This window comes from Oryza sativa, chromosome 11 (assembly GCF_034140825.1).
Source record: "Oryza sativa Japonica Group chromosome 11, ASM3414082v1".
NCBI lineage: Eukaryota > Viridiplantae > Streptophyta > Magnoliopsida > Poales > Poaceae > Oryza > Oryza sativa.
This window is the reverse complement of record NC_089045.1, coordinates 28,501,674-28,571,220: the sequence shown is the minus strand read 5'-3', so window position 1 is coordinate 28,571,220 and position 69,547 is coordinate 28,501,674. Positions and strand designations below refer to the sequence as shown.

Here is a 69,547-nt window from a genome sequence, read left to right as displayed (position 1 = left end):
CGCGCGCGTACGTCCGTACATCCATCGATACATCCATCACACTGAAGTTCTCGAGCCTACAGGCCGGGACCCATGCTTTTTTAGGCTGTGTTTAGTTCCTATCAAAGTTGAAAGTTTGGGTTGAAATTGGTACGACGTGACTGAAAAGTTGTGTGTATGACATGTTGATGTGATGGAAAAAATTGTGAAAGGCCGAAGTCTGGGTTATTGCTCGATTAAACGAATTTATTTTATGTGGTAGTACGGTCACATTTGCGTGCATCGCTTTTCCGTACATTTGCTAGCAGCCTCATGATTCACTAATTTTTGTGTACGTTGATGTAAAGAAGAGCTAACTACTAGTAGCACAGTAGTAGTAGTTATTACAGAACTTAATAATTTGTATCAAATCAAAGCACAATAAAGCTATTTTTAATTTGAACATGCATGTGTATTAGCTCTAAGTTATAGAACGAGATATTCGCCTATACATTTTTGCTTTGGTCGGTCCATTTCCTAGGGGAGGTGTACAGAAGATATCCAGCACACACATGCCAACTTTTTAAAAACCGATCGAGAAGAGATCATTCATATATACTCCCTGCATGCATGACGCAGACACATATCGTATGTAGAGCGACTGATCCCTGCTGCTGCATCTCTGCTGGTGCTGATGGATGGGCACACTACAGTGTTGCCTCCTCCTTGGGAACCCAAAATTTAAACTCAACTTTTGCTTCTCCTCCTCTCCAAATTTCTCCTCCCTTTATTTGTTGCAGGGAAGAGGCAATGCACGGTGCAGCTTAGCAATTCAAGCAATGCAATTAATGGATGGATCGATGGTCATGGACGCCCTCGCTATCATGTGCACGCCATCCTCCGGTGGTTGTCAGAACACTTCACCGGCCGGAGACCCGGAGTACCCGTATCAGTATGACGAGAGCTTCTCCAGTGCTTGGAAGTTATCTAGTCCATTGATCAATTAAAATCTAACGGTCTACAAACAAAGGTACGTTAGGAAAGGTAGTAAAAAAGTGGGCCAGGTACTTAATTTGTAGATTAGGTGGAAGGTTAAATAGGTAATTGTGTGCCTCTTATCAAATTAGATAACTAAGAGATGGCAAATCACGGTGTATGTATTTTTTCTTTTGATAGTATGCTATACGTATGCGCCAGGTTATGGAAATTAACTATGTTGTGCCACTACATTCCCAAATTTCACGTCAGTTGATTGTGGGGGAAAAGTGCACTTAAACGTGTGAATGCTTAAAACTTTGACAAGAAAAAAAAAAGGTGAACACATGTAGATTGTGTAACGGGCGATAAATACCAGTTGATTATCTAGTATAGTCAAACAATACTAAATTGTTGTTTTATAGGAAACACAAGTTGGTTGATGCGTATTTTATTATTGTAAAGAAAAGAACAACGAATTTAATACACTGATCATGCATAATTAATGATAAACTAAGTAATTAATCAATAATTGTGTATTTCCCTTCAATCTATACGATCAGATTCTAGTATTGTTCCCAGATAAAGAAAATATTCTCATATCAATTTGTCATGCCTTATGCTCACACGAAACGGGAACAAATAAACGATCAATTTCATGCATGAGCCGGAGATGCAGGTTAATTTAATTTTGGTGAGCAACGGATGCCTGAAAAGTAGATGGACAGTTATGGCTAAGAGCTATTACTAAACTACCCATGTTTTTATAATTTTATTTACAAAATATTCTCATCGAATCAACGGTGCGTATTTACTGGAAAGGGAGGTACCCATGGTACCTCTCAAGCACACTAAAAGACCTCAAGTATGACAGTATCTCTCTCCCCCAGCTGGTCGATCGATTACAAGTTTGCACAGGCTAGCTGCCTCTGAAGCTAATTCACAAATATCGGTTTCACCAATCCGTTCCAAGTGAGGGATAATAAGATTTAACAGTACTTAACTCCGTCTGGAGATAATTTTCCATGAAATCAAAGTTACTCTTGAAAAAAAAATCTAGTTTGACATGATTGGGATTAGTGTGATATCAGACTATCAGAGACAGTAATGGAGACTGAAATCGATCGTACAAGGATGAAATTAATACAGATATGTATTTAGTTGCCAGTACGTAGTACAATTTATCACTCTAAAGTTTGACAAGTTTAACTAGCTTAATTAGTAGTTGTTGTTTGGTTGGAGGCGCACTTGGAACAAAATTATCTTCAAATCATACAATGTCGACGAACTAAAATAAACTGTGCTAACATTTTCTTAAGGTTACTGAGGTGTAGTTAAGAATTTGATCATCTCGATCAACTAATTAATTAGACAAGTGTGTTCAATAATTTAAAAAGCTTAGATAAGTTATGGTAACTTCATTAATATATAAATGACGAAAAAAGTTAAGCCGGCAAACAACCTCATCAGATGGCTCGATCACTTAATCTTCTTCAACTGCATGTAGAGATGATATTGTTGGAGAGCAAATTTTCTTTGTTTTTGAAAACGATTAAGAAAAAGATGGATATGTTTCGACGCTTGGAGCAGTTCATGGTCGCATTGTCTGATGCAGCACTAATAAAAGGTTCCAGTCAATGAACTCAATAATTGGGATGCGACTACTACTGGATTCATTACTCACTTGGTTACTCAAGGAGATTATTGTACTTGTTATGTTACCAGCTGACTGCAGGTTCATGTGGATACTCATGCTGTTGAACAAGAAAACCGTGCATATACGCCTGATTGTTTTTTAAGAATGGATCATGGCATGATACTGGTTATACTCCCTCCGTATTTTAATGTATGACGCCGTTGACTTTTTGACAGATGTTTGACCTTTCGTTTTATTCAAAAAAAATTATGTAATTATAATTTATTTTATTGTGACTTGATTTATCATCAAATGTTCTTTAAGCATGACATAATTTTTATATTTGCATAAATATTTTGAATAAGACGAGTGGTCAAACGTTGGTTAAAAAGTCAATGGCATCATACATTAAAATACGGAGAGAATACAATAGAAGGAAACATACATGCTTCCAAAATATATATGAATATCGAATTTCCCGCTTCCTCCTAATAGTACTACCAATTGTTACGATTACAAAAATATGATTTACCTTTTTTTTTCTTTCAGAAGTTCACACAAGTTAATCGGTAAGCACTGAATAATCCGTACATGCGATATGCTTCTCTTTGCTTATCCATCTAGGCTAATTATATTCAGTCTGCACAAATTAAAGTGCAGCACAGCACCGATGCTGCAATTGCATTCATTGGCCATATATAACAGGGCCGGCCGGAGACCGAGCTGATCGACAATATCGGCCTGCCTACAGCCAAACATTAGTTGAGAAGAGTTTTCCTTCAGAGTTTCTCCCGTCTTACCAAAGTGCGCCTTCATTTTAGTTCACTGATTTTTATATTTTTTTTAGATCAAGATAGCTTTAGATTAGGTTAGGGATGTGTAGTATAGAATATATGGTACTGATTTTTATAATTTTTAAAGATCAAAACCGCTTTAGAGCGATGAGCATATGCATGCATGGTCAGAGCAATGCATTGTTGCATTGCCTGCAAACGTACTACTCCTGGTACTGCTTGCAAAAGGAGAGGTTTGGAGAGGAGGAGAAGCAAAAGTTTTGGGTAGGTTCCCAAGGAGGAGGCAACTCTGCACCAGTGGCGGGCCCAGGATTTTGAACTTGTGTATTCGAAATGTGGAGAGAAAATTTTTTTTGTTCATACACCTAAAAACCTAATAATTGGTTTGTATAGTATCACACACTAATAATTATATAATATATAGCGTATATAACATAAAATTGAGCATAAGTGCACACATTAATAGAATTGATCATCACGTGAAATTGTTTAACATATAGAAATACTAATTGATAAACATATCAAAGTGCAAACATATGGAATACAAAAATGATAGAAAATGATAAATTGGGAAGAAATCTTATAATTTAGAGATTAACTTTTTGACGCTTGATATTTTGAAAATAATCGATGATGTCCTTGTCCTTAGCTTGTAAAAAGAATTCCGCTTTCTCCAAAAAAGACTTCAAATCAACTGTAGGACCCTTCCTCTTCTTCATGTTTCAATTCTGAAATTGAGCAATAAATTGCAACTAAGCAACCAAGCAAGTATACTAAATCAATCAATTGCAGTTCCCAATCCTAAAATCTTCATTGCAATTATTCAAAATTTGTGCTTCATACACACTGACTCACTGTGGCAGTGTGGTGGCGGCTTAGCCCGTCGGCGTCTTCGCAGCCTCGGTCGTCGGCGGCGCCGCGGCGGAAGGCGGGAAAGGGAACTGGGGAACAGGGGAAGGCGGCTCGGCGGTCGGCGCCCAGCCACGGAGCTACCCACGCCGTCACGCCACGCAACACAGGCCACAGCACGCGGCGCGGGAGCGCGACCCGTCGCTGCCTCGCTGGACTCTGGAGCCGGCGACGCCGACGCGCCTCTCGACCGCAGCTGGCGCTGCGCCGCCGCGGCTGCGCGCCTCCGCCCTCCGCCGGTGCGCCAAGCCTGCGGCCGCCCGCCCCTGCCTGGCTGCCTGGCTTGCTTCCTTGCTGCTGGCGTGCTGCCCGCCTGCCCTGCGGTCTCCGGCTCGCCATAACGCCGCCGCCGCACGCCGCGCCCGTCTCCCGCGCCGCAACGCACGCCGCCGCCCGCGCCACAAGCCCTCAAGGCGCAACCGGCTGTGAGGCTGTCTCAAAATTAGGGTTAGGGTGGAATTGGGGATTTTGGGAATTGGGAGGAGGGGATTTTTGTTTGGAAATGGGCTGGGCCGAGTGTAAAGGGGATGGGAGTGGGAAATTTAGGCCCAATACAGTAGAAATGATAAAACAAGGCCCAAATAAGTAGTTTAACTCTTTTTCTTTATCTTTTTACATACATATATGAACTATAGAGTATATATACCTATTTTTTGTCCAAAAATCTTGGGTATACGTCTGAATACCCTTGAATTATAGCTGGGCCCGCCCCTGCTCTGCACTTTGTCTCTGCATCAGCTCGCAGCAGAGATGTCTGTGCATGCATGATCGGTTTTGTTGGCATTGTGCACTGCATATCTTTTGTCCACCACCACCACCAGACATACCACCTCATGCATACAGAAGTACTAGTAATGATATGGACCAATTAATGATATGCTGACTGCCTCAGCGGAGTATCAACCACAACGGTTTGGGAGAGTACCCTAGTAGGAACTTTTTTTTTTTTAAAACACATCAACTTTATTAAGCAGGAACAGATCTAGGGAATAAACCCCATTACATATCCAAGCAAAAGAGCCATCCTTAAGAAAGGAGGGTTAACTGAACTACGAAAGCAACCTTCCTGAAATAACCTAACATCAGAAAAAGGAGCAAGTCGACAGGGATCTGCTCCTAGTAGGAACTAAACACACCCAATGTCAATGCTCCAATTGTACAGTATGCTCCCGGCCTGTTGCGTGCAGTCTCTGACTCTCTGTGCTAGTACCACCAGAAATTGTGCAAGGTTGAGGTAGTACACAGAAATGAAATTTTTGGGTGTCACATCGAATATTGGACCGGATGTCGGAAGGGGTTTTCGGATACGAATAAAAAAACTAATTTCAGAACTCGCCTGGAAACCGCGAGACGAATCTTTTAAGACTAATTAAGCCGTCATTAGCACATGTGGGTTACTGTAGCATTTATGGCTAATCACGGATTAATTAGGCTTAAAAGATTCGTCTCGCGATTTCCTCCATAACTGTGCAATTACTTTTTCTTTTTATCTATATTTAATGCTTCATGCATATGTCCAAAGATTCGATGTGATGTTTTTGGGGAAAAAAATTTGGGGAAGTAAACGGGCCCAGAGATGAAAAGCTGGCATTAGACTCGGATTGAACGGCACCGTGGACTGCTATTGTCTATACTCACCGCCGTGCACCGTTGTATATATACTCTATGAAAGATGAAGATTCCTGGAAACGTTCTAATTAACCAAGGTAGTAGCTAATCACGGGTTAATTAGAGACATCGTCAGATATAGCTAGGTTACAAACCCACGGATGACGCATATATAGTCGTCTTTTTGTTTTGACTGTCCATGTATCCAACTGTAAATGCACTGGGATGCTTACGTTGGACCATTGGTACAAAGCCCTGCATGCCTATGTGACTAGCTAGGAGTATATATTGCTGAGTTCGTTAGGCCCGTAGAACACGTGCGGGAAGCGTGCTGTCTCGTTTGAAAGGGTGCAAATTAAAATGGATTATTATTCACTGGATTGTCTATTTAATTATAGGGACGAATAAATTTTTTGATGGATAAGCTTAAAAAGATACGTACTCGTGATCCAAAAAATTCATCAGAAAAAAAGTTTATTTCAAGACAGTGTGAAATAAATATATAATATTAATTCAGCCAAGCCTTGTTCGGTTAATGCCCAAAAGGAAGAAATCGGAGGGATTAATTTCACATATTGAACCTCTTTCAAGGGTCCAGGAGGGATTTACCGAGGAATTGATCCGCAAAAGGTAGGTTATAGTTGGCAAAGTTTATATGAAAGGATTGTTGATAGTTATACTTTTAATGTTTTACAGATATGCTATTAAAAAACACTTAAATATGTGCATCGAGATTGTATCAATAAGGACCTAAACAAGAAGTTAGGGGGGGGATGAAAACGTAGTACTAAAAAACAAGTCAATTTACCGGCAAATTAAGAGATAAAAATATGCCATATCATTCTGCTGTTATAAAATTAAACTAGCATGGTGGCCCGCGCAGATTGTGCGGCTAGCATCATTATATTTTCTCTCATATAATAGCATATATGTTTTCTCATTATATTATTAAAATATATTACAATGACAACATAATTTTAAATTTTGCAATAACTTTTCAAAACTACTAATGTGTAATAACTACTCTAGTCTCCTCTTCTAATATTCCTTATTTTTTAATTCTGAATTTCAGCTATTTCTAAATTGTATTTCTATATGGACTATGCTTTTTTTTTCTCTGATTAATGTGAGAATTTCTAGGCCATGAGAGCGAACGTGGAGGCTCCTTTTTATTCCGAATTTTAGTTGATTTTAAATTCCAATATAAACTCTATACTCTACTTCTAATATTCCTTATTTTTAATTCCAAATTTCTATTTTTTTTTCTTAATTGTATTTCTATATGGACTCTATACTCTACTTCTAATATTTCTTATTTTTAATTCCGAATTTAGATTATTTCCTAATTATATTTCTATATGGACTCTATACTCTACTTCTAATATTCCTTATTTTTAATTCCGAATTTCAGTTATTTCCTAATTGTATTTTTATATGGACTCTAGTCTCCTCTTCTAATATTCCTTATTTTTTAATTCCTAATTTCAACTATTTCTAAATTGTATTTCTATATATATGGACTCTAGTCTCCTCTGCTAATATTCCTTATTTTTTAATTCCGAATTTCAACTATTTTTAAATTGTATTTCTATATAGACTCTAGTCTCCTCTTTTAATATTCCTTATTTTTTAATTCCGAATTTCAGCTATTTCTAAATTGTATTTCTATATGGACTCTGCTATTTCTTTTTCTCTGATTAATGTGAGAATTTCTAGGTCACGAGAGCGAACGTGGAGGCTCCTTTTTTTTCTGAATTTTAGTTAGTTTTAAATTCCTATAAGGATTCTATACTTTACTTCTAATATTTCTTATTTTTTAATTCCGAAATTTCTATTTTTTTCTTAATTGTATTTCTATATGGACTCTATACTCTACTTCTAATATTCCTTATTTTTAATTCAGAATTTCTATTATTTCCTAATTGTATTTCTATATGGACTCTATACTCTACTTCTAATATTCCTTATTTTTAGTTCCGAATTTCTATTATTTCCTAATTGTATTTCTATATGGACTCTATACTCCTCTTATAATATTCCTTATTTTTTAATTCCGAATTTCAACTATTTCTAAAGTGTATTTCTATATGGACTCTAGTCTCCTCTTCTAATATTCCTTATTTTTTAATTCCGAATTTCAGCTATTTCTAAATTGTATTTCTATATGGACTCTGTTTTTTCTTTTTCTCCGATTAATGTGAGAATTTCTAGACCATGAGAGCGAACGTGGAGGCTCCTTTTTTTTATTCCTTTAATTATATAATAGATTGCATTCTTCTACTGGTTACACATACCTGATACGCGTACTGCCTATAGACATGTAGTAGCACGTGCACTGCATGCTTTCTGGACACGGCCAACTTAACTGTCGTGTCGTCAGTAGGAACAGACGAACGATGCGGTTTCATTTTCATTAGCCGATCGATCGATATCTCCTGCCTCCGCTACTTGCCAAGTTGCCCTAACATGCGTTCTCATCTTTATTTTGGGTACTGCTATACTCGTTTCATATTTTTTTTAAGTCGAATTTCTTAAGCTTTATCAATTTTTTAAAAAAAACATAACAATATTTTCAACATAAAACAAAATAATTATAATAATATATTCAATGTTATATTTAATAAAACTAACTCGATGCTACAAATATATATTACTACTCCATCCGTTTCACAATATAAGTCATTCTAGTATTTTCCACATTCATATTGATGTTAATGAATCTAGACATATATATCTATTTAGATTCATTAACATCAATATAAATATAGAAAATGCTAGAATGACTTACATTGTGAAACGGGGGAAGTATATTTTTCCATAAATTTAGTCAAGCTTTTTTTTAAAAAAAATTAACTTTAGAAAAGTCAATACAGTGGGAGTAACTTCTAATACACGGAGGGAGTACAAATCATTCTACTCCAGTGCATATGCATCTTGGTCGGCAACGTCTGACAAGAGGTGATATGCCATGCATGTATCAACATTGATTCATATACAAGTGATTACCCAATTAAAGTCCAAACTTATGTCTAAATATTTGTGTATAAGGCTTAGGCTCAGCTTGAAACGTATTATAGAGCTTTTTTAGAAATTATTTACTTGATTATGAGGATATCAAATGCTTTAATAAACAAATTTAACAAATAGTTTTAAACAAATGATATAAGGAATGCATCATAAGACTTTTTTTTTAGAAAATGCATTTTTCTAAGCATGAAATAAATAATCCATTTCAATACTCCGATAAACAAAATCTGAATAGAAAATCGCGGATATTGAGTTGTGCTTACTTTATAGTTTTAATTTTAATAAAAATGGATTACAGTTTGGATCAAGTTTTATTATCAAAGCTTTTTTTAATTATCTTTTACCTTGGACCAATTAACTTTATATTTATTTTTCAATTTAAGATCATTATCTATCAGAATTTAAATCGTAGTGACAAGGTTTCAATATAATTTTAATGGGACACGCTGATCCCGTTCGTCACCATAAGCTTGTCTCATAGACGTATCCACGCGTACACAGGTGTTCGCTGATCATCTCCATTTCATATACTCTCTCTGTCCCAAAAAAAAAACTAACTTAGTAGATTAAAACACTACTATAGACTAGGATGTGCCATATAAAAAAAAAGCCAACCTAGTAGATTCAAACACCACTATATACTAGGATGTGCCATATCCCAGTGCTAATTAAGTTGGCTTTTCTTTTTAGAACAGAGGGAGTGCATGTCTTACGAGACAAATTTGTGCGTATGTGAGCGTGGTGTGATGTGTTGTGGGTGTAAGGGACAAATAAGAAAAGAAGATGCTTTTCATAATGTTCTAAAAAAAAGAGATGGTCTTCAGAAGCATCGCACGCAAGGGGCAATGTGGCTATTAGAACAGTCACTCTCCACCCTTAGCTACAGCTACTACAAGTTGAGACGACGTTGATGTTGATCTCGTCGTCACAAGTGAGACCGGGACTAGTACTCGGACCGAGAAGACAAACACTACGACATGATAGATGCGGCCTCCTCCTCCCTTCGTGCGCCGCGAACCCTCCGATAGGATGGATGGATGGACGGATGGACGGACGGGACGAAGCTAGAAGGGTCGCCTCGCCATCCATGTGCTCGATCATCCTCCGGTGGTTAATGGTCACAAACACTTCACCTCCGGTAGTCGATTCCAACTGGTGCATTTAATTTGTTATCCCCTTCGCAAAGGCGCCAGCTTCAGAAGCTACTATGGCTAGAGTTAAGAACTCACTTTTCAAATACGTAAAATGGAACCATCCGATTAATTAAGTACTAGCTAGCTTTTTTTCGGAAAAAATAATCAATATAATTTTTAAGCAATTTTCGTATAGAATTTGCTTTATAAAATATACATCGTTAGTACAAGAAACTTGCATGTGAAAAACTAGAAAAATGAGTTCAGAAAGCTAGCAAAAGAACGCAGCCGTACAAATTGGTTTTACCGACTCGTTTCATGCATGAGTCGAGTTGAGAAAGCAAGATAGATGCTGCTTGCCGTTGTCACTGCGATAGTGAATCTGGCGAGCAAGATCGACAAGGTCACAAGGCCGAGCAGAGGGCTCACCGAAACAAGAAGCGCTGCCATGAGCAGGACGATGACGAGGACCCAACGCTGCAGGCGAGGACGAACATTCTCAACAAGGCCCTCGACCAAGCGCTCGAGCTCTAGGGTTGGCGCGGTGACGGGCGGCCAGCGAGCGGTCCGCGGTCTTCTCCTCTCCACGGAGGTGGGGGCGAGACCTCCTCCTCTTCGCCGCGTCGCGAGCTCGGGGCTAGATCCGCCACCGTGACGATGGGGGAGGCCGACAGGGAGGGTGGCAACGGGGCGGAGGGTGGGCATGGATCCACCTGCGTGGGTGCTCGGGCGATCGCCCACGACGGTGAAGGAGGTGGATCCGACGACAGCTCCCGCAATGACGACAACGGCTACCACGACTCCAATCCCCTCCCCTCTACTGCCTGGCGACCACGGTGTGTGCTTCAGCAAGCGGCGGACACGACGAGGTGTCGCGACGGCCATTGGCGGTGCTTGCGGCTGTGGCGGCCGGCGGCACTATTTTAAATTTTTTTTATCCCAAAATTGTTTTCACTGTCGGTGCACTTTATTTTGCCTAGTGAAAATAAATTTGGGGATAAAAAAATTCAAACCATTTTTGTATGCCTAGTGCAAACATATTTTTTTTCACTGGCCTTTAGTCACTGGCGGCACCTCTAGCCGCAAGCGAAAACACATTTTGGCCACCAGCGAAAACTACTTTTGTAGTAGTGTATCCCTTCTTCCTATAAAGTTATCCCCCACTAAGTGCAATTAAGATCCTAAAGCTCAAACCTCAATGATCCACGTCATCATTAATTTACAGCCCTTGGATCGGTAGATTATATTGCATCTGCACCGTTGGGATGCAATCTGCCTCAATCTGCCTCGGGGTCGAACACAGCACGTATACTGCAGCCCAAGAGGCCCAAGTCGTGAGGCCCAAGAGGCCCAAGTCAGTCCAATGAGGGATTTTAGGGTTCGGTATGTCTCATCTCCTCCTGCCTTCCTGAGCGGAGCAGCGGCGGCGTAGTGCGGCGGACCCTAGCGCTCGCCCACCGCGTCGCGATCGCGCGCAGGTGGTGGTGGGGACAGGGCGCTCGGTCGCAGGAGGCGACGATGGCGCGCAGGTGGTGGTGGGGACCGCGCTCATCTCGGTCGCAGCAGGAGGTAGCGATGGGGAGCCGTGTAGCGATGCGCGATGGGGGCTAAGCGTCCGTGACTCAGCGATGGGGGCGAAGCGTCCGTGACTCAGCAACTAGCGATGCGGCGATGGGGAGAAGCGTCTGGACTCGGAAACCCTAGCGCCATCCATCCGATGGGAAGAAGCATCGGGAACCCTAGCGCCATCCATGGTGAAATCAACCGCCCCCTCCCCATCTTCTTGGCTAGCAGAAACGGTAATCACCATGCTTCTTCCTATTCCCCGCCCTTAATGATGTGCATTTACATTAGAAACGGCCAAAATCATTATGGTACTGGAGGCGCGATGGTTAATACGATTTATGTGCCTCTTGCAAATTCTCTTCGTAAGCCTCTTCCAAACCTTTTGATAATCCTCTTGCAATCCCCAGTGCTACCAGACGTCTCCTCAAACCTGTGCCTCTCCGTCAGACATCATCCATCTATCCGCAAGCCTCAGATCCATACCTCCCTCGACATCATCGCTTCATCCTGCAAGCATATTCTCCAATTCGGACATGATTGCGATCACGGCATGATAGGTTAGTTGTGGATCAAACTTTGTCAGATCATTGTATGTAGGCTTCGTTACTAATTTTGTATGTCTGAATTGAGTTGGTTCTTTGCCCTAAGTACTGATTTTAGTTTCTGAAAAAAAATATGTCTGGATTGAGTTGGTTCTTTGCCTTGAGTACTGATTTTAATTTCTGAAAAAAAATGTGTGAATTTATTCTATTTGATAAGCCTGAATTTGACATCAATTTTGTCCATATTCTATTTGAGCAAACATTATGATTTCAACCAGGCAAGATCACTATAAAAGCTTTGTAAATTGGATTCTCTACACCTAAAGAAATAATCCCTATCCTATGCACTGATTGTTGTTCCAGTTATTTAAGAAAAATAAACTGATATTTGCAGTGGATATTTATATGTCCTACGTGATTTTAGTTTCTGAAAAAAAAGTGTGAGAATTTATTCTATTTGATAAGCCTGAATTTGACATCAATTTTCTCCATATTCTATTTGAGCAAACATTATGATTTCAACACTGATTGTTGTTCCAGTTTTTTAAGAAAAAATAAACTGATATTTGCAGTGGATACTTATATGTCCTATCAATTTTCTCCATATTCTATTTGAGCAAACATTATGATTTCAACACTGATTGTAGTTCCAGTTTTTTAAGAAAAAATAAACTGATATTTGCAGTGGATACTTATATGTCCTATCACTTTAATGTATTTGAGCAGTTGGTGAGGAGCCAGAGGATTGCTACATAGATGTCCTGACATAGCGAGAAGCTACTGACCTGCTCGGTATGTCTTCTGTTGAGCTCACCCCATGCTATTCATGTTTCCTGTTAAAATGTGAAAAAAATCATTTAAAAAACATACGTTAAATGTTATCAAAATTTTTGAAACTATGCACATCCATAGTTCATGTTATGATGCGTTTTTGTCACAAAAAAGGTGTTAAAATGAAAGCTTTTGGATGCTTTAGTGAGTCAGTTCAGTATGTGTAAATTTCACATGATTTTTCTCAGAACAATATTTGAGCATACATTGTGGATTTTGCACATGCAGGAGACCTATGCACTGGGTACTGTTTTAGTTTCTTAAAAAAATAGAACCTGTAGCTTATACTGTTTTTCAAACTATGCACATCCATAGTTCATGTTACGATGCATTTTTGTCGCAAAAAGTGTGATAAAATGAAAGCTTTTGGTTGGTTTAGTGATTCAGTCCAGTATGTGTGAATTTCACATGAATTTTGCCAGGTTATATTATATTTGAGCATACATTGTGGTTTTTGCTCATGTTGGAGACCTATGCATTGAGTACTGTTTTAGTTTCTTAAAAAAAAATGGTGCCTGCAGCTTATACTTCTTTCACCTATCCTTTCCTGCAGCGTATACTGTTTTTCAAACTATGCACATCCATAGTTCATATTATGATGCATTTTTGTCGCAAAAAAGTGTGATAAAATGAAAGCTTTTGGTTGGTTTAGTGATTCAGTTCAGTATGTGTGAATTTCACATGAATTTTGCCAGGTTATATTATATTTGACCATACATTGTGGTTTTTGCACATGTTGGAGACCTATGCATTGAGTACTGTTTTAGTTTCTTAATAAAAATGGTGCCTGCAGCTTATACTTCTTTCACCTATCCTTTATTAATAGATACAAGAACATTTGTTTCACCACTTGAGGAGAAGCCTGACAATTGTCATAAAAGCAGATAACCTTGCTCGGTATGTGTGATGTTCAACTCATCCTATATTTTTCATAATTTTTTGTATATCTCTTTTCTGATTTCATATTCCAGTTACATCTTATGCGTATACTCCTACATTTTGCAAATATAATAAAGTTACATCCGATATTTGTAAATATATGATCAGATGCTTTGTTGATTAAAACTAAAAAATAAAGGGTTCAACCCATGGATGCTGGGCAAAGTACTTCACGTTTTCCAGTAGGACGTCGTCGGTCAAGACGTCCACTGGCACATATTTTGGTCCCTCACCCTGATCATGCTACTGCTGTTGAATCACGACGAAAACGTAAACTCATATTGGATGCCCATAGAGGTAGAGGTTGGTTCCCCAATTTACCCCTTCAATTTTTTTAGTAATATAAAATTTATCGTTGCCTACCTACCTTAGTTACCCGGTTATAGCCTATCTAATTCTATACCCACATTCCCTTCACAACATATAGCATCATCTTCAGAACAGCGGGCTTTGCATCGAGAGTTGAACAGAACTGAAATAGGCTCTTCATCTGCATCTACTCCTCCATTGGCTAATGAACAACGAATTATTGGAATATCCTCTCATTCCCAGTCAGCTGAGAGTAATAATTCTTCATCTGTGTCTACATCAAACCAAGTATTTCGCCATCGCCGTATGTTATCATATCCTTTATACGTAAAATTTGACATATGCCAACCTTACATCTTATATATAATAGTATCTGCCATCTTCCATTGATATACTTTGTTAGGAACAATCTATGCTCCACTTAATCTTGGCAGCCCCAAGCATTCTTGCATCCATTGTGGTGCTTTATTTTGGTATGAAGAACGAGCACGAAAAGAAAGGCACACGAGGAACCCAACCTATAATTTATGTTGCAGGGGGGGAAGGATATCACTGCCATCTTATAATCCACCTCCAGAACCCATATTGAATTTGTTAACTTCTGCGAGCTCCCTTTCAAATCATTTCTTGCAGCATATTCGTCGATACAATTCCATGTTTGCTATGACTTCAATGGGGGCTAAAATCATTGAATCCATCAACGACGGCCATGGACCATATGTCTTCAAAATTAGTGGACAGATCTGCCACAGAGTAGGCTCTTTAATACCTTCACAAGGTCGTCGGCCAGAATATGCTCAGCTATACATCTTTGATACAGAAAATGAAATCTCTAACAGAATCAACATTGCTTCTTCTTCTCGCGACTCCTTCCATGCCAATGAAGAAATTGTTCGCTCTCTAATAGAAATGTTCGATACACACAATCCCATTGTGAAGTTATTCCGAACAGCAAGAGAAAGATTAAGTGAAAATGAATCTGATCATTACAAGATCCGACTATTTGGCTCGACAGATGCACATGGAGATATATATAGTGCACCAGTTGCAGCAGAGGTTGTAGGATTAGTTGTTGGGGATATTGGGGTGACTGATATTGGTCGGGATATAATAATACAGCACCATTCATCACAATTGCAGCGTATAGATGAAAAACACCGAAAATTTATGGCCATGCAATATCCTATTTTATTCCCATATGGTGAAGATGGTTTCCATGAATCCATCATGTATAACCAAACAGCAAGTTCATCTTCCTTGCGGCGTAACAAAGCAACAATGGTTGAATTCTTTGCTTATATAATGCATGATAGAGCAGGCCAATTCAACACTCCATTACGTTGTGGGAGGTTAACCCAATCTTATTTGGTTGATGGCTATTGTTGTGTTGAAGGCGAGCGCATACAACACTATAGGTTGCCCAGTTTTCAACACAAATATAGATCGGCACAATTCAATTCTTTAGCCAGCTCTGTGTCTAGAGGCATTACAACTGGTTCTTCGGCTGGCCAACGGGTTATCTTACCAGCCTCTCATACTGGAAGCCCTCGGTATCAATATCAAAACTACCAAGACTGCATTGCTATTTGTAGGAAGTATGGTTGCCCACATCTTTTTGTCACATTCACATCAAATGCATATTGGCCAGAAATCCTACAAGCTCTAGCACCTGGACAACAACCTTCAGATCGTCCAGATATCGTTGACCGTGTGTTCAAAATGAAACTGAATATGTTAATGGATGACATTAAAAAAAATAATTTTTTTGGTCCCATACATGCAGGTAATTTCCAAAACAACTTTCAATCAAAATTCTTAGATACATATATTGTTCATCAAATCCATATAATAGTTAACCCTTTTGTACAGTTGTCTACACGGTAGAATTTCAAAAGTGTGGACTACCACATGTCCATATAATCATTTGGCTTTCAAAAGAAGAACCTCTAGATGCTGAAAAGGTTGACCTACGTATTTCAGCTCAACTACCAAATCCTACACTTGATCCAATAGGATTTGAAGCTGTTACTTCTTTTATGATCCATGGGCCTTGCGGTCCTGGAATTTCCTATTCACCATGCATGTCTGAAGGAAGGTGCTCCAAATTTTATCCAAAGGAATTCTGTGAACACACTTCTATATTGCAAAATGGTTTTACCCAATACGCACGACCAAACAATCAAATAGTTGTTACAAAAAATGGGGTTGACATTGACAACAGATTCATTGTTCCTCATAATGTTGATTTGGTGGTTAAGTACCAAGCTCACATAAATGTGGAAAGTGTTAATCATGATGGTATGCATAAGTATCTTTTTAAGTACGTTACAAAAGGATATGATTGTTCTAGAGCTGGTATTCGTCGTAATTCAGCAAATGAAACTATAAATGAAATAGACAACTATCTTGAATGTCAATGTGTAACCCCAAATGATGCTGCTTGGCATTTACTTCAGTTTGATATACACCATACAGACCCATCAGTTGAACGCCTTCCGGTGCACCTCCCTTTAGAGAATAATGTTGTGTACATAGAGGATGATGACCTAGAAGAAGTAATTGAAAACCCAGGAAATCAGAAATCCAAACTTACTGCATGGTTAGAAGCTAATAGTCAATTTCCTCAAGCTAGAGAGCATACATATATTGAATTCCATGAATACTTTACATGGCATGCAAGTGAAAAATATTGGGATATACGTCGTGGTTGTTACAACAAAATTGGACGTATAGCTCATGTTGATCCAACCAAAGGGGAGCAGTATTATTTGAGGATGTTACTCCATATAGTTAAAGGACCAAAGACCTCTGAAATCAGAAATATATCTGGACAGCAACATCCAACATTTCGAGCTGCATGTGAAGCTCTAGGTCTCCTTGGTGATGACCAAGAGTGGTCCCATGCTCTCAATGATGCAGCGCAATGGGCCTTACCATATCAGTTACGTCAGTTATTTGTAACAATCTTACTGTTTTGTGAGGTGACAAATCCACAAAGGCTTTTTACAGAACATGCCCAGCATATGAGTGAAGATTTTAGATACAGAACAAATCAAAATCTATCACAAAGTAATAGTTCATTTACAGACTCTTTTGTTGGCAATGCCCTATTATTTGAATTGGATAAATTATTGAGAAATGCTGGATATTCTTTGTCACACTTTAATTTGCCACTTCCAGATGATATTGGTAGTGCATCTGCAGATAATAGATTATTACTAGATGAACTCAGCTATGATATTACCAGCATTGCATCTACATCTGCTAATGACATCAATAGTCTGAATACAAACCAGAAGGAAATCTTCAATTCTATTTCTAACTCAGTCATAAATAATGAGGGAAGAACATTCTTTGTGTATGGATATGGAGGAACTGGGAAAACTTTCTTATGGACAACTTTATTAAACTTTGTGAGAACTCAAGGGAAAATTGCATTAGCTGTTGCATCATCAGGAATTGCAGCCCTCCTACTTCCAGGAGGTAGAACACCTCATTCCCGCTTCAAAATCCCTTTGGACATACGTGAGAATTCTATGTGCAGTATAAAGAAGAACACACACTTAGCAGAACTTATTCAACAAACATCTCTTATTGTTTGGGATGAAGCACCTGTGAATCACAAGTATTGTTTTGAAGCATTAGATCGCACACTTAGAGATATATTATCGGACATTCGACCTAATGCACAGCATAGGCAATTTGGTGGAATAACTGTTGCATTTGGTGGAGATTTTCGGCAAACACTTCCTGTTATTCAGAATGCAACAAGGCACCAAATTCTACGAGCTTCTATTGTTAATTCATACTTATGGCATCAATGTGTAGTTCTTCAACTGACTGAAAATATGAGACTTAGCTCACAAAACCTTTCACCATCCGATAAAGAAGAACTACGGGTATTTGCAGATTGGCTTTTAAGAGTAGGAAATGGTACAGAGCCTCATATTTCAATAGAAAATGAAACCAATGGTACTTTCATAGAGATACCCCAATCTCTTTTGTTGCCCTCAGATTCCAGAAATCTTGATAGCTTGATTTCCTTTGTGTATGACTTAGGATATGTACCAAGCAATATTACAACATATTTTTGTGATCGTGCAATTTTACCACCAATAAATGAGGTTGTTTCAGAAATAAACAACAAAATCATTGCTCAAGTAACAGCTGCTGAAATGTCATATTATAGCTCAGATACTATTGATGATAGCTGTGCAAACCATTCAACTCTAGAGGCTCTATACCCAACAGAATTCCTCAACACAATATCTTTGAATGGACTTCCAGACCATGTTTTGCATCTCAAAATTGGTGTTCCTATAATGCTTTTGCGTAACCTTGATCCTTCTAGAGGTCTCTGTAATGCGACTAGACTTATTGTTACACAGCTCACAACCCGCATCATTGAAGGGGAAATAATGACTGGAAAAGCCAAAGGTTCAAAAGCATACATACCGCGTATTATAACGACATCAGCCCAATCTAAGTGGCCATTCAAGCTAAAAAGACGTCAATTTCCAATACGTTTGTCATATGCGATGACAATTAACAAAAGCCAAGGTCAAACACTTCAAAAAGTTGGTGCATACTTGCCATCTCCAGTTTTTTCTCATGGGCAATTATATGTTGCGTTATCACGAGTAACATCTCCAAAAGGCTTGCGGATACTTATAAACAGCAATAGTTCATCAAATGAACATTGCACGCAAAATGTAGTATATCATGAGATTTTTCACCGTATCAACAATGATATGAATTAGTTACCAAGGTATTTTGTAAACAAATTATCTCTTATATGCAATGTATGTTTTCTGATATTGTCTACTAGCTAACCTTAGACCTCTTATTTCAGGAACATTTCCATAGATGGGATCAGCAACAAAACTCAAACAGATAAATTTGGGACAGCAAAACCTCAAAGTTTTCGGACGACTTATTAGACTATGGGATGCTAAAAACATGGCCTCAGCCAGTACACCAACAATATTCAGCATCGATGGGGTAATTCTTGATGAAGAGGTATACTATCCTACACCAAAAAATGATTTATCCTATGCTTAACTTCCAATCTAAATATTACTGATAAAACGATGCAGTTTTAGACTTATACCAGTTCTAATCTTGCAGGGCACTATGGTGCAGTTTACTATTCCAAAGAAACTTGAAAATGAATTTCGTCCATCACTAACTCTAGGCTGTGTCTACATGTTTGTGGATGTCAATACTGCTGATATTAAAAACAAAAAATATATTTACCACCACCAAAAATACATGTTGCAGTTTAAGTCCAGCACAAAGGTTCATCACCTAGAATCAAGAGGTTCATCCATCCCAAACTATGGTTTTGAATTCTGCCCATTTGATCAGATACCATCTAAAAGCAGAATATCAAAACCATTGATAGGTAATACTTGCATTTTCTATCTTCTTTTATTTAATTATTATACAACTAATCTCAAACATTTTGCCTCTAGATCTGATAGGAGTTATCAGCCATGTTGGACCATATGATTATGCTGGCAAAACATCATCCAAGAAAAACAGAAAGCTCAAAATCCGTAACAAAGAGTATGTATCACATATGCATTATATTTTTATGTTCCAAATGTATATGACACGGTAGTTTATACCTTTTGTTTCACCAATTTGTAGTGAACAAGAACAAGAAATAGTCCTCTGGGGTGAATATGGAGAGTCATTTGATGAAGCTTTTGTTCTACAGAAATCTACAGACCACAAAATAGTAGTAGCTATACTTGCTGGACTTACAGCAGGGACTTATTTAGGTCAGTCCCTCAAATAACTTTTTAATACCCCCTCTCATAAAGAACACTACTCACTTATGTGCTACAATTTTAAAAGGCAAAACAGAGGCTACATCAAGTTCAGCAACACAAATATATTTTGACTCCGATATAACAGAGATTGCTGAATATCAAAGCAGGTAACTTATATAGCTTATTGTCATACTGATTTTAATTTATATTTGCTTCAAAAATGCATCAATCTTCCTTCAAGCTACCAATGGGATATTCCAACTCTCCAACAACAAATGCCACGAGTTGAACATTTAACTCCACTTCAAGCGGCTGGTAAGCTATACAAACTTGAAGAAATATCAAGACTGCCCATTTCTGCTTTCGAGGTAACTCATTCACACTACATCACTAAATAAGTTGCTAATCTAATTAAATAATCATTTCAATATTTCTTACACACTAGGGAGGGAATTCATACAGTTGCATTGCAAAGGTATCAGCGATAGTACCATATACAAATTGGTACTACAAAATATGCAAATCATGTACTGCATCATACAATAGCAACTCCGACACTCCAAGATGTCAATGTCAGCATTCCATGCCAAAACCAATGTATGTGACATATCTATAATACTAATTTTTCTTATTAATTAATTCGTCTTACATTTCTATAAACAAATCTAATATACTCAAACAAAATTTCAGGTACAAACTTCCTTTAACAATTAAAGATGAATCAGGAACTTTGGACGCAGTAGCATTCTACAATGTGGCTGAGGATTTGGTTGAGGTAAATGCTACTCAAGCTACCCAGAACTTGAAAATTGATGCAACAGAACATGCCATAGCTCTTGATACAGCCATTGGGAAAACAAGACTGTTTCACATTGCCATGAATACAAAGTACTCTTCACACTTCACTATCAATTATGTCCTCAAGAAGAGTTATCCCGTTGAAAATGAAAATACAAGTTTGATGCTACCTACTCTGGAAAATACAAAGGTAGCAAAGGTATACAAATGTTTGTCCTTACCATATCTTCTACCAACCATCTATAATCTAAAAATAACTTTTTTCAGGAATCAGCCACCAAACAACTTGCAACAGATGAAGGGCTAACCACCATGGAACATTGCAGGTTAACCAACATATGCCTTTTTTACTTATTATATTCTGCTTAACATTTCTATATTTATGACTACAACTAATAGCAGCAAAGAAGACCAACATCCCACTACGCCACCGTCCCTACAACCTCCAGAAACAACTCTAGACAACAATACAATAAACCAAATTATACCTTCGGCAAAGAGAGCTCTTCAATTTGAAAAGGAGTTACACATTGATCAACCAAGGTACTGCACTCATACAAGTTCTTTTTCCAGAATATACAAACTATTCTTCAACTAAATTCCTTTCATATATGCATCAGCCCAGCAATTGCAAACACTATTCAGGTTGCAACAAATCAACTTTATCATTCCCAACAAGTAGATCTCATCAAGGAAAAACAACCGTCAACAGAATTTTCTCCAGGACAAAATTCTAAGCGCCATAAAAAAGTGTACGTGCACACCTTAAGTTTCTGCCTACAAACATATAAAGTTTCAGCCTATAAACATATATATGTGTGTCACGCGCGCGCATATATATATGTATGTATGTTTTGCTACTAATTTGACTGCTAAATTCAGAACGGAAACCTCCCCCAATGGAGAGGAAAACCAGCTGCAGCAGCCAAAGATAGCTGATCAACAGCCATCGGGTCACGAGGAACAGGTACAACTCTTCAAATCCTTCACAATTCTCCTACAACATGGCCTTTTATCAGCAACATATATAGATTTTCTTAAAAAAATTAGGCCTGCACCAAATCTGTCACCATTACTGCTAACGATTTCCTTAAGAAATTTAGACATGCACCAAATCTATCACCATCATTGCTAACTTATCTTTGCAACCATTACTTGCAAGTTTACTGGCAAAACCAACCAAATCTGAAATATGGCATTTATATCTATTCCATATTTTATCCTCAATAATAAAAGACTCAAGATATGATTCTTAATCATATCTGATTCTGCAATAAATGAGAAAACAAAAATAGTATCCTTATTATCACCACTGAAATACTATAAGAATCACCCACAACACCACAACATGTGCTCTGCTCAATTTCTCATACCACAGTCCTTCCTTCACAAAATTTCTTCTGCAAACACAACGTCCATTGCCAACACAGATGGACCAACAACCAGAAAAAAATAGGTTAGCTCTTGCTATCCAGGTTCAGCTATAGCTTCCTAATTACATAGTTTTCAAGCTTATATTTTATATTTAACATGCTTCATGCATTTCAGTGCTCTGTACACTGTATATGCCTATCTATACATCATCAAACGCATTACTCTTCTTCAGGAACCATGAGGCGCAACTCATCCACACCAACTACCTGCAAGCAGTTTCCAAGATTACTGCATCCAAATCAACAGCTATTTCTATCACTCTCCAAGGGAAATCATCCACCGACGACCTCTACAAGCTGCAGCCAACTCAAGCTCACGTTGTGAATTACACGAAAAATAAGCTTCCTCACATGCATATCATTCTCTATGGAGAAAATGTCAAAAACAATGAGATTTAGAACTTACAGTTTCCTACTGTTTCCAGCTCACAATATTACTACCTACCTACAGTTTGCTGTAATCAAATAAACAAAACTTAATTTTATATTTGCATGTGTTTCACTCAACTTATATTTATCCTCTGGTGAAGATCTTGGTGTTCCTAACAATATTCTGCTTGCAATGTTTCCAGTAAATCTGAATGGTGTTGTCATTGTGACTATAAACTTCCAACTCCTTGGACTCGAAATGAGTTTTTTGTGCTTGGCACTTTAAGCAATTGATGATGCAAATATCATCTTTAATTGATCAGATAGCAGAACTGCTTACTTTTGAAATTGTATACTATACTATACTATATTCCTGTTTGGTTAGGTAGCAGAACTACTCACTTATATCTCACTTATTCATGTTTATTCATACTTACATGCATATTCATCCTTTCTAATGTGCCCGCCGCAACGCGCGGGGTTTCAACTAGTAATAGTAAAGATGACGAACTGTAGTAGAACATGATAAATTGGCAATTATCGATCTATGATGTGGATACTAATATACGTTAGCAAGCACTAACTAAGTACTAGTAGCTGTTCTAAAAAAAAGTACTAGTAGCATATACATTATACATATGTTGCTAGTGAATAGTAGTGATCATGTCTCCGATTCTCCATATCAGATTCAGACCTCAAACTTAAAAAAAAAAAAAAAAAAAGATTCAGACCCCGATCACACAAAGCTCAGGCGTTGTACACCCATCTCCTTGCCGCTCCGATTCAGGAGAGGATAGGCTCCTCTGGGTGAATGTATGGTGGGGAACCAGCTGCTGGTGGCGATGGCACCGACGATGCGTCCACCGGTTCATGATTATCATCAGCTGGTGTGTCCTTGCTCTTGGCCAGCTCTTGTTTCTGGTCGTTCAGTTTGTCATCAGACCTGCATATACATAGCAAGGAAAACAAAACATTACAAGTACAATATATTCAGCTCCACCATCTGTACTGTGTACTTCTACATGGCAAGGAAATTTGAACAGTACAAGTAAGTTTCTTTTGCGAGATTGCACGTCAATTATTAATGTTTTAGAAGCGGTTGAAATTAAAGTAATTCAGCTCCACCATATATATGTCTCCATAAAAAAAAATCCAATCCTGAGGATATGCATGTTATCCAGATGAGTAGTTCCGGTAAAAAAAAAAAAGTACCTCGAGGTACCAGAATCTCACGGTACCAAATTGCTTCCGATCATTAGATCTAACAATGCCCATCCTGTACAGCTAAATCCAAAGATCGGAAACTATTTAGTACCGTGAAGTACCGATACCTCGAGGTACTTTTTTTGGACTGGAGCAAATCTCTGTCCAACAAAAAGTAAGGTACCAGTACCTCATGGTACCAAGTCGTTTCCGATTATTGGATCTAACAATATCCATCCTGCCTAACTAGGTTCAACGATCGGAACGATTTAGTATCATAAGGTACTGGTACCTCGTGGTACTTTTTGTTAGACCGGAGCAAATCTTCAATGAAGGAACACATGCAAAAAACAGCCGTACAACAAGGTTCATAACAAGGCAAAACCAAAACATAGAACAACATTAATAGGGAAAATTGTTTTCACCCCTCGAGGGGATGTCCTCTCATTGCTTGCACAGTTGCATGTCATCTGAGGTAGTGTTTGGTTGCAAGGATATGATAGGATGGGGCGAACCCACTTTTAGGGGTGTTTGGTTTAGGGGTGGGCGGAATGGGTTAGTCCCTGGAGAGGAATATTCCTCTAAGATCCAAGACCAACCGAGTCGCAAATAATTATCAAGAAATTAAAAAAATTGATAAGATAGATTAATATAAAATATATCGCTCCATAAAAATGTAAGTTAAAATTCAACTTCTATAAATTGTAACAAAAATAACACACACGCACACAAACACACACACACACACATATATATAATTGCGAATGTACTATAACTATTTTCAGTTTAATTTATTCTTTTTGTTGTATCTTGTAGAAGTCAAATTTGGTCTTTCATGTCTGTGGAATGATATATTTCATATTAATCTATGTCCATATTGTTAGCTTTAGCCCAGGAAACAACAAACTAATGGAGCAGCAAACTCACGCGTAGTATGAACACAACACACACAGTAGCAAATTTGAGTCACACACACAAGAGATTTTGGCGACGAACGCCGGCGACGACGCACGTCTAGCTTTCTGTACTGCGACACACACACACTAACAACCGAGTGATACACGGCTTAAGTAGCCTCGTGTACATACATACAGCTCCAACGACTTGGCCGAGTCATACGCATGCAGCTACCGATTCCACCGCGCACACCACTTGCTGATCCTATAATCTAGCTAACAACCTGAGACTCACTCCTACTACACATGCAGCACACGAGCACATGCAGTTACTAGCTAGCTAATTGACCCATCTATGCTTGCACACTAGTCCAGTACATGACATACATGAATACTACTAGATGCCTAATACGTGAACACATCACATATATCTAACTAATACAAATTACCCTGTCAAGATTAGTGCTAACACATATCCCATTACCAGCATTCGTAAACGTACGAGTATAGTAATATAAATCCACAAAATGTGCAATGCCAAGGTTAAAATATAGATAGAATCTATTATATCTAGTAGTACCTCATCATCATCATCACCTTGTGCTGCTGGTGAGAAGAGTAGAGTCGCAGGCGATATCCAAGGAGAACAGTCAAGGCAAGGACACCAATCCAGGAGACCACCATGGCGGCAGCATCACCAAAGACGATGGAGAAAAATAGGGGCAAAGCTGCGACGACCAGGAAGACGGCGATGATAGTGTAGAAGTGGCTTTCCTCTTCGATTAGCAGCAGCAGGAAGCAAAAGACATAAAACATGACGACGATGGACAGGTCGCCGACGATCTCGTCGACGGGGAAGTCGGCGATGGTGAGCCACCACGAGATCAGCTCCCACGCGACGAACACCGTGGGGGCAACCAGCATCAGGGAGGAGAGCACGGCCATGGTGATCCGGCAGCAGCGCGCGTACTCCTCCTTGTCGTGGCTCAGGGCGGGGATCTCGTCGGCGGATCGCTCGGCGCCGCCGCTCTGGCGGCGCTCGGCGAGCGCGTGGCCCGCCATGGCCGCGGCGGAGACGGAGTTGAGGAAGACTACAACCATCCCGACGCGCGGGGTGATGGCATGGCCGGCGAAGTAGGCCAGCAAGGCGCCGTAGGAGAAGTCGACGGCGAGGGCGAAGAGGCCCGTGGTGAGGGAGAGGAGGGCGGCGCAGAGGAAGAAGTAGGCGGTGAGGAGGAGGGAGAGCCTCCACACGAGGAGCAGCGGCTCGCCGCCGGCGGAGAGCCAGAGGAGGACCGGCGTCGCCACCGCGAGCAGCAGCGACAGGAGGATCAGCCTCGCCGACCGGGCGTCGCGCTCCCGCTCCGCCTTCTCCGCCTCCCTCAGCCTCCTCAGCTCGTCGAGGAGGCGGCGGCGGAGGAGGAGGAGGAGGTCGTCGCTGGTGTGCTCCTCCCCGGCCGCCGCTGCTTTTCTCCTATCCCCGCTCCGGTCATCGGTGACGGTGGCGACCGGAGATTCTGCCATCTCGCTGGGGAGGGGCCTGCGCGGCGAGCCGGCGAGATTAGGGTTTAGGGTTTTGAGCGAGGTGCGGGGATAGGAAATTTTCCGGGAAGCTTTTTGCTCTCTCTTATTTCCATTCCGACTAATAACGCTGGGAGCATATGGAAAGGAAAAAAAAAAAGGATAAAACAAGATTTGGTGTTAACATAATTAATAAGAATCTTGAAAAATGGTAATCCCTAACATAGGAATCCACGACTGAATACAATACCAATAATCATAAATTAATTAATTGACCAATAATATTGTTTAGTTATTAGAAAAGTGCAGCCCAGAGGAACATCTCGACCATCCATCTCCCTGAACAACTCGACAGGATATGATCGTGTCCTTCTTCGGCCTCGTCACTGAAGTAGTTGCTCGCCGGTGTGCCGATGGCCGCGTCATTCATGGCCGTCCCTTACTGTTCCCCTCACCAGCTTTCTTTCCTCGTACATGGCTCCAGACTCCATCACCATCGCCATTGCCGTCGGGTCGCGGCCATTCGAGAGCTTGATGTCCAGCCCGACGGTTGGTTTGTGCTTGGGTCTCTTTCTTGGCACGATATGCTGGCCCGGCACGATCCGGTCTAACAACAAGGAGCTCAAATAGATTTAATCTAGCCATATGAGGCACGGCCCAAAGAGATGAGGGGCACAAAATAGATTTATTCTAACCATACAAGACAGCTCAAAGATATGAGGGACTAAGAGTAGACTTATTCTGTACGGTGGAGGACTAGGGAGCAGGCAGAGTAATCGATAGATGCGCCGGTTGAAGGGGTTTTGTTGCTCAAATTGCAGCTAGGGTAGAATGGTTTACATTACCATCGGTACCGCGGTTACCGGCCTTACCGCGGAGTACGGTAATAGAAAAACCGCTGTAACCTCCTTAAATTCAAATAAATTTGAAAAATAACTTGAATTTTTGCACGGTTTCGTGCGGGTTTTCACGGTTGCCGCGGTTACCGCGCGGTAACCGTGCTTACGGCTGGGGCGCAGTAACCCCGGCCTCGGCGGTTTGGGAAACCCTGGGTAGATAGAATCCACTGTTTCAAAACATTTTGGTCCTTCAAATATACTGTGCATGATTTTTTTTCCTCCTTGTTGAGCTTAAGTATAATATGAAACAAAGTACTCAGTCTATTTCATATTATAAGTTGTTTTGACTTTTTGCTAGTCAAACTTATTTGGATTTAACTAAGTTTATTAAAAAAATAGCAATATTTACAATATTAAATTAGTTTTTATTAAATATATTTTGATAATATATTTGTATTATGTTGCAAATGTTGCAATATATATATTTAAACTTTATCAAACTTTAGAAGATTTTAGTAAGAAAAAAGCCAAAGCAACGTATAATATGAAACGGATGGTGTAGTAGTAGATTATCAGTTGGAAATTAGGGTAGAAACAGCAAACATATGCACGTCGCTGGCGGGGCAAACGCGTTTGCGCGGGCGGCATACGCGCGAAGCTTCGCGTATACCAGCAGTGCTTAAGTCCAGTCCACCACATCACAGTCGGAGCTGGTTGGCGATTTTACTTTACAGTTCACACTTTTATTCAATCGAGAGCTCCTTGCTCCTTTAATTTCTATCCTGATCCATTAAGCGAGTGGTCTCAATTCGAGTTTCGAGATCCATGGAGCCGGCGTCGTTGTTCAGCTTCGTGAGCGCGATGATAAAGCTGGCGATGAAGATCGCCACGGTGGCGAAGAAGGCTCGCCAGAACCAGACCAAGTGCCTGGAGCTCTCCGACCGCGCGCGGCGAGTCGCCGGCATCCTGAGCAACTACAACTACAAGCCCGCGGCTACCGGCGAGGCGGCGGCGGCGGCGACGTGGGACATGCTGGGCAGCCTCAACGAGGCCCTCGACGAGGCGCACAAGCTCGTCGAGTCCTGCTGCGGAGACGGCCAGATGTACAGGCTCGTGGGCAGCCGCGCGGTGGACGCCAAGCTGGACAGCGTCAATAACAAGATCAGCAACTGCCTCATGGACCTCCTCGCCGCCCAAGGCGCAGGCACGGCGAAGAAGATCGATGAGCTGCACCTTGTGGTCGTGGATCGCAATCACCACCGTGCAAGCAATTCGGTACTATATAGTATAAATATAGATAATCAAACTGGAGTTGTTTTCTTCGTTGTGCTGATTGAGTTGACCAATTAATTGATCATCGATCATCCATGTTCTTATTGTTAGAACGCCGGCGTCCGCGAGGATAAGATGACCAGTCATCAGCACGCCGCTCCTGGTTATAGCCGCCCAAACAATTCAGCACGAATGAAGCAGAACACCGCCGGCATCATGTTCGGCAACCACACCGCTTCCGATCATGGCCGCCGCTTAAACAGTTCAGTAAGATCACTGAGAGTGATGAACCCGGCTCTCAGTCATCACCAGCTGGCAAACAATTCAGCGTGGTGGAAGCAGAGTGAGATCAACACCGGCAGCTCAAATTATTCGGTAAGATCGCTAGGAGAGAGCAGCTCTGCCAAGTCGTCCTCGGGAAGATCGTGGACAGAGATCAACTCTGCCAACTCTTCGATAGTAAGATCGCGGACAAAGATCAACTCTGCTCACTCTTCGATAGTAAGATCCCGGACAGAGATCAACTCTGCTCACTCTTCCATAGTAAGATCGCGGACAAAGATCAACTCTGCTCACTCTTCGATAGTAAGATCCCAGACAGAGATCAACTCTAACAGGTCCTCGATAAATTCGGTGAGAGAGATCAGCTCTGCCAAATCCATCCACAAAGAGAAGATCGACCCTCTCCTTGCTCACAGTCATCACCAGGCAAACAATTCAGTAAGATATCTATACTATCTTCGTCACTCACTCTCTCTCTCTATATATATATAGCCAAAAATTATTACTACCTCCGTCCCAAAATAAGCGTTGCCATGAGTTTCCGTGTCCAATTTCGATTGTCCGTCTTATTTTAAATGTTTCATGATTAATGTTTTTATTATTATTAGATTATATTTTTTTAGACTGGTCACCAGGGGGCGAAATGCCCACCTGAATATATTACTTCCAACGATCTTACACAGGGCAGGTTTCACCTGCGTAAATACAGGAGCCCTGGAGGATAATAAGAAAGAATACACGGGGGTATACAGAGAAGAGAATACAGACGCATCACAACCTCCCTACCACGCACTGAGAAGCTTTGACGTTTGCCACCTGCAAAAACACCCGACCAAATTCCAAATCAAACTAATGCTAGAACCCTAATTGAACATCATCCACTTCGCATGCAGACTTGAAACACCAAGAATCGAAGGTGCCGGAGGGCCTCAGTGCCACGCGCATACCGGCTTGGTTCTCTGGCAGTCGAAAGACTGTGGTTATCGAAGACCACCCGCATCAAGCCGTCAGAAGTACGACTTAGTCATGTTGCTACTTGAATCAATGCCCCCCGACGTCTATTGGGGGAAGGAAGCCCCAAAAGAGGGAAGGCCACTGAAAGTTGAGGCCATAGGCCACCCGCATCAAGCCGTCTTCAATCGAGCTTTATCAAATTGCTAGCCAGTTCAACGCCCTTCGGGGGAAGAAAGCCCCATAGGAGGAAGGACCGCTAAACATTGCAGTCAGGGACACCCAAGCAGAGAGGGTGAAGGGCAATCAGGGGACTGAACAAAAGAGAAATGAAAGAGATGGGGATCTACAGATGGATGAAACATCAACAGAAGAGAACAAAGATCGGGAGCATCACGACCGCCGGAGAAGCACATGTTCCAACCAATAGGCAAACCCAAGCGAGCCAAGGAGAAGCATGCTAGAATTGAGGAGATTCAGAGCGGCCGAGGCACCAGCAAACTCCTAGACATGCAGGTTTGGGCTGAGCTGATCGTGGCAAAGCTCAAAATGCTTCCAACCGCCGGGTAGACAAGAAGAAAAGAAAATGGAGCAGACATCGGCAAAGTCAGCAGCGTTGTCGGTCGCCACTGAGCTGACCAATTCCGGCCATGCTGCCAAGGGGAAGGTGGATCTGGGCACCGGCAACAGGCGACGTCGCAGCCCACCGACGACATTGCAGGCAGCAAGCCGTCCCCACCACACGACCTTGCCGGAGGCAGGGGGACATGGTAGGAGGCGGAACTGACGGCTGCCCACCACCACGGCCGGCTGCCGTCGCCGGAGGCTGCAGGGGCGTGGTAGGAGGCAGATCTGATGGCCACCCACCACCACGGCCGGCTGCCGTCGCCGGAGGCTGCTGGGGCGAGGTAGGAGGCGGATCTGACGGCCACCCACCACCACAGCCGGCTGCCGTCGCCGGAGGCAGGAGGAACAGGGCGGGAGACAAGCTAGCATGAAGAGAGTTTTGGATCTGGAAAAGAAAAGGAGAGGAAGTTAATGGTGTGGGGAGGTCGTGGTGCTGGGGGGGGAGGCGAGCGCCGCCGCCGGCAATGCCACCGGGGGCAGCGTCGCCGGCCGCGGCGAGGCTGCGCGCGCGTAGGAGGAGCGGGCCTCGGCGACTGTCGCCTCCCGGGTCTCTCCACCATTATTATAAAACATGAATACTCTCTCCATCCCATAATATAAAGCGTGCACGCATTTCAAGAATCAACATTTAAAATATTTGACCAACACTTAGTATAGTATGAAATAAATATTATTTGGTAAAAATTATAGCATTATATTGACATTTAAATTTACTTTCATATGGTTATAATTTTGTTGCTACAAACCTTATAATATATGAGAAATTATAAGCTAAAGATTAGTTTTGGAGACCGTGACAAGTTTAACCGCGCCTTATATTATGGGATAGAGGGAGTAGTACTTTATGCGAGACTTTTTTTTTGTTTTGTTAAAAAAAATTAAATAAGACGGACGATTAAAGTTGGACACGAAAACTCATGGCTACGCTTATTTTGGGATTGAGGGAGTATATTTTAGGACGGAGATAGAAGTAAATATTTAGTAATTATGGGTAAGTTTCCATGGCCCCTTGTTCGATCTGCTTTATTATCAAAGTTTTTTCTTTTTTTTTCCTTTTGCTGTTTGTATATTGTTATGATCAATTAATATGACTTGCTGGAAATTGAACCTATCCTAGGTCTTGTCCGAAAGATTAGCCTAGAGCTAATTTTAAGAGTTACGGAGTAATATTTAATCTTGAATTGGTAGACTAAACATTAGTCTAGAGTGACATGTTTAGATCCATGAGCTAATTCAGGGCTAAAAGGCGAAGAGAGAGAAAGAGGAAAGAGAGGGGGGAGATAGGGCTACTTTTAAGTGGTCCACACAGAAAATTAGCCCCATTAGCACCTTTTGAAGAGGCTAATGTTTTGAGAATGGCTAATTCACTTTAGCCCCAAATTAGCCCACATGTTTGGATTGTTGGGGTCTAATTCAGAGTTAAAAGGTGGGAGCTTTAGAACCAAAGAGCTCTAGAGTGAGTTTAGTGTTTTGTTAGTTCAGCTTTGAAGACTAAAATTAATAATCAGCGAGCTGTAACAGACGTGACTTTTCTCCAAAATCACTATAATAATTCATAAAAATCAACATGTTCAATGTATAGCAGTTACAATTTTAATATTAGTAACAATTATAGCCCGTGACCCCGTGTAGTGCATTGGATGACAGATAGTACTACTTCCATCCCAGAATAAGTACAACTGTGATTATTCGTGTCCAACGTTTGACCCACGAAAAAATAATCACACATAAAGTACTATTTATGTTTTATCATCTAATAACAATAAAAACAATAATCATAAAAAAATTCAAATAAAGAATGTCAAATGTTAGATAAAAACAGTGCAAAATTACATTTATTTTAGGACGGGAGAGTAGTACGCATTATTAACTTCATTCCTTGAGGCTTGAGTTGATTGAGCCTACCTATGATCTTCTTCTCTCTATTGTTCGAAGGTTAGGGTGAGCTACACCTGCAAGAACGGCAACAAGAGCGTGCAGCAGAACGGGGTAAACAGCAGCAATTCGATGAGAAGCGAGAAGGCTTCCACCGCGGCTACGGCTAGGCCGCCATTACAGGGCTCCTACTCCGACGCCGGCGTCGCGGGCTACCCGAACGGGCAAGGCTACGCTCTCTACCAATATTCCATTGAGGATGATCCAACCTCCTGCGCCGTAATGTGATGTGCAGAGCAGAGGAAGCCATGAATCTAAGCTCCGGCAGAGGACGCAGCCTGTGCTTGATCCATGACCCTGCATCTGCATGATTCCTCGAACCGATCGATGAGGCTTTATTTTTCTCTCGCGTATTTCGGGTGCCCGGAAATCCATGGATTATGTGATGGTTCTTACATTACGCATGTGCATTAATCGCGACATCACGCATCCATTTGGGTAGTAGCATCTCGGGATTGTAATGTTGCGTGTTTGGATGTCCGTGTAATTTTTTCGCCGGACGCATGTCTGGTGTTGTTAATGACTGTAGGCTCCTATAGTAGCAAATGACAACAAGTTTTTTTTACTAAAGTATGTACTATATGCCTATACGATTAATATCATTAAACTTTAATGCTACAGGACAGTATCCCGTTCGGATGATACTCGAAAATATAGGCGATACCTCATATGTATCATCCCATCCGTACTGTCGTGTAACTTTCACCAGAAAAAAGGTTGTGGGATGCAATGGGTTTTTTTTTGGAAAGGATGCATTGTCTATCTTTTATTTTTGCGAAAATGATGCAATGAATTTTTTTTCCCGGAAAATGATGCAATGAATTTTGACAGATTAGATGTGTCACGCTCCAATCCTTCTCGCTGAATAGAACAGGGCCAAATGGCCAATCCCAGCATATATGTAGGCCGAAACAGGAGGAGGAGTTACCGCGGCCATAAGAGCCCTATTGCTCGGGTGCATCTGGAGCTCCATCTAGCCCACCAAACAGTCATGGGCCATATCGGCGTGACAGGCCGAGTCTGAACCTAATTCTCATCTGGACCACACAAGCCCGATCCAACTGCCACGAGACCCCAAGGGCCAAGGTGGGGGGCATGGGGGGCTCGGAGTTTTATTCTCCGAACCCCCTCGACGACCTATGTAAAGATTCCAAAGGGGTTCAGAGTTTTCTTCTCCGAATCACCTCGCCCCATACACAGCCTCATGCTCGCCTCGCTGGAGCATCGCCGTCACGTGCTGGCCGGCCGGGGACGTCGGTGTGGTGACTGGTGACAGCGTGTGCGCATGATGAGTAGACAACGCGGCGGAGATGATGCAAAACCTGATCGACTTGGTATCGTCCTCATGGGCCATATCGGCGTGACAGGCCGAGTCTGAACCTAATTCTCATCTGGACCACACAAGCCCGATCCAACTGCCACGAGACCCCAAGGGCCAAGGTGGGGGGCATGGGGGGCTCGGAGTTTTATTCTCCGAACCCCCTCGACGACCTATGTAAAGATTCCAAAGGGGTTCAGAGTTTTCTTCTCCGAATCACCTCGCCCCATACACAGCCTCATGCTCGCCTCGCTGGAGCATCGCCGTCACGTGCTGGCCGGCCGGGGACGTCGGTGTGGTGACTGGTGACAGCGTGTGCGCATGATGAGTAGACAACGCGGCGGAGATGATGCAAAACCTGATCGACTTGGTATCGTCCTCATCATCGGCTCACCACATGCAATGGCAAGGCACACGCGTAACTATATCAGGATCAGTGGTACAAGTCTATTTTGCTTCCCTCAACTCATGCCGCTGGTTGAATGGTATCCCTTAACCGTAAAACCGGGTATAACTCATCCCCCAACTTAAAAAAACGTAGCAAATCGACTCCCCAGACGGTTTTGTCCTACGTGGCACGGTTGACTTGGTCTTCAACCCATATGGCATCGACATGGCACTTACGTGGCACTAAAATGAAAACAAACCTAAGTGGCCCCACGTGTCAGCTACCCCCCTCTCTCTCATCTCTCTGTCTCATCTCTATCAGGTGGATGGCAGTAACCGGCGGTGAGATGGAGCACGGGGGCCACACGCCACCACCCCCCTCTCCACGCCCCGCCCCACCCCCGACATCCCCTCTCCACGCCCCGCCCCACGCAACAGCGATGGAGACGCAGGCGGCGACGACCTTGCCGCCATGCCCCCCTCTCCGCTCCCTATCCTGACATCCCCCGATCTCTCCGCCACAACAGCAATGGAGGCACAGCCTGGAGGAGGCCGTCGGTTTGCACCAGGAGACACTGATGGGCCTTGTCGCCTTGCTCCAGCGCCACGTACCAACCTCATCCCCTCCCTCGACCGTCCCTGTGACTTTCCACCGCATAACAGCAATGGAGGCGTAGGCAGACGCCGGCGGCGATGACCTTGCCGCTAGCACCGGAGCCTGGAAGAGGCCATCGGCTTCCACCGGAGACACAGATGGGTGGCGGGCCTCGTCGGCTCGCTCCCACCCCGAACCCTGGCGCCGGCCACGGTAAGAGCCCCACCGCCCTCAAGCCCCACCATCGCCACGCTCCCCGTCCCTACCTTCGTCACCGTTGCCCCTGGAGCTCGTCCCCTTCGTCGAGATCGACACCACCGTGCTCGCGCGCCGCCTGCAACAGAGAGCTCATCTGCGGGTGTGTGCCCACTGGAGCTCGTCCCCTTCACCGAGATCGACGCCGTCGCGCTCGCATGCTACCTCCGAGCGGACTGCTCTTGCTGACCTAGCGGCAGCTCGGCGGCCTCCGCCCGTGCTCCGTCTCACCATCGCCACCATCCACGAATCCACCGCCGGTTGCTACCATCACCTGAGAAATAAAGGGTAAAGAGGGAGGAGAAACGGCAGCTAACACGTGGGCCCGAAATTTATTTTTATTGTTTTACTCACTGATATATGAGTCCCATTTAAGTTTTGTTTTATTTTAGTGCCACGTAAGAGCCACGTCGATGCCACGTGGGATATAGTCATATAGACCAAGTCAACTTGCCATGTAAGTGCCACGTAGGATGAAACCGCCTGGGGGGTCGATTTGCTACGGTTTTGGTAGTTGTGGGACGGATTATACCCAGTTTGGGGGTTGAGGGATGCGATTCAACCAGGGCATGAGTTAAGGGTGAAAAAATAGACTTATTCCAAACGTAAGAGCCCGAGCCAAGCAGTGCTGGGCCGTATCGGCTCTACTGACAGATCTCAAGCCCCACTGTACCACCTTCCTCGGCCCAAGGATGACACACCGTGTGAATCGTCTGGGCCGCACTGATCCCAAAGGGGTTCGGAGTTTTCTTCTCCAAACCCCATCCCCTCTCCCACCGCCTCACGCCACGCAGCTCGTCGCCGGAGCGCCGCCGTCGGTAGCAAAAAAGCGCCACCGCGGGCGCGGGCACGCAGGAGACAGCATTGCACACCCTGCATCGAGAGGCCGCGCCCGAGAGGTGCTAAGGTGCAGAGTACATCAGAATTCTGCAGAACACGATCTCGTCTTGATGACTTGATCGTCCATCACCGCAACAAACGCCTGCATCTTTCCAAAGCATTTTTTATCCCATATTCTTGTGCTGATAGAAGCGGTATGGATATAGGGCAGAGAATTTGGAATGCAAGAATTTTGAAGCGGTCGTCACCGACCCAAGGGGTTTCGGTGTTCAAACTCCGACCTCCCATGATCCTTCTCGAATGAAACGAAATGTATATACGTGTGCAATACTTGATTCATTATTTGATTAATTTCTTAGTTACATTGCATAATAATACAATTAACAAACAAAGTAATCCAAGTAAAACTAGTATAGATCGATATGTCGCCACCACTCTACACATACATCAGTTACACGCATGATTAATTAGGGAACACTTAATCAATAATCAGCAGGAAAAATTAAGACACATAATTACGAGCTTAATTGCTTAATTAAGCTATAATACGTAGATTAATTATTAGTTGATGACGTAGCACTTCTTCCTGATCTCGCCTTCGCCGCCGGTGAGCACGCCGACGCCGCCCATCTTGACCATCGACTCGGCAAAATCCCTGAAGAACTCGGCGGCGTACATGCCGGTGGCCTGCCGCCGCACGTAGCCGGCGGTGAACGCGTCGTCTAGCAGCGACGAGTCGGAGTGGAAGAGCCCCCGCCGCCTCGCCACCAGCCGGTAGTAGCCGGCGTCGAAGGTGAGGAAGCTCCCGGGGTCCATCTCCGCCAGCGTCGTGTTGTCGCCGGCGAGGCTGGCGCACCGCGACCGGAGCCGCGCTAGATAACTCCGGTCCAAGGCGGGGTCGACATCGCCGGCGTTGTTGGCGCCGGTGAAGTTGTAGAGCCTGTCCGTGAACGCCGAGCAGTGCGCCGTGCCGAGCGTGTGGCCGCCGGAGAGCACGACGAGGTCTTTCATGTCGAGGCCCTTGGCGGCGAACATCCGGGCGAGCTGCGTGATGTTGGCGGTGGGCGGCGGCAGCTGGGTGGTGGTATCGTTGGCGGCGGAGACGCGGCCGTCTCGCCGGCCGAGGGGCACGGCCCAGCGGGGGCCGCCGGAGAGGGCGACGGCGTCGCGGGCCATGAGCGCGAGCACGTCGGCGCAGGAGACGGTGCCCGGGCAGGCGGCGTCGAGCCTCGCCTTGATCCGCTGCACGGAGCCGAACCCTCGCAGCGTCTGGTTCGGCGGCGCGTCCTTCTCCGCCGTGTTGCTCGCCGTCGAGTCGATCAGCACCGACCCGTCGCAACCCTGCATTATCAATGAAAATAATGTTCGAATCCAGCAAAAATGTTGGAAAAGTCTCTGACATTATTTTTACATAATAAAAATGATTTACATCTTCGCCGACTACTATATACTACCACTGTTTTAGATTATAAGTCGTTTTTACTTTGGTTAAAGTTAAACTACTCTAAATTTTATCAAGTTTATACACAAATATATTAATATTTATAACAACAAATTAGTTTCATTAAATCTATAATTAAATATTTTTTAATATATTTGTGTTGGGTTGAAAATATAACTATTTTTTTCTACAACAACTTATAATCTGAAACGGGGTATAAGACATATAGTCAATAAGTTTTGGTATCTAAAAATAAAGCCATAATTTAAGGTGATGGGTGTTGGGACAAACTAACCCTCTCAACTCTCTCTAAACAAGTTCAACTTATTAAGAAAATGTTTCAAAATCACATAGATTCTAGCACATCTTCTTCATTTTTGCATGCACACCAAGAACAGTATGATCAATGTGCTTACCCTGACGAAGCAGTCGTGGAAATGGAGGCGGAGGAGAGGGCCGGCGAGGGTGGGGGCGACGGCGAGGATCCTGATCATCTCCTCCCGCACGATCTCCTCCACCTTGGGGCACGTCTTGCTGTAGAACCCCACGTCCAGCTGCGCCATCGCCGGCGAGCTCGACGACAGGATCACCGCCATGGCCAAGCTACTACACATCACCACCAACATCGTCGGAGACGACGCCATTGATCCTCCTGCTAGCTAGCTAGCTTCCTATCAGTTGCAGTTTATGCTCTAGCTTCTTCACACGATTGAGCTCACACAATGGGATCAATGGCAATGGCAGGTTGTTGCCAAGCTATAGCTCCTTATATAGGGGCCTACATGCCACCCTACCACCCCATTGACAGCCTAGTGATCACCTCAATCAATGGACAATGGTAGTAGTAAGTAAGTAGTCCATGGCGCCATGCATGCATGCATGCATTTGATTTGGTGAGCATAGGGTGGTTAGCTATCTAGCTAAGCTAGGAGTAGGTTGCTAGGCTAGTTCTAGTACCATTCTTTTGGAGGAGAGGAAGAGCAAGGTTGAAAGTGGATTTTAATCCCTCGAGGAATGTCCCATCGTATACCTTTGTCAATCAAATTCAATGTAAATTGTTGTGGGACATTCTACGAAAATTTGACAATGTACAGTACAGTGATACCTATCGCTCGACCTAAATATCAAGTTCAAAGTTGATCTACATACTGAAAAGAAAAAAGAAAAGATAAATTCGAATGTGAGTAGTATATAAGTAGTATTGGTATGTTGGATTTGTCCTTTTCATTTCTCTATGTGGGAGTTGAATTTAGACTTAAAATTTTGTCTAATACTACGTACATGTATGATGGCAAACGAGGAGAAGTCCCCATGAGAACTAAAACAAATTTCCCAAACAAGGCTGTTGTGTTGTACAATTGAGCCTTTTTCTTAAATTCCCTGGTCGGTGAGTTGACCTGTCGACAAGTTTAATGAATTAATTAATCTTGTCACCCTGGAATCAATAATCAACTCTTCCATAGTTCCATGTACGTACAAGTATAATTATTATTCTGGAATGCCAAGTGAGATACAAGATTGCATTATGATATCGATGATCCTAGGTAGCCACCCCCATGTGATTGTGTATTAGTCTTGTGGGTGTCGTTTCTGATTGAGTTTCAGATGGTTCTATGCATGAATGCAAGTATTATGCAAAGCATGGTCCTGATAAGCCATCTGGGTGTAGTAGTACTGTGACACTGCACATTTGTGCTGTTCATTCAGGCCATCCCCATGCATGTTACTTCCACCAAACCATAGTATACATAGGTCGTTTCTGTTGCCATCTGTTTGTCTGTCACTCTGTCCATACATGTAAGTTAGGCTGTGTTTAGTTCACACTGAAGTTTAGAAGTTTGGTTAAAATTAGTATGATGTGACAGAAAAGTTGTGTGTGCATGAAAGGTTTGATGTGATGAAAAGTTGAAAGTTTGGAAAAAAAAAACTTTGGAACTAAACAGAGCCTTAATTAATCTAAGATGAAACCTGACCAGGACAAGCTAGTCTAGCTCCAATTAAGATGATGCATTCCAATTCATGGATAACTGTCACCTTTGGAACAGTTGAGAGAGAGAGAGAGAGAGAGAGAAGTTGATTGAATTAATTGAATAATGGATCATTGAACAGAATGATTGGTGGAAGGATTCAGAATGAAGGAAAGTGGAGCTAGCTAGAGAACAAACAGGCCAACAGAGATCTTGGGGCCTGACAGTACAACAAGCAGAGAGGTAGAACATGCACATGAAGCAGCATCTTCACACAATCTGGAAACTTGCAGCCTGCAGGTAGTTGGCCACAGAAAATGGCTCAGCCTACCTGTGAAACTTCCATGAGAAACCATCCAGATCACTGACAAGTGGGCCCCACTGAAGTCATCTGCTGGGTGGGCCATAGCTGTCAGTGACCCTATCTGGTTTGCTTCGGCATTGCACGTTGCTTGGAAGACAAACTGCAAGGCATGCAGCTAGCTCTTTGATCTCTTCGCCTGCCCTGTGAAAAAACTGAAAAGTGGTGTTGCTTGGAAGGCAACAAGCTATGGCCAACAGCACAAGACTGTCCATAAACAGCGAAAAGGCCAAAGGGTTAAGGGTGTTCTTGATCTGAACACTGTTCATCTGCCAACTTTGGTTGTTGGGGACTTGGAGTTGGAAAGAGAGCACAGGCGTGCTTAATTTGGACTGTTTGGTTGTTTGGATGTACTGTCAGGGAGTAGATTTTACAGCAAGTTTTAACTGTTTTTTCACCAATCTTGTGACAAGTTTTGTCCAAGCCAGTTCAGTTAAATATGCTTCTGATCACAGTTGATCTGGCAACTTTGGTTGTTGGAAACTTGGAGTTGGACAGAGAAGCCAGGGGTGCTATATTTCAGCATGTTGGTTGCTTGGACGTACTGTCAGGGAGTAGATTTTACTGCAAGTTTTAACTGTTTTTCACCAGTGTGGTGGTGGTGAAATCTTTTTGAGAAGTTTTGTCCATGCAAGTTCAGTTATATATACAGGGAGTAAGTTTTATCCAAGCAAGTTCAGTTAAATATACAGGGACGTTAAGTTGGTAAAAAGAATGGCTGGATTTGGATGATGTGTGTATGTACCCTGGATGACTGGAATGACAGCATTTGATGATGAGACTAACAACTACGTCTGATTTCTCTTTTGGAAGAGTTTTTTGGAGAAGTGTTTTTCTTTTGTTGGAAGAGAAATTATCGATGTTGGTTTTGAATGTGAAGTTTGAACCAGTGCACGTTTTGAGGTGAACTCTAAAATATAGTGAGTGGTACTAGTCATTGTATAAAACTCAAAGATGTATGAAATGAAACTGCATCTGATGCTAGTAGCCTCCGTTTCATATTATAAATCGTGTTGTTTTTTTAATCAAACTTCTTAAGTTTTGATCAAATTTATAGAAAATTTAGCAACATCTACAATATCAAATTAGTTTCATTAAGTATAATAATTGATAATATGTTTATTTTCTGCTAGAAATGTTGCTATACTTTTTATATATTTGATCAAACTTAAAAAAGTTTAATTTAAAAGAAAAAGTCAAAGCGATTTATGATATGAATCGGAGGGAGTATATTATTTTACATAAACTTTGATGAACAGAGAGCCTCCTTTTGCAAGGTTAGAATGCAGTTGCGACTCGCAACATTTAAAGATTCAGTGACCAGAAAAAGAGCATCCATTTGCATTGTAGGATCTCTGCTTGATCGATCGAGAATAAATAGCTCGCCGCTCAGTCCACCAAAGAATACTAACCCTCGTTCCCCCATTGCCTGTCGGCGATATCTCCACCCGGCGTCTCGCCGCCGGCCACACACATCGGCGGCGCCGGCCCGGTGGAACGGATCTCACCGACGCCGGCCGGATCGATGCGGAGTGGCGGGTGACGCCGCTCGTCGGCGAGGCGAGCTGTCGCGGCGGCGGCGGCGAGCTTCTTTGAGCCTGAGAAAGGCGACGCGGCAACGGCCGTTAATTTGGCCCCACATGTCAGTGAGAAGGAGAACTCTTATCTGGGCCGCCACGGCCCACGGAGGCCTCTTCACCATGGCCCTCTTTTCCTTTTTGTCTTCTCTTTTTTTCAGAGAAGTATCTCCATTGGCTTCAGACATTCAGTGCTACTGCTATACTGTTACCCTGAAGCAAATTTTCAGAACTCGTGCACGTTTTGAAGTGAGAAGGCTGATGCAGACATGCAGTGGACGATAGCCTTTGTCTAAATGGCTAACTGCTTGTGTTAGAGTGGCCGGGTGATTACGATGGTTCTTGAACTTGATACAGTCTTTCAGTTATAGATTGTTGTGTTACTTTCTTCATAAAAGTATGAAAATGTATGCATATGATGCACTTGCAATCAATTACTTCTTTCTGGAATCCTACTGAAAGTTCTGATGAATGGAAACAGTGTGCTAATCTTGCAGTAATCTGTAATCCTACACAAAGTTGTGCATATATATACATAGTTGGATCTTTTGGGAGAATATGCTCAGTGTAAAGTAGCTCCAAACTTGCAATGCCAAAAGATTCAGTACATAAACTCTCTGTAATCACAAAGCATCCCTCTGCAAGATCTCTGCTTGACATTGATGAATTCCTCACCAACCAAAGTGATGTTGTCAATTTGTCATATTAAAAATCAATCTAATTAAGCATCTGCAGTTCTGCACTGAAAATGCAGTAGCTGCAACCTGCAAGCCTGCAAACGAGCATACTGTGTCTTGCACTCTTCTTGCTCTTGCAGAAGATGTGACATTTGGATAGTTCATAGTTGGGCTATAATTCTGTAACTGCACGAACTTTCTGGGCCAAAACAAGTCGAATCCCTGTCTATCTGGGCCAAAAATCCATCACATTCTATCTTCCCTTTCACTTTTCTTCAGAAAACGCATCTCCACAGTTGCACTCAAGCAAAGATTCAGACTTTCTTTCTTCAGATACCATGCAATCGATCAGCCTGCTTTTAGCTGGACACTTGCTGTCTGTCTGTCTGTGTGTCTTGCCGATAATTAAACTCTACTACTACACTTTGTAATCTGTACTTGTAAGACAAGGTAGCTACTTAGCTTAGCTAGGTTTGGAGAGAAATTATATATGCGCACGTTTTCTTTGGCACATCCCTTTTGGGTGTAGCTATAGCTAGATTGCTGCTGCCTGAAAAGGCTGAAAGCTGATTACGACATGAGAATTTCTTTTGAAGAACCCTTTTTTCATGGTATGAGTGGACCATGGGACACTGCATAGTCACATTGCCCATGATGTATAGTGGAGTCCATGCTGCACACAATGCTATGTCATTTTAATAACCTCTGTTTGTTCGAGCTCATCCGGGTTTAAGTTCTTGACTGACTCTTTCTCGTGGGGATTCACATTATCATCTTTGTTCTCTGGTTAATTTAGCACTTTTTGTGAAACTTGTTTACAAAAAGAGCAGTGCTATACCTACTAAAAAAAATCTCACAAGCTCCTTACTGACAAATATTTCAACCATTTGATTAGTTAGTTAAGATAAAAAAAATCAATATTTAATCACATCGTGACACGTGAGTGTTTGTAAACAAGTTTAACACAAATTGTATGCGTATCCTTTCCCTTTCTGGGAACACGTTTAACACAAAAAAAAATGATTTGTGCATTATGAATTGTGGTGAGAAAAAAAACAAGAGAAGTAAGCTGAATGTATAAAATGAAATTAAGTGAAGAATTTGGTAGTTGCAAATTGGTGAGACTGTGTGGCAACAAAGAAGATGGTTAGATGGCAACAATCAGTGGTACATTGGAGTTTTGGGAGGGAATATGAGAGAGGTAATGTTAGTTTAGTAAAATGCTGATGCATAAGAAGCCATAGTGGTTAGTTAGCACAAATCGGGTATGGTTGACCTTACCATATCAGGTATACTGCCGCAATAAGAAAAGTTTCAAGGGAATAATCAATTGCCCTGCTCTCAGAAAGTTGATGCTGATATAATTTGTCGTAACCATTTTACTGTGGAAAATTTATCTTTTGCCTATAGATATTCATGGAGTTACAACGGATTTGTACTTTTTCTTTTGTCCCAAGGGCAATGTATATGAAAAACATTAATACAGAAAATTCATAACTCATATATTTTTATTGATACTGTTAAAAAAATGCTGGGAGTTCATTTTTTTTCCTAACTAAATATACCACTTTTTGTTTGTAAAGAAGCTTAGATAAAGAAAGACAATTATACGGTAAGCAAACTTTACACAGAAAAATAGCTCGCGCACCGTCAACAAACGCACAATTTTCGTCATATATTTTTCAGTACGATGACAAATGTATCACAATAGATTGATGATAAACGCCAAGAGTTTTCATGTCAAACCTTCAATTCTTTATGTTCTAAATTGAACAAATAGGTACCCCTTAAATTATTCTACGCTTCATATGTATCCCCAAATATAATAAAGAAAATACGTTGCCAAAAGAACTTGATAACATAACATGTAAGTAGGAGGTTTTTCAGAATAAATTTACACCGATCTAGATAAAAATAAAATGGATTTCATATAGAACTATTATTTTCTGTTTTCATGCATACAATTTAAATAGTATAATTAGATTTGATATATAACCGTCAGCTTATATTCTCTTTTCCTCAAAATATAGCTATATTTAGACTTTAGCTTTGAATCTAGACACCTTTTATGACAGAAGTATTTTTTTTATAGATATATAAATGTAGATTATATCTCATGAACTACTCATACCGACAAAGAAGATTCTTTCACTCTGAGTAATGTCACAATTTATAATCTTTATAATTGACTAGAAAAAAAAGTACCCGTGCGTTTGTAACGTGTGAATGTTATTTTAATCTTATTATTATTATATGGTTTAGTTAAGGTGAAATTCACAGTGGGAATTCGCTTGGATATATTTTTTCATAGAAAATCATGAGCTACAATTATGAGTCCGATCATCTCAATTTTGCATGCGAGTTTTTAAAGGGATATCTTATATGACTCCTTTTGTATTTTGAAAAGCGAACGAACTTAAAGCCCGACTCAAATACGGAACCATAATTCCAAAATCAAACGAACTTAAGAACTGACTCATGCATGAATAACGTATCAAAGTACCGGCAAAAATATTTTCAATTTTTATAATAGTAGAGATAGAGATGGAGATATAAGATAGAGAAGAGATAGAGATATCTACTACTACTTAAAAAATAAGAGGTGCTTCCATCGTCCGTCAAAATATGTAAAGCTGGGCCCACGCGATTTTCGCCAGTAATCCGTGAATCAGAATCGGACCCTCCACAGTAAAAAGAGGAACGAAAAAAAAAGAGAAAGCTAGCAAGCAGGCCGGCCCAACAAAAAGCAAACGCAGCCTAGCAGTCAGCCCACATAGCAAAGCAGCAGCCCAGTACGGCAGTACAGTATTGTGCGATACTCTAGCAACCGGGAATAAGTTCACTTTAGGTCCCTTAATTTGTCGCAGAATATAAAATCCATCGCTAAATCAAATACCAGGTATACGGCTGTGTTTGCTCGGAAAACGGAGCGGTCTATTAGCGCGTGATTAATTAAGTCTTAGCTTTTTTTAAAAAAAAAGGATTAATTTGATTTTTTTAAGCAACTTTCGTATAGAAACTTTTTTAAAAAACACATCGTTTAATAGTTTGAAAAGCGTGCGCGCGGAAAACGAGGGAGAGGGGTTAGGAACTAGGGGGTGTCAGAACACACCCGAGCTCACCCTCTAACTTACAATACCATGTCAATTTAGATCCCTCGGTAGTGTCGTGGCCAGTTTTAACTGACGTGGCAAGTGGGCCCCCACACGGGTCACATTTCAGTGCACAAATAATACCACCTTTTGGCTAGCTTTGGGAAGCGCTAGCTTAAATAGAAGGCTTGCCCGAGGCTATAACATTGAAAAATGGTTGGATCCACGTCTAACAGGAATCAGATAAAAATAACGCAATTTTATTAATTTTAAAAAAACCACGTGTCTTTTTTTTTTAAAAAAAGTGATCACCAACAAAATGAATTATTTATGACAAAATAAATTATTTTTAGAAAATAGAAAACAATAACATGTCTTTTTTTTAAAAAAAATGTAATCACACAAAATGAATCGTGTTTACATCCAAATTTTTTCTATTCATTGTATGATTTCCTTCTTTTTTTTTAGTGAAAACAATTATGCGATCAGAGTGCAGTGAGGTTGATCTGATAGATAGCGAATAACATTTCTTATACTATTGCTACTCTTTACAATATGTAAAAAAAAGGTATTTATCAATATCAAGTACCAAAAAATAACCATGCATTGCAACCAACTCATAATAATACATGACAAAAGTAAGTACTTTTTGGGTTTCAAACTTTACTCTATAATACATAATTTTATTTTAAAATTGTATTAATAGTTTTCCTATAATCATCCATGTCAATGGATTTAGAGCAACAAATAATTATGTCATGTTAGCGTCTTACTTGCACCGGAAAGATTCGATTTGTCTATAAGAACCTTAATTAATCCGGTGGCATTTTGCTCCTACACACCCATTACTATCGCTTTTTTATGCTTTACCCAATGCAACAATATACATATAATAAAAAAATATTCTTTCAATATTATTCTTGCAACCAATAATAGGTTAATCAAATCCTACACTCAGGATCAAGTCTACACAAAATAGTCACCGTGCACTCTTCTCTAAATAACAATTAAAAATATGTTTATTTTTAATACTATTTTCATATAATATGTTATTAAAAAAAGTCTGATAATGATAATTGCATACAAAAAGTGCAGGGATTAGATGAGGAAACAAATGATGTGTAGGAAATGATGTGTAGGAGATGGAAAAATATCGATGGATCTTATCCGACCCAAGCGTCCATCAATTTTATCTCGCTTTGAGTCGGACGGTTTCTCGGAGCGGTTCTTTTTATAAACGGCGGTTTTTTTCTCGCATTGAGTTGGATGGTTTCCTCTATTTTTTTTTTCGAAATGATGGTTTTTTTCTCGCATTAAGTCGGACGGTTTTCTCAAACCTTATTTTGAAACATCGGTTTTTTTCGCGTGTTGAGTCCGTTTGTTTTTTTTGATCTGTTATTTTATAAACAGTGTTTCATAGGTTAGTTTTTTCAGAGCGGCTTTTTTTTATAAACAGTTTTTTTTTCTTGTGTGGTTTTTTGAAACCATTTTTTTAGAAATGGTGTATTTCTTTCTGATAGTTTTTAATAGCATTTTTTTTTGTTTTTTTCAGACGAAGGAAACCGTATTTTTCCCGCGCATTTTTTTGGAAATTATTTTTTTCTTGCGCATTTTTTTCCTTTTTAACGGATGATGGAAACTTCTCTTTCTAAAAAGTTAGATTAGATTGATAGATTAGATTAGAGTTAAAGAGATATATACGGATAACAAGGGGCGACTTTAAGTTTGGTCGGGTCGTTTTTTCCTCCTTTTCTTTTTACGGAGTTTGAGTTAGATGTTATAATAGATATATAGGTATGAAAGCAATAAAAAAATACGAATACGGAAAACAAATGACTCAAGGAGATACCTACAAATGTACCATTGACCGTCCTACCATATATACACTAGAAGAGAAAAAAAAATAAAACAAAAAATCTTATAAAACACGCCGTATCCTCTTCCCCTCCTTTTGACACCGAAAAGCCAAACAAAACCCATTTCCAATTCCAGACAAGGAAAAAAATAAAAAAAAAAATCCCTCCTTTTTTTTTTTCTCCTCCTCCTCCTCGCGAGAGAGGAAAGAAGAAGAAGAGGAAGAAACCCTCGTCGCCTCCTCCTCCTCCTCCGCCATGGTGGAGACTCGCCGGAGCTCCGCCGCCGCGGCGTCCAAGCGCTCCTCCCCGTCCCCTTCCTCCTCCTCCGCCCCTCCCCCGAAGCGCCCCAAGGTGAGATGAGAGAGATACTTTCTTTTTCTTTCTTGATTTGATTCCTCTTCTTGATTTGATATTTTTCCAATCGGGGTGGGGTTTTAATCCGATCTGAATCAGGCGGAGGCGGCGCCCGCGTCGCCGACGGCGTCGGTGCCCGGGAGAATCGAGGAGGATTCGGCGGCGACCAAGAGCGCCGGCTCGGGCGAGGACGCCGCGGCCAAGAGAGGTGAGGGGGGGATTTCCTTCTTTTTTTTTGGGGTGCGCGCGCGTGGGTTTGTTGGATCGAGCTGTTAGGGTTCTGATGCTTTGTTGCAGATCAAGGAGGGGATAAGGCGGCTGTCGCTGTGGTGGAGAGCTCGCGCAAGAAGAAGGAGCAGCAGCAGCAACAGCAGCAGCAGCAGCAGCAGCAGGCGACGCCTTGGGCGAAGCTGCTTTCGCAGTCCTCACAGGTACATGGGAAAAAAAATCTATGGGGTGTAATTAGGAGTTCTTGATGGTATGGGTATTGCAGGGTTGGAAGTTAAAATTTGGGGCTTTTGGATGCTGAACTCTGTAAATATTCTATCTTGAGGATGCCTAGGGTAGAATTTAGTGTACATGTGGTGTTCTGTAGGAGCTTTTGGATGCTGTTCTTTGTAAAGGTTTAATCTTGAGGATGTTTAGAATGGAAGTTAGTATGGGTGTGGTGATTTGCAGCTTGATTGATTAGTAGTTTTGTTATTTACTTGTTTAGAGCTTTGCAGCAATAAGACTTGGCAGTCTGTCCTGTTGGCTGTTGCCCACCCTGAATTAGTTGTTTGATTGGTTACTGCATTGAATTTGTAATATGTTATCTGTTTGTGTTGTTTTACATATTCTAGTGATTACCAGTACTGTAGTAGCAATTCTTGGCATATGGTCTTCGGAACCTTCACTTTGTAAGAACGTAGGAAACTGGGATAATCAGAGAACATATTAGAGCTGGTTAAAGTTTTATCTTGAGAAACTATTTTGCAAGTACATTAGGTTGCTTAAGTTTTGCTGTTGTAAGGCAGAGGCTGGCATTGCTGTCATGGTCAAATCTGTGAAGAACAGTGAAGAACTGTTCAGATACTAACCGAGGCTGGGCTAACCTCAATGACAGAACACATGCATATTGAACAAGAAGATAAACAAATAAACAAATAAAGAAAAATATATTCTTTTCCAAGTGAGTTAAAACACATGCTTACTTCAAACTCCTTAGTGAATCGAGTAGCGGATTGAATTGCTCTTCTCTTTCCTTTAACCTGGTTTGCCATGTATGGACAGACTAATGGTTAAGTGCAGCAACTTCTCTTATGCTTTGTAACTTTTCACATGCATGGGCAATCTATGTAGTTGACACAGGTGACAGGACATGCTTGTCACAAAAAGTTTGCTTAAGTCGACTAGGCAAATCTGATGTTTAGGTTTGATTGTTTGGAGCTTCCACGTTGATAGATTTGATGTACTAGTATTAGCAATTCCAAATTAATGGCAACTTACACAAATGCTCTCTGAACTAGAGAAAGCCATTACCTTCTTGATGTACGCATCTCCCTGTTTTTCTCATGCAATGATACGGTCAAGGCTAGGGTTTAATCCAATTGATGGTACCGACATTTCACATTTAGAGATGCTAGTAGCAACAATTCAATCCTTTAACCGTCTATATTGGTTGTCTCCTTTCATTCTTTTTCTTGCAGATTTGTTGACTCTAAATTCCTTCTACTATTGTAATGCGCAATAATGCATGGATTATATTGTCACTCAATGCTGATACTAAATATGTGTGCACTGCAGAGTCCTCACCTTCCTATCAGTGTTCCTCAGTTTTCTGTTGGTCAGAATAAAAGCTGTAATTTGTGGCTGAAAGACCAACCTGTTAGCAAAATTCTTTGCAGGTTGCGGCAACTCGAGGCATGTCTTTTTTTTTTCTCTGGTGCCCTTTTTCTTTGTGCAATGTGCAGCAAAATTGGCAGCACTTGCTTATAATGTTTTGTTGATTTTTTATGTTCTTTCAGCAAGGTACATGTGAGCTAGAAGTTCTAGGCAAGAAGGGTACGGTCCAATTAAACGGAAGGTCCATAACTGCTGGCACAAAAGTTCCCCTTAAAGGAGGGGATGAAGTTGTTTTCAGTCCATGCGGCAAGCATGCCTACGTATCCTAATCTTCTTCTTTATTCATGCAATCATACAGTTCCTTTCATCAATTTTCCTTTCTTTATTAGTTTAGATGTGCACAGTCTGGAAATAGCTCTATCTATATTTTTGTTTTACCTTCTGCTTTCCTTCACCTTCCTACAGATTTTTCAGCATCCATTGAATGACAAAATTCCTAAAATGGTGCCGCCATCTCCTGTCACCCTTTTAGAACCTCCAGTTGCTGGTGTCAAGCGTCTCCGGATGGAGAACAGAACAGGAGACACTTCAGCTGTTGCAGGGACAGAGCTATTAGCATCCGTATCTGATCAGTTGAAGGACCTATCAGCTGCACCACCTGCATCAGCTGGAGAGAACAATCAGAGATTAGTACGACCTATGGCATCATCCGCTTCTGATAAATCAAAAGGAAATGGCATCATCCCTGACAAGGAATGTGAGAACGGGGAAAATGCTAATGAAGTTAATTCTAATGTTGAAGATTCTCCATTAGATGTGGCTGCAGCCCCCGTAGTATCTCCTGATGCTGTCCCGAACGACATCAGTCAACACAATGGCTTTGGATCTGATGCTCATCTTGGTGCTGAAATCGGTAAGATTGCAACTTATAAGATAAGGCCAGTTCTGAGGATGATTGCAGGAACAACTATATCAGAGTTCGATTTGACTGGTGATCTTTTTAAAGCTCTTGAAGATCAGAGGGATCTCATCAGGCATCTTAACTCTTCAGCCAGTTTACCTCCAAGCAGATGCCAAGCCTTTAAGGATGGGATGAAACAAGGAATTATTAGTCCAAATGATATTGATGTTACATTTGAAAATTTTCCTTATTACCTCAGGTAATATACTTTGGGTTAATCTTCCTTCCTATATTCTTTAACTTTTATTCTGTTTATTTTGTGTTCTTAATATGCTTCATATCTGCGATGTTACATTGTTAAAAAAAAACTAAAATAGCATTCATTAGTTATTCTTAATTCGCTATATTCTGTATGATTAGTTCATACCAATATAGCATTCATTAGATAATAGGCACAACACGGTTGATAAAGTAGTTTAAATGTAGCATGATATTCATTGCTCTCTCACATGTTCATATTCTTACAGACTTCCACTGACGTAACTTTAATTGTAGCATGATATCTGTTCTCTCACATGTTTGTGTTCTTGTATTCATGTGTTGTTCATCAACTCCATTTCATGCAGCGATAACACAAAGAATGTGCTCTTATCATGTGCATTCATACACTTGGAAAAGAAGGAATTCATCAAACAATTCTCAGAAATTTCATCAATAAACCAACGGATTCTATTATCTGGTCCAGCAGGTACCTTTTATGATCTCATTGCATATTTATTGTCTTCGGAGTTAAATTGAGGTCCTTGAAGGTAAGGCTGTGTGCATCCTTTTTTGCTGATTCTTGTAGGCATCTGATTTTTCTAATGCAAACATGCATCAGGTTCGGAGATTTATCAGGAAACATTGATAAAGGCACTTGCAAAACATTTCGGTGCTAGGCTACTTGTTGTTGATTCGCTTTTGTTGCCTGGGGTAAGTTATCCATGTAACTTGTGCTTAAAACTACTTGGTGTCAATTATTATTATTGAGAGCAAAATTCTCTTTAGGCGCCTTCAAAGGACCCAGAGTCGCAGAAAGATGCTGCGAAGTCTGATAAGTCAGGGGATAAGGCTGGTAGTGAGAAGTTGGCAATTCTTCATAAGAACCGCTCTTCCTTGGCAGACGCTATGCACTTCAGGAGGCCAGCTGTACAACCTTCTAGTGTGCATGCTGATATCGTGGGTACATCGACTCTGCATTCTGCATCTTTGCCCAAACAGGAATCATCAACAGCTACATCCAAGAGCTATACTTTTAGAGAAGGTTTTCTACTATGATATTATCTCTTGTTTATCGATAGATCATTTTCAACTATGCTATACTTACCCGAACATGACTGCACTGCCATTGTAGGGGATAGGGTAAGATATGTGGGTCCAGCTCAGCAATCGTCATTGTCGCAAAGGTATCTTACTGATTGTCATGCTCTGATATTTAAACCAAAGTTTATTGCTTGATTCTTCCTTGTCTTTCCATCGAAACCTCATTGATGCTATGAACATTGTGGATGTGCCATTAGGTTGGTTGTTTCTTTGGATGGTTTGGGAGAAAGATATTGTCTGTCCCCTACATTTAACACACAAAATAATTTTGATGAAATTCACGACCACATTCATAAATAAACAAATACAAATAAGAATGTTGGTATGCTAGAATACAAATACGAACATAATTTTACAACAAATGCAAATACAAATATCACCCACTCAATTTGGTTGTATAAAAATATCTATTTCCCAACCTAGAGTAACGAAGTGTGGAAATAAAAGAAACATGTGTTTTTAAATACCCAACTAGTTAGACAGAACTCAACAAATGCATGTCGCCTTTGATCAAATTCAAATTCAAACATGAATAGTTTTGGATGATATAAAATACTGAATAGAAAATCTATTTAGTTTTTCTGGCACATACAATTTTGGATAGGGGAAGTATTTTTTAAAAATCCTGACTGTATTCAAGTTCTTAGAGTAATTCCACTGAAAATACGGTTTTTTAGCTACTTTTTTCGGTGTTTGACATCCCTAGTTGGGGTTGTCTCACAACATTTTAGGCCGCAGGTCCACCTGTTCTTGACTAAATCATTTGTATTGCTCTCTAGCACTTCGTTTACAACTTTACATGCAATATTTAATAGTGAATATAATTTATTATATTTAATCTTGGAGTATCGTAGCCAACAACCTAGGATTTACTTTCTACTTATGCTACATTGCTCCTATTGTGTTACATCAGAGTTAGCTTGACACGCTTTTTGATAAACCTATACTCCCTCCGTTTTTTAATAGATGGCGCCGTTGACTTTTGAACACATGTTTGACCATTCATATTATTAAAAAAAATGCAAATGTATAAGATATAAATCATGCTTAAAGTACTTTGACTGATAAAACAACTCACAACAAACTAAATTATAATTAAGTAATTTTTTTGAATAAGATGAATGGTCAAGTGTGACAAAAAGTCAACGACGTCATATATTAAAAAACGGAGGTAGTAGTTTTGTAGCCATAACATGCTTTCAATTTATTTTCTTTATAAATCATTTGAATATTTGATTGACCTTTCAGGGGACCCAGTTATGGTTATCGAGGCAGAGTGATGCTTGCTTTTGAAGAAAATGGGTCTTCCAAAATTGGAGTTCGATTTGACAAGCAGATCCCTGATGGTAATGATCTTGGTGGTTTGTGCGAGGAAGATCATGGTTTCTTCTGCTCTGGTTAGCTCAAACTTTTGAATCCCAAAAATTATGTTAGTTCTTGCAGGTTCTGATAAATTCTTGTTTCTGCAGCTGACTTACTTCGCCCTGACTTTTCTGGTGGTGAAGAGGTTGAAAGGCTAGCAATGGCCGAGTTAATTGAAGTACAGCCTCTTATCTAAAACTCAGAGTTATCCGAATATAAATTTGTATTCTTTCTATTGTTTCATAATTGTATGGATTGTCTGTCAGGTCATCTCAGAGGAACACAAAGCTGGCCCTATGATAGTGTTACTTAAGGATGTAGAGAAATCATTCACTGGAATTACAGAGTCACTTTCATCTTTGAGGAATAAGCTTGAAGCGCTTCCATCTGGTGTGCTTATTATAGGATCTCACACTCAAATGGACAGCCGCAAAGAGAAGGTACATATATTATATCTCAGAGATTATGCAAATTTGTTCTATGAGGGCTTGTTTATGGCAATGTGGCATTGCATAGCTTGTCTTTTTTTTTTCATTTGATTTGAACTGTTGTGAAAACTAACTTTGGTGGCATTGGGTATTCAGTTCTAATTGGTTGGTTCTGTCTCTTTGACACTTGGGTGTTCGTTTGCATGCAATCTTTGTTTTAATTTTTAATCCTTATCATTTATCGCTTGTTAAGTACACTATAAAATGTATCCTGATGTTGTGCTATGGTGTCTGTTGTAGGCCCACCCAGGTGGATTTCTTTTTACAAAGTTTGCTAGTAGCAGCCAGACGCTATTTGACCTTTTCCCGGTAACAATTTTCATTCTTATTGGTCACAATGTTCTTTCTATCAGTGCTTATAAATGCACTATATGAACCCATGGTTCTGATATAACTATCTGATGCATTGTTATATCTAAAATGCAGGATAGTTTTGGTAGTCGGTTGCATGAAAGGAACAAAGAAAGTCCGAAGGCAATGAAACATCTAAATAAACTTTTCCCTAACAAAATTTCGATCCAACTTCCACAGGTGCTAATATCCCTTGTTATCTTGTTCAAGTATTATGCTCAAGTATATTATCTAATCCAAGCAACTGAATTTGCAGGATGAAACATTACTCACAGATTGGAAGCAACAACTGGATCGTGACGTTGAAACCCTTAAAGCTAAATCCAATGTTGGTAGCATTCGCACGGTAAGCTGTGCAGATAACACAATTTCACATATCATGCTTGGCACTTTGGGTTTTGAACCGTGTATTCTGTATATTCCTCTTGAAACTGAAATTTCTTGTGTGTGATGCCTAGCCTAGACAGCTAGACCCTAAGCAGTGTTTTGTTTTAAACGACACTTTGCTCTTTTCCCCTCAAATGATCAATCATGCATGCATAAAGGTGTGCGATGCCTAGACAGCTAGACCCTAAGCAGTGTTTTGTTTTAAACGACACTTTGCTCTTTTCCCCTCAAATGATCAATCATGCATGCATAAAGGCACCTTTCTATAATTCTGTAGTTACTCCTACATGTTTTATTTTCTCTCGCTGTCAATTATGATGTATATATTTACCCTCTTAAATGACTTCTATTCCACTGCCCGAATGGCCTGTATTTGATTCTCCTATGCTTATAGTTGTTGAATGCTTGCTAGCTATTTATGTGAATTTCGTTTGCTTTGTGTTGCAGTTTCTGAGCCGCAATGGAATTGAATGCAGTGACCTTGAAGAATTATTCATCAAAGATCAATCACTGACCAACGAAAGTGAGCATTTTCTTGTTGTCTTAGCATTTTATCCATGGAATTCTGTGTGTTAAATTGTGTTGCTCCAAAATTTCTTAGATGTGGACAAGATAGTTGGCTATGCTGTTAGTTATCACCTTAAGCACAATAAAGTCGAGATCTCCAAGGATGGTAAACTTGTATTGGCGAGCGAAAGGTAGTTATACTGTTGCTAGTTTATTTTTCCTCCATTTCCTTTTAATGAATCTTCTATAATGCTAAATTAATTCTTCTGTATCACAGCCTTAAGCATGGGCTCAACATGCTGCAGAATATGCAAAGTGATAACAAGAGCTCAAAAAAATCACTGAAGGTTACTCTCCATCTCATCATATTGCAAACATATTATCATACTCACACAGTTGGAATCTCACAGTGCTTTACTCTTAAATTACTTTTTCCTTCTTAGGATGTTGTCACAGAGAACGAATTTGAGAAAAGGCTTCTGGCAGATGTTATACCACCTAATGACATTGGAGTCACCTTTGATGATATTGGAGCCTTGGAAAATGTAAAAGACACATTGAAGGAGCTGGTGATGCTTCCTCTGCAAAGGCCTGAATTGTTCTGCAAAGGACAGCTAACGAAGGTAGAGACGTTATGATGAATTATCCATGTCTCATATGCGGGTGTAAGATTGTTCTATCTCAATTATAGGTTGCGCACTTGATTAGAGTGTTTTGTCAAGTAATAAGGCCCATGATGTGATTAAGTTTCTGTTGGCTAGTAATGAACCCATGATGTTTTCTCACCTAACAGTAGTGAAATCTATAATAAGTTATTTTCCTCTGTTCTCCAAAGTTCTGTTCTAACACATTATGCCAATTCGGCAGCGTTACTTGTCTTAGGTTTTCTTGTTCAATTTTTTAGTGGTGAATGGGTAAATTTAAGTTAATTAGACATGTGGGAAATTTGGTTGTCAGTACTTCCTCCATCCCAATCTAGTACTAGGTTGCTATATTTTGGGACGGATGGAGTATTATATGTTGGCTACCTAATTTTCTCTATTTAAGTCCTATCTTAAAAATTGCCTCTGGTAAATCTGTTACTTGCAGCCTTGCAAGGGAATATTGCTGTTTGGACCTCCTGGTACTGGGAAAACCATGCTTGCTAAGGCAGTAGCAACTGAAGCAGGTGCTAACTTCATTAACATATCAATGTCAAGCATTACATCGAAGGTATGATGGCATCCAAATTTTGCATTAATGAGGTGTACAGTGTACTATGTGATTCTCAAAGCTAAATGCTGTTTTTTCTACTTTCAGTGGTTTGGCGAAGGAGAGAAATATGTAAAAGCTGTTTTCTCATTAGCAAGTAAAATAGCTCCAAGCGTTATATTCATTGATGAGGTATGCTTGAGCATGTGGGTTGGTTTTATTGTCATTAGTGATTTATTTGGTCACGGTATGATCCATACAAAATGCAACATTTGGCAGGTTGATAGTATGCTAGGAAGGAGAGAGAATCCAGGGGAGCATGAAGCGATGCGCAAGATGAAAAACGAATTTATGGTGAATTGGGATGGATTACGCACTAAAGATAAAGAACGTGTACTGGTTCTTGGTGCCACAAATAGGCCTTTCGACCTGGATGAGGCTGTCATTAGGAGGTTCCCGCGCAGGTGACAGCTATAACCTTGTGTTGGGGTTGGGATAATGAAAAATTGCTGTTTGTTGATTTCTAACCATTTGGTCGTTAATTACTACTGTAGGTTAATGGTTAACTTACCTGACGCATCGAATAGAGAAAAGATTCTGAAAGTAATATTGGCAAAGGAAGAGTTGGCTCCAGGTATTGATATGGATTCTCTTGCCACTATGACCGATGGATATTCAGGAAGTGACCTGAAGGTATGCTTGATAATGATGCGCTTCCCAAATAACACAAGTGATTGGAAATGGTTGCACAATTTTCACTGACTTGCTTGTGTTCCCAGAATCTATGCGTGACCGCAGCTCATTACCCCATTCGAGAAATCCTTGAGAAGGAAAAGAAGGTTGGCATTGCTTGTACCTTGCTGTCAACTGAAGACCTAGATAAAGTTTGTTTTTTGGGTTTATGCTGTCTTTAGATGCACTCCTTATTCTTCTACTACAATTATACTGTTAAGTGACAACGCTTTTTATTTTATATGCTAATATGGGGTTCGCTTCCTTTCTATTCAGGAGAAAAATGTGGCAAAAGCAGAAGGCAGGCCTGAGCCTGCATTGTATGGTAGTGAGGACATTCGTCCTCTGACCTTAGATGATTTCAAATCTGCCCATGAGCAGGTGAGACCAGCACATTTTATATTTATTTTGAGCTCTTTACTTGAAAGTTCATAATCTGATCAATTTATTTACCACAGGTTTGTGCAAGCGTTTCATCTGATTCAGCAAACATGAATGAACTTCTTCAATGGAACGACCTATATGGCGAGGGCGGTTCGAGGAAGAAGAAAGCACTGAGCTACTTCATGTGAGAGCGATTCCATCATAACATGTGAGAGAGATTAAGACCCTGCCATATTGATATTGTACAGTCGCTATACCACCCCTCTTGGCAAGCGCTTCGCGACTTGGCCGGCCAAAACCAGTCGGGTTTTTTCCTCTTCTCCCTTCAGGAGCAGCGGCCGCCCTACCTTCGTCCTCCATCGTGTAATTAAATTGTGTACTGAAACCAGTTCAGGTTTATTTGTCAGCTGTTTGTTGCTCGAGTTAACTTGTAATGTTATCATTGCCTTACCCCAATGCCACCTCTTTTTTTCCCCCCTCTTCTGCATCCTTGGCTGTAGTAGCATATAGTCCTTGTGTACCTCTGTACATGTTGAAATCAAAGGACATGGGAATAAGAACATTGTCCTGTTGTCGACAGTATAATGATTCTGACTAGCCATGGGTTGTTGACATTATAAGGAGGAACTAAGACGTCTTTGCGTCTTAATTTTTTTTCTATATATATCTTGAGCTGATAGATTATCTAGTGGATCATGCCGGAGTATTGAATTATAACTGCAGTTGAAGCGATTGCAAATAATATAACCTACTACTGGACCGTACAGAGAAATATGAGCCGGTTGCACCTTCAAAAAGATTTAATTTTGTTTCACCTCAGCACAAATCAGTAGTGCACTATACTACTGATGATTAAGTTCGTGTCAAACAACTAACTGCATAAATATGGGTTGATCTCATGGCTAACAGCCTCAAAGAAACTACAGCTCAGCTCAGTAATGCATCATAAGCCAGCCAAGTTCATAAGACAGCCTAGACAAGGAAGCACCACAAAGGTAATATGCATTCTATGTTTAAGCCAGAGAATGTTTTGCATAGTGTACAAGAATAATCTAAATCAGATCACAGATCAAAAATACAATCTAGGTATATCTATACAGTGTAAAAGAATAACACCATCAACGGACGAATCAAGATGGTACATCTCTTTTGGTCGAATCAACTATCTTGATTTCCTGCGGGCCATTATAAACAGGATGGTGTGAAAGATTCTGATGGTATGATTCTCGCTTTGGGACCCGACTCCAATCCTCGGAACACCCAGAGGTTTGTTATTAATTTGTTTTTGGCTATACAGTAGTACAAATGTGGTATACTACACCAGAAAGGTTATTCAATGGAGCAATTCCACAAGTTCTATTTACAGTTCACATCAAGGCATTGGTAGCGCGAGTACGATCTAACTTTCGATCGATATTCACACTTCAAGAATCAGGTTTCAGAATTATTGACATTCTTTCTACCGCAAGAGCTATCTTTTGATTCTGACTTCATCTCCGCTCCTTGAAAGTATACATCCTGCAAAAGCTGTTCTCTTCGCCGTCAATCCTATCAACTGCAGGAGTATCTGGAGTTCTGTTTCGCCCGCTTGATTATCCAAGCTCATACATCCCATTTGGCCAATCCAAACTTCAACCAAGGATATGCCTCTATTTATCCCCATTTGCACATCATTTCAATGCCCCTTTCATCTTGCTCTCAAAATTGTAACCATGTTGACCTGCAAACCGGTGGAGCTGGTCATACCCAGCAAGAACTCCAGCTCCTGCCATTCCTGAGAGAATATTTGCGCCGACCCCTCTGAATAGTGTGAAGAACCCTTCAGTAGAAACTATCTGTTTTGCTGCATGGAAGGCGTTCTTATATTTCAATGGCTGCCCAGAAGTTAACATCATTCTGCGACGGAGTGTATCAAATGGATAGGCGCAGGCTCCAGAGAACGTAGTTATTGCCCAGCCCAAGGCAAAACTGGCGAAGAAATTTTCCTAGAATATAAACCAATAGAAGTTAAAGATGCTACATGATCTAGCTGAAACGTCTCTGTGATGTGTCACAAGAATGGTGTTAGTGTTACCTGCAGTGGTCCCACTAGAATAAGAGGCTTCATGGTATCATAGATTCCGAAATAGAGACCTCGATATAGAGTGATACCCACAATGGACACACTGAAACCTCGATATAATCCACGAATACCATCAGTTTTAAGTGTCTTTTTGTAGACATCAAGCAGCCCACTGAACTGACGTTTGCTTCCCTGTGATTCAATTGCATCAGTAGCTAGCCTTGTCCGTGCATAATCCAGATGATATAGCAAGGATGAGGTTGTAGCCCCTGCAGCACTGCCAGATGCTACATTGCCAGCTAACCATTTCCATTTTCCGTCTTTCTCCTTGTCGTAGCCAAAGATGCTCTTGAAGTAGCCCTTGAATGCGAAGTTAAAAGCCTGAACAGAAAACACACAGGTGAGGATTCGTTTTAGTTTCGAATCGTAACTCATGAGGTTTTTCAATGATAACAGCTTTATTCATCCATTCAATGAGTAAAGGGTATGTACATGTTCTGAGGGTCATGCTTGATAATTGAACATGAATGGAGTTTTTGCTGTTATTATATATTGCACAGAACCTTCAGAAAATAATAGCAAAAGTAGAAATATTGAGTTTTTCTTTCTTTTTCCTTTGGCAATAGCAACCATCTAAGTATCTAACATCAGCTATATAATAAGTAGCCATACAGATAACAAGGGTTCCTTATATAGCTCAACTGCATTACGATTCATTATAAACATGCGACCGTGTGAGACTTAATCCTTTGGTCTGTTGTTCATATGGTTGGCACAAGCGAGCATTTACCTAGTTTTGTCTATTTTGAAGACTTGCTCTACTGATAAATGTTTCTATGTTTGGCCCTTTCACGGCTAACTGATGAGATCACAACCATTCAAATTCGCTTGTGCTAAGTTCTTTTTGGAATTGACAAAAGGCACAATAGTCAATAGATTATGACATTCTGTGGTGAGGAGAAGAGCAACCAGATAGAGCTGAGCACAACTAATGCCATACAAAAACATGTGGAAGCGGGAGTACAACCACAACCACCACTCATTGGTTCGTTCGCTGGGGAAAAAAATGGTAATCCATGTTAGATGCACAGGTTTGTTTAAACCTAATTAATTCGGTAATTAACACAAAATGTTGGCCTCACACCAATCAATCAATCAATCAATATATATAATACCAATAATAAGAGAGCATCGAGCGAGCAATATCCGGGAGCAAAGCAATCGATCGAAGTGAAAAAATGATTTGAGCTGGAGGGAAGGAAGCGGATCGAGCACCTCACCTGAGTGGGGAAGTATCGGATGACATTGGCCTGGTTGCCGCGCCAGAGCGCCGCGACGCCCTCCTCGCGGAGCACGCGGCCGAAGGCGTCGGCGATGCCCCTGTAGGGGCGGGTGAGGCTCCCGCGGCGGAGCATCTCGGCCTGGTTCTGCAGCAGCAGCTTCACCCGCTCCACCGGCGCCGCCCCCGTCTTCGCCACCACCGCCGCCGCCCCGCCCATCGCGAAGTCCGCCGCCGCCGCCCTCGCCGGCGGCATCCCCACTAACCGCCGCTTACCCTTGCCGTCGCCCGCCGCGGCGGATGGCATCGTCGACGGCGGATTCGGAGGAGAGAGCACGCTGGTTGTTCGATTCGGTGGGAGGAGTCTCCTCGTCGTCACGCGCGGGAGAGAGAGAAGGGAGGGAGGGAGGGCGTGGAGAGGTGGAGGTGTTCGGTGGAGTGCGTGGCTTTTTCGCGAGAAGGACCTCGTTCTTTTCACGTTTTAGAGCCTACTCCTTCCTTTCCATATTTTTGAAGTGCTTTGGCTTTGAATAATTGCACTACCAAGACATCCTTTTGGGTGGATTTTAATGAAATTACTTTGATGCTTGAAATTTTTCGAAAGTATATTGACTTAACTAGTTAACTTGGTGTTTGACTTACGTTTTGAAAATATGGTTTGTTCGTAATTATCCAGCGAAACGATGGTTTTTCTTCAAAATTGAATGCTTTGAGGTGTAATAATCGATTCGAATTTTTTCTATTCAAACTTTTTTAAGTTTGACCAAATTTATAGAAAAAATTAGCAACTTTCAAAACACCAAATTAGTTTCATTAAATCTAGCATTAAATATATTTTTAATAATATGTTTATTTTGTTTGAAAAATACTACTATGTTTTTCTATAAACTTGATCAAACTTAAAAAAATTTAACTAGCAAAAAAGAAAGTCAAAATAACTTATAATATGAAATGGATAGAGTATACCTCAAGAACTTCTTGCAAACAAAATTCTCAACCATTGGATTTAATCAGTTAGAAAGCTATAGGAATCAAGATTCAATACAGCGGTCCACAATAACATTTGTAAAGTATTTGTAAAAGAATTTTTTGTACACGTATCTTTACCCTATTAATATGCTTGTATAAAAGCCTTCCCAAAGAACCGTGCCATTACTAATCCAATGAACAGAAGAAGAAGAAGAAGAAGCTACATCCATGTACACCGCCGCCGTTGCCCGTGTGAGGTATAAGTACAAGTCTTGAAGATTCGAAGTATAATGGAGTGAACAAATACGATCATGAGAGCAAAACACAATGGTAAGGGTGTAAGAACGAAACAATGATAGTACTGTAATTATAGCAGAGTTTTCACTTGATCACTGCACCGTTTCTCTGCTTTGTTCCTCCAGTTCTTCATGTGGGTATAGTTAGGCTGAACATTTATATCCATTCATATGGTGGATGGTTTAAAAGAGCTCTTCAGAGTTGAATTTGTTCCATGCCTCCTGTTTTATGCAAATGCGGTGGAAGATAAGTGAACGGCAGACATCTAATAAAATATAAGACTTATAAACAGCAATAGCATGATGAGCAAGAGAAACAATGAATGATCAGAAAAAGGTAACATGGAATGCCAACTTAACCTTAGTTGTTACAAAAGGTAAAATCAATTACCGGATCATTTTGACAATACAACTTCATGCCAGAGCTCTTAGGTGCATTCAGCAAATTGAGCCCATAGGGAGCACTTTGTTAGGTCTAATCATCCAAATGAGGCCTTATGGATTTGTTGGGAATTTAATAAGAGATATAGACTGCAATGTTGATGGTCAACTTGAATGAATAGAAACAAAATTAGATTTTGGGGCTACATATAAGTACAGATTATGTACTCTGAAACATCAGTTCCTATGTTAAGGTGTATCTACTAGATCGAGAGCTGTATGTGCAGGTAGAATCTGGGTTGAAACAAACAAGTATATTTTCGAGTGTAAAATCAGCTGAAGCAGACAGTAGATTCCAGACTACCATCCAGCTATACAGGTGAACTAACACAAACTGCATTGAAACTAGATTTTACTCTATGTATTGACTTTATACTTCAGACCAACATCACTCCATTAAATCCCAAACCACTTTAGATGCATCACATGTTGGGAAGTTACTGTGCAATGTTGAATTAAACCAATTACGGCTAGCAAATCAATTTACCCTATTTAGCATATTATTACTTGCTAGTTGCCAGTGTGCAATAATGATAGTTCTTCTGCGTGAAATATTGAAGTTTCATATGGCATTTCAATATTTGTTGCGATGCAGTGATACTATACACACCTTAAGAATATCAAACACCTTCTCTGCAGTATATTTCTGCTGAAGATTTGCACCCTTCTGTTGCACCTTGTCAGGATGGATGCATAATGTTGCCTTTCTGTACTGCTTTTTAACAGCGGCGCCAGTAATCAAATCAGTCAAGGATACTGCTTGCCATCCACATTCTGGCCAAAGTATCTGTTTACAAACAAGATACGTATTAATAGATGAAAGATTTCAGAATAGCCTGTACTGAAGTATTGAATTAAATGAGCAATTCATATGACACAATTTTCAATTTAATGTTTGATACTGGTTAATCTAGATTTCCATTTGTCACATGCTTCAAAGAAACTACTGGCAGTTGAAAAGATAAATGAATCATAACCACATGAAATTTGTCAGTGTTATATTGAGATGTGGATTATCAAGAATATATTAATAGAGAAAACTTACTTTATTGATAAGTAAATTGCACTTTCATACTTGAAAGTTGAAAGGTGAATGGTATTATAGTATTATACCTAAACCAGTTCTATACTTCTATGGCTATGAGAACTATTTAGCTGCTAGTACGGTCCACTGACCAAAAACTGGTCTTCCAGGTTACCAGCTTTGATATTAATAAATACCATAATTAGGTTAGATAAAGTCCAAAAGCAATTTGGGAAACTTTAGTCATGCAAAGAACTTGCAATTGAAATCATTACAGGGTCTCAAATGGGAGTAGGATATCCATAAAAGGAAAATATAAAGGGAGTGTAACACATTCACTAGGTAGGACATAATGTTAAGTCAAAATTAAAAAGATAATCATTAACATGCAGATGGAAATATTGAGCATCTCTACGTAATGGAGCAATGCATAGCATCCAAAACCAATAAACTAGATAGGAACACATTGAGAGTAGCTTCAGTTACAATAGCATCAGTGACTCACATATTGTAAAGTTGATAACAAAGCACGTAAGTTGCCCTCTTTTCCAGCTGCCCACCTCCTGATTTCAAAGTCTAGTGTGTCCCCAATTCTCTGGAATTCAGAAAGTGCCAACAGCACCAATAGCACCAACTAGTATTAGTACGCAAGAAAGCTGTGATTACCATGCAGCTAAAACAAAAGCACTAGCAAATCCATGAAAAAATTGAAATAAATAGATCAGAAGAAAATGAAGACTATTTACTTCAACTAAGAAAAATTAAGCTGTCAAGTATATGGACAACATGACACTCACGTCTCTTTCTGCCTGTTCCCTCTGAACCTGCATATCCCGTTCGTTCTTCTCAGCCAGAGCTTTTGCCTGGAGTGTTGCATGACGAACAGTAATAAGAAAAATAAAGAATGAGATGTCCAACATTTAGTTATAATTAGAGAAAGTGATACTGTTATACATAATTAGCCAAATAGATCAGTGGTGACATCTACTGAAATAATGAGTATTCTATTTTCTAATCTTCTTTTCTAGTTTGGAATTGAAATCACATTACCGCTCGTTCACGGGTCCTCTGATGGCGTTCTAATCTAGCACGTCTTCTTTCTTCACTCTCTCCCTCAACTTCTTGGAATACATCAGATGATGCAGGGGCTGAAGAAAAACAAGAAAGAACATGTGGATTAAAAACACTGCAAATATAGGAAACCATATAATTGCAGTTAGAAAAACTGCTAGTTAGGGAAGACTAGTACCTCCAAATAAATTAGATAGATCATCCCCAATATTTGTGGCTGACGGGGCTTTTCTCATAGATGCTGAGGTGGAGGCTGATCTCTGTGATCCATTCGTGGTTGCTCTAGATTGAGGTTGAGAATCAAACATAGAATCCTGAAACATCAAATTAGCAAAAAGTAACACATTAAATGTCATCAATACACAATTTTCGATGATCATATTTCGGGGGATGTACTCACCACTGTTGGAGTCCTCTGCTTTGGCGCACTATTTGCTCGGGCACCCGCACCAAAGAAAGACTCAAGATCATCTGCTGAGCTCTGTTTTTCTCTAGCAGCAGCTGCTGCAGCAGCTGCCTGTCTTTCCCGAGCCTCAGCAGCAGCTCTTTCCACTGCAGCACGTTCAGCTCTCTTCCTTGCTTCTTGCTGAACTCTCTCGGCAGCAGCTCTTTCTGCTGCAGCCCTCTCTCTCTCCTTGGCTTCAGATGCAGCCCTCTCCCTTGCTTCTGCAGCAATCCTTGCAGCTTTTTCTTTAGCCTCAGCTGCAGCCCTCTCACGAGCTTCCTGTTGAGCCCTTTGCACAGCAGCGCGCTGTGCACGCTGGGTGGCCTCCCTTTCAGCCTTTGCACGAGCTTCAGCAGATGCTCTCTCTCGGGCCTCCTTTGTGGCCCTCTCCATGGCTTGTCTTTCTCTTTCTTTCTGCTGTTCCAATTCTCTCTCCTTTTCAAGTCGTCTCTGTTCTCTCTTCTTTTCCTCCATCAGTTTCATTTCCTGTTCCTGCTCCAATCTGGCCTGCCTCTCTTTCTCTTCACGATCTGATGAAGTTCTTTCAGATTGTTCAGCTTCACCAAAAAAATTGTCGTCATAAGAAGGCATTTGGGACTTGTCCTTCGCAAAACCTTCCATCTCATCTAGTGAAGAAACCTCTGCTTGATCTGGCATGTCTCTGTATTGGTTGTGATTTTGGTTTGATTGCCGCACATACCCATCATAATTACCATTAGCTTTTGCTTGCAGAGGTCTTTGTTTAAGAAGAGGTGGTGATCTTGAGGGCGGTGGAGCATTAGTTGGCTGTGTGAAGAGGGGAATTTCAGAAACTGTAAGCCATATGTCATCTTCGGATTCAGTAGATCTTGGTGACTGATCCCCAACGCCATCAGTAGCATATCTGTCTGAACTTGAGCCATCGACATAAATATCAGAGTACCTTGCAGACTGTGACTTTGTCTTGGCATCTCCTAAGTCCTCCGTAGAAGATCCCCGTGCTGAATTTCCATTCATTGAACCATGTAGAGGGTTTGAGTCTCGGGCTTTGCTTGGTGGATTCATATACTTTGTATCACCATTGAATTCTGAGGTAAACAAAGGATCTGATTTTGGAACCTGGTTAAAGGCACTTGAATCATCAGGCAGACTATCATTATCAGTAGTATTATCAACATTCTTGCCTTTAGAGCTTGCAGAATTATTCAGATGTTCCAAGGGATCCATGAAGCTGCTAGGGGATGGATATGTTGAACCTGAGGCAGAATTTGTTTCTAGAACAACAAATGGGTCATCATCTAATACACTGGCTGTTGATTTAGAAGTTCGAACTGCTGGCTCATCTTTGTTATCATCAATAATCTTCCTGAAAATTAAAATGAAAGTGAGAAAACCTACAAAAACATGATCACTATCAGGAGATAGTGCAAAACACTAAGAAGATTTAGAGGAAAAAAACAGGTTATTTGCATAAACATTGGAAGTTTATGGCAGACACCATTTTCAATCACACGGCTTGTGAGATATGGACATGTATTATTCATCGTAAGCTTTGGTAGAAACAATAATTAGGATGAACCTTCCTCATCCATCCAAATAAATATAAAAGATATTCATTAGGCAACAACGGGAGTTGAACCTCTCACAGGTTGACAATGCATATGTAATGGCATAGCCTTATGCAGTACAAAAGTGGTTATTTCAAGAATGGAACATATTGCTATTGAGTCAACTGGATAAGGAAACACAATGACTGAAACATATTATCAACTTAAAAGCAAGAATCACCACCCAAGCACATAACTAATCTAACAAGAGCAAGGCATGACGGGAAATTAATACTATAAACATACCCTATACTTTTTTTTGTATAAGGAAATGGCATAAAATTATCACACTTCAGCAAAATTTTCAATTCTAACCCTACGGCCTACACTCAACTACTCAAGTGTATCTGAAGCTTTCTATAATCCTACTGTTATTTCTCATCTGCTCTCCTTTGCTTCTTCTAGGGCCCAGGCCTCTCCATGTTACACACACTATGATTGGTACACACAAAATTTTCTTACATTTCATTGATAAACTTTACACACACAAGCTGGTTTTAACTTTTTTTTAAGGTTAGCTGGAGTAGCAAGTAGTAACATGGTAAGGCACGTGGAGAACACGAATAACAAGATTTCCTCCAATGTAAGTAAAATTGTACTCCCAAGTCAGCAACATTTCCAAAAAAATTGGATCTAGCTTGCACATTCCAGTTCAGTTCGTTGAAAATGACATCATCTAAGGTTCTGATCCAAATGAACTTAAACTCATGCCCAATGCAGATCTGAATGAACAAAGGCTTTCAACTTGCTCACCTACTCCTCTGCGGGCCGCTCCCAGAGAACCCCGGGATCAGATCATCGAATCCGTTGCCCCCATTAGCCTTCTCCACCACCACCGGCTTCTTCTCCGCCTCCGAATGTGGCTTCCTCCCGAACCCCCCGAGCAGGTCGTCGTCCTCAACCACCACCGACCTCTTCTCCTCCCCCGCCTGCGGCTTCACCCCGAACCCACCTAGTATGTCGTCGTACGAAGGCGCCGCCGCCGAGCGGTTGCTGGAGAACACGTCATCAAACGCGGGGGACGCCGCCGCGCGCCGGCCACCCCCAAACACGTCGTCGCCGTCGTACCGCGCCGCGGAGGAGGAGGACGCCGAATTGGAGCTCGGCCTCAGCCCCGGGACCGCGCCGAAGATGTCGTCGTCGTACACCGTGGCCCTCGCCGCCGCCGACGACGAGGAGGAGGAGGAAGTAGGAGGGCCATTGAACAGCGAGTCGAACGGGGAGGAGGTGGTGGTGGTGGCGGCCGCGGAGGGGGGCGCGCCGAAGAGCCCGTCGTAGGACGGCGCGGGCGCTGGGGTGGATCTAGGGTTGGGCCAGGCGGATCCGGTGGTGGTGGTGGAGCGGGAGCGGGAGGCGGCCATGGGCGCGGCCTTCCCCTGCGGCCGCACGCCGAAGTCCGCCAGGAGCCCCTCGATGCCCTCCATTGGACGGGCCGAGGGGGGGGAGGCGCCGCGGGGTCGGACACCGGCGGCGGCGACCTCGCCGGAGAATCCGCCGGCGACGAGGGGAGGGGAGAGAGAAAGGCGGGAGACTCGCGCGAGGAGATCGGAGGAGAGAAGGAAAGTGGTGGGAAGGGAAGGGTGGTGACGCGTCTCCCTCTCTCTTGGCTCTGGTCTGGTCTGGTCTGGTCTGGTCGGTGTGTGTATCGAGGTGGGCCCCACAAGCGGTTGGCATGTACTTCCTCCGTCCCACAATAGCGTCGCTTTGACTTTTTCCTTCTAACGTTTGGCTATTCGTTTTATTTGAAAATTTTGTTTGAAAATTTTGTGTAAATATAAAAAAGATAAGTAATACTTAAAGTCTTTTGATAATAAAGCAAGTCAAAAAAAATAATAATTTAAATTTTTTTTGAATAAGACGAATGATCAAATTTTTTTTTAAAAAAACTCAAAGCGACAAGTAATATGGAACGGATGTAGTAACAACTTGTATTTGGTTCGATTTTTTATTTTTTGAATTTGATTTCAAATCGAGCTAATCTAACCGGGTTTTTTTTTCCTATTATTCGGAACACTCCCTTCCAACGCATGAAATGAAGTTGCGGATTAACACATCATTGATTAATTAAATATTAGTTAAAAAGTTTAAAAATGAATTAATATGATTTTTTAAAGTAACTTATCAATAGCAACAAATGAATTAACACATCATTGCGCGTGAAAAATAATGGGGTAGAAGTTTGGGAAATTGGAAAATATAACACGTCCAAAGACATCTAATCGAATATATATGTGCAACTTGAACATGGGGAGTTCTGCAATTTTTTCGTTAAAAATGCCATAGGTCCATGTGTGTGTCCATGATCTCTGCAACTAACACTCGTTGTGTATGGATGTATGATGATCATGGGCAATTTTTAATGTACAAATTGCGCATTATCAGGAGTGAAAATGGTGTTCCCTCTGAAGTTAATTAATGTATTTTAATCATACTGCACTTTCAACATCAAGCAAGACAGCAAGAAAGAAAAGGAGATGAATTCTGAACCAAGTTCAGACATCAGGAGCAGCAGCAGCAGCATTGCTGTCACTGATGCCAAGTATCAGATAGTCTGATGAACTTGACAAGATAGTGTCAGCTGATAATAGGCTCCAATACAAGCTCCTGGAGTGTGTTCCCCAGTAATGAAATTTACAGGAAATAGACGCATGCATAATCCACTCCGGACTTGCTCCCCAGATTAATGATATTGCAGCTGAGATATGGCACTGTAAATATTGGAGGCCATAGCAATCTGCCAATCTTGTCTGCAAAACTGCAACTGTGTCCATCATGGTAAGCCTAATTAAGCTCCTTGACCTTGTGGCAACTGGCAAGTCAATGCTGAGCATGTGAGCCATGGCAATAACAGATTTTGCAATGTTTACACAGTTAAGCCATGGTCTATACTGTGAGATCGATTTAACTAATGTTTAGCTTCCCCGCCAAAAAAAACTCATGTTTAGCTATTCTGCAATCTGACAAAGATTAGCTTTCCGATGAGAAATGGAAAGTAACATGTTCAGCTTCGTAGTCCTAGGATGGGACCCATCCTAGGTTGCTACATTTTAGAACGGAGGTAGTAATGAGAAGAATCAATAGTGACAGGATTTTGAGGTCTCAAATTTCTTAGTGCATTAGAAATTTTCTTATGAGATACCGGTTTATAGGAAACAAAGTTTTGATCAGGTAGAATCTGAGTTCATGCTTGTTTATGGTTTGCAGGGTTCAGAGGCTCAGAAATTTCAGGCTGCCTCTTTTTAAAGCAGCATAAAACCAGTGAGTTGCTATCGATTAAAGGCCGCTATATCACTGAAATGTGTTGGATTTATGATCTTTTGGTTTGTAAACCTATCTGCACAATGTTTCGCTCGATTTGGGTTCTGTTACAGGTAAAGAACTCCAATTACCCTTCGTATAGCCCATGTTTCGGGGAAAGAAGAAAAAAAGGTTATCCCAATTGTAACATGCAAATAAGTTGTGAAATTGCTCAGGCAAATCTAGTAACAGCTTTGGCGACGATACACAGTGGAGTAGCAGGTGAGAAGGATATCCTGGCGACGATACGCATGCATAGATCTCCTGCATCTGGAGAGGTTGCTTCTCAAAGGTTTGCATCAGGCTCATCATCCATAGATGTCAAACCTCCATGGCCTCACAGAACACAACAAAGGCATGTATTCAAGTTAAGCTACATAGCTAATAACCACAACAAATTCACCATTATCTTTCTCCAGCCATCACAAAGCAAATTAAGGAGCTCATGAATCCAATAATCCGGAGGTTTTTTTTAAAAAAAAGGACTCATCTCAGCATCCATAACAGGCAAACGATAGTTGTTTCCGACACCAACATTGGACCATAACGAGTCAACTGACAACCATAGACTAGACCAAAAATACGGCGGACTGCGTAGATAAAACATCCAGTGTCGAGCAGAAGGAACAGCTCGGCACTTGACCTCCTTCAGCCCATGAGAGAAGTACAGGAAGGTTGGGTCGGTGGCTCCATCCTTGTAGTAGGCCAACACCAAGCTGCCATCATCGTGCATGCTCT

The 69,547-nt window shown here is 41.2% G+C and overlaps 7 protein-coding genes across 12 annotated transcripts; 3 read left to right on the top strand and 4 right to left on the bottom strand.

Moving 5' to 3' along the window:
* The first annotated feature begins 14,157 nt into the window (after positions 1-14,157).
* LOC107276665 (uncharacterized) lies at positions 14,158-22,742 on the top strand. The gene is made up of 14 exons (XM_066305588.1): positions 14,158-14,221; positions 19,080-19,246; positions 19,355-19,631; positions 19,702-19,795; positions 19,880-20,013; positions 20,090-20,171; positions 20,246-20,372; positions 20,450-20,601; positions 20,695-21,001; positions 21,070-21,128; positions 21,202-21,345; positions 21,423-21,554; positions 21,685-21,769; positions 22,409-22,742. Exons 2-14 carry the CDS (start codon positions 19,094-19,096, stop codon positions 22,415-22,417), a joined length of 1,755 nt encoding a protein of 584 aa, XP_066161685.1. The 5' UTR covers positions 14,158-14,221; positions 19,080-19,093; the 3' UTR covers positions 22,418-22,742.
* A 373-nt stretch (positions 22,743-23,115) lies between these two features.
* LOC136354017 (uncharacterized) lies at positions 23,116-26,305 on the bottom strand. The gene is made up of 2 exons (XM_066305587.1): positions 25,284-26,305; positions 23,116-23,547 (listed from the first exon to the last, which is right to left on the bottom strand). The coding sequence occupies exons 1-2, from the start codon at positions 26,225-26,227 to the stop codon at positions 23,388-23,390; spliced, it is 1,104 nt and encodes a 367-aa protein (XP_066161684.1). The 5' UTR covers positions 26,228-26,305; the 3' UTR covers positions 23,116-23,387.
* Positions 26,306-27,863: 1,558 nt separating this feature from the next.
* On the top strand, positions 27,864-32,750 carry LOC4351068 (probable GPI-anchored adhesin-like protein PGA55). 3 transcript variants are annotated; one of them, XM_015762453.3, is made up of 3 exons: positions 27,864-28,338; positions 28,447-29,055; positions 32,131-32,750. In XM_015762453.3, the coding sequence occupies exons 1-3, from the start codon at positions 27,889-27,891 to the stop codon at positions 32,356-32,358; spliced, it is 1,287 nt and encodes a 428-aa protein (XP_015617939.1). In that variant the 5' UTR covers positions 27,864-27,888; the 3' UTR covers positions 32,359-32,750. The 3 variants fall into 3 exon arrangements, with proteins under 3 accessions (XP_015617939.1, XP_015617941.1, XP_015617942.1); XM_015762455.3 differs by having other exon boundaries at positions 29,327-32,750; XM_015762456.3 differs by having other exon boundaries at positions 29,306-32,750.
* Positions 32,751-35,842: 3,092 nt separating this feature from the next.
* LOC4351067 (peroxidase 1-like) lies at positions 35,843-37,841 on the bottom strand. Its single transcript, XM_015761103.3, has 2 exons — positions 37,383-37,841; positions 35,843-36,866 (listed from the first exon to the last, which is right to left on the bottom strand). Exons 1-2 carry the CDS (start codon positions 37,608-37,610, stop codon positions 36,087-36,089), a joined length of 1,008 nt encoding a protein of 335 aa, XP_015616589.1. The 5' UTR covers positions 37,611-37,841; the 3' UTR covers positions 35,843-36,086.
* Positions 37,842-46,593: 8,752 nt separating this feature from the next.
* On the top strand, positions 46,594-57,001 carry LOC4351066 (uncharacterized). 4 transcript variants are annotated; one of them, XM_066305346.1, is made up of 28 exons: positions 46,594-46,847; positions 46,950-47,058; positions 47,148-47,281; positions 48,636-48,752; positions 48,857-48,994; positions 49,140-49,587; positions 49,681-49,834; positions 50,202-50,323; positions 50,456-50,547; positions 50,623-50,878; positions 50,969-51,020; positions 52,186-52,334; positions 52,407-52,477; positions 52,566-52,739; positions 53,028-53,096; positions 53,214-53,318; positions 53,395-53,484; positions 53,973-54,048; positions 54,127-54,223; positions 54,310-54,379; positions 54,476-54,655; positions 55,122-55,244; positions 55,332-55,415; positions 55,503-55,687; positions 55,778-55,916; positions 56,003-56,062; positions 56,232-56,336; positions 56,414-57,001. In XM_066305346.1, exons 1-28 carry the CDS (start codon positions 46,752-46,754, stop codon positions 56,525-56,527), a joined length of 3,609 nt encoding a protein of 1,202 aa, XP_066161443.1. In that variant the 5' UTR covers positions 46,594-46,751; the 3' UTR covers positions 56,528-57,001. The 4 variants fall into 4 exon arrangements, with proteins under 4 accessions (XP_066161443.1, XP_066161442.1, XP_015617200.1 ...); XM_066305345.1 differs by having other exon boundaries at positions 56,003-56,107; XM_015761714.3 differs by having other exon boundaries at positions 49,140-49,834.
* A 313-nt stretch (positions 57,002-57,314) lies between these two features.
* On the bottom strand, positions 57,315-60,063 carry LOC4351065 (ADP,ATP carrier protein ER-ANT1). Its single transcript, XM_015760121.3, has 3 exons — positions 59,682-60,063; positions 58,414-58,782; positions 57,315-58,324 (listed from the first exon to the last, which is right to left on the bottom strand). Exons 1-3 carry the CDS (start codon positions 59,985-59,987, stop codon positions 58,010-58,012), a joined length of 990 nt encoding a protein of 329 aa, XP_015615607.1. The 5' UTR covers positions 59,988-60,063; the 3' UTR covers positions 57,315-58,009.
* Positions 60,064-60,655: 592 nt separating this feature from the next.
* On the bottom strand, positions 60,656-67,102 carry LOC9272429 (auxilin-related protein 2). Its single transcript, XM_015762408.3, has 8 exons — positions 66,266-67,102; positions 63,882-65,271; positions 63,660-63,795; positions 63,461-63,558; positions 63,208-63,273; positions 62,916-63,005; positions 61,997-62,173; positions 60,656-61,167 (listed from the first exon to the last, which is right to left on the bottom strand). Exons 1-8 carry the CDS (start codon positions 66,934-66,936, stop codon positions 61,129-61,131), a joined length of 2,667 nt encoding a protein of 888 aa, XP_015617894.1. The 5' UTR covers positions 66,937-67,102; the 3' UTR covers positions 60,656-61,128.
* Between the last annotated feature and the right edge of the window lie 2,445 nt (positions 67,103-69,547).

Excerpts from the sequence above, each read along its gene's own strand:
- LOC107276665 (XM_066305588.1), top strand. The coding sequence starts at position 19,094 with ATGGGATCAGCAACAAAACTCAAACAGATAAATTTGGGACAGCAAAAC. Across the intron at positions 19,632-19,701 it reads AATATCAAAACCATTGATAG|ATCTGATAGGAGTTATCAGC; the intron begins GTAATACTTGCA and ends TTTTGCCTCTAG. Across the intron at positions 21,346-21,422 it reads TTACACATTGATCAACCAAG|CCCAGCAATTGCAAACACTA; the intron begins GTACTGCACTCA and ends TATATGCATCAG.
- LOC136354017 (XM_066305587.1), bottom strand. The coding sequence starts at position 26,227 with ATGGCAGAATCTCCGGTCGCCACCGTCACCGATGACCGGAGCGGGGAT. Across the intron at positions 23,548-25,283 it reads AAGGTGATGATGATGATGAG|GTCTGATGACAAACTGAACG; the intron begins GTACTACTAGAT and ends ATGTATATGCAG.
- LOC4351068 (XM_015762453.3), top strand. The coding sequence starts at position 27,889 with ATGGAGCCGGCGTCGTTGTTCAGCTTCGTGAGCGCGATGATAAAGCTG. Across the intron at positions 28,339-28,446 it reads ACCACCGTGCAAGCAATTCG|AACGCCGGCGTCCGCGAGGA; the intron begins GTACTATATAGT and ends TCTTATTGTTAG. Across the intron at positions 29,056-32,130 it reads ATCACCAGGCAAACAATTCA|GTTAGGGTGAGCTACACCTG; the intron begins GTAAGATATCTA and ends TATTGTTCGAAG.
- LOC4351067 (XM_015761103.3), bottom strand. The coding sequence starts at position 37,610 with ATGGCGTCGTCTCCGACGATGTTGGTGGTGATGTGTAGTAGCTTGGCC. Across the intron at positions 36,867-37,382 it reads TCCACGACTGCTTCGTCAGG|GGTTGCGACGGGTCGGTGCT; the intron begins GTAAGCACATTG and ends TTGATAATGCAG.
- LOC4351066 (XM_026021441.2), top strand. The coding sequence starts at position 46,752 with ATGGTGGAGACTCGCCGGAGCTCCGCCGCCGCGGCGTCCAAGCGCTCC. Across the intron at positions 54,049-54,126 it reads TCAATCACTGACCAACGAAA|ATGTGGACAAGATAGTTGGC; the intron begins GTGAGCATTTTC and ends AAAATTTCTTAG. Across the intron at positions 55,917-56,002 it reads ATTCAGGAAGTGACCTGAAG|AATCTATGCGTGACCGCAGC; the intron begins GTATGCTTGATA and ends TTGTGTTCCCAG.
- LOC4351065 (XM_015760121.3), bottom strand. The coding sequence starts at position 59,987 with ATGCCATCCGCCGCGGCGGGCGACGGCAAGGGTAAGCGGCGGTTAGTG. Across the intron at positions 58,783-59,681 it reads TCCGATACTTCCCCACTCAG|GCTTTTAACTTCGCATTCAA; the intron begins GTGAGGTGCTCG and ends TTTTCTGTTCAG. Across the intron at positions 58,325-58,413 it reads TTCTAGTGGGACCACTGCAG|GAAAATTTCTTCGCCAGTTT; the intron begins GTAACACTAACA and ends TTTATATTCTAG.
- LOC9272429 (XM_015762408.3), bottom strand. The coding sequence starts at position 66,936 with ATGGAGGGCATCGAGGGGCTCCTGGCGGACTTCGGCGTGCGGCCGCAG. Across the intron at positions 65,272-66,265 it reads AGCGGCCCGCAGAGGAGTAG|GAAGATTATTGATGATAACA; the intron begins GTGAGCAAGTTG and ends TTTAATTTTCAG. Across the intron at positions 63,796-63,881 it reads AGCAGAGGACTCCAACAGTG|GATTCTATGTTTGATTCTCA; the intron begins GTGAGTACATCC and ends TTGATGTTTCAG.